Source organism: Hyalella azteca, unplaced genomic scaffold, assembly GCF_000764305.2.
Source record: "Hyalella azteca isolate HAZT.00-mixed unplaced genomic scaffold, Hazt_2.0.2 contig7447, whole genome shotgun sequence".
NCBI classification, from domain to species: Eukaryota; Metazoa; Arthropoda; class Malacostraca; order Amphipoda; family Hyalellidae; genus Hyalella; species Hyalella azteca.
In genome coordinates, this window is record NW_025937572.1 from 106,937 (window position 1) to 176,468 (window position 69,532).

At 38.6% G+C, this 69,532-nt stretch overlaps 5 protein-coding genes across 5 annotated transcripts; 1 reads left to right on the top strand and 4 right to left on the bottom strand.

Moving 5' to 3' along the window:
• Positions 1-11,702: 11,702 nt before the first annotated feature.
• LOC108680952 (protein embryonic gonad-like) lies at positions 11,703-15,677 on the top strand. The gene is made up of 5 exons (XM_047881258.1): positions 11,703-11,816; positions 13,102-13,179; positions 13,933-14,099; positions 14,913-15,023; positions 15,593-15,677. Exons 1-5 carry the CDS (start codon positions 11,793-11,795, stop codon positions 15,675-15,677), a joined length of 465 nt encoding a protein of 154 aa, XP_047737214.1. The 5' UTR covers positions 11,703-11,792.
• Positions 15,678-16,313: 636 nt separating this feature from the next.
• Positions 16,314-28,010, bottom strand: LOC108680946 (DNA-directed RNA polymerases I and III subunit RPAC1). The gene is made up of 8 exons (XM_018169879.2): positions 27,824-28,010; positions 20,819-20,980; positions 19,934-20,066; positions 19,105-19,236; positions 17,830-18,019; positions 17,246-17,277; positions 16,891-17,007; positions 16,314-16,475 (listed from the first exon to the last, which is right to left on the bottom strand). The coding sequence occupies exons 1-8, from the start codon at positions 27,890-27,892 to the stop codon at positions 16,357-16,359; spliced, it is 954 nt and encodes a 317-aa protein (XP_018025368.1). The 5' UTR covers positions 27,893-28,010; the 3' UTR covers positions 16,314-16,356.
• A 1,485-nt stretch (positions 28,011-29,495) lies between these two features.
• On the bottom strand, positions 29,496-33,605 carry LOC108680948. The gene is made up of 2 exons (XM_018169881.2): positions 33,134-33,605; positions 29,496-32,337 (listed from the first exon to the last, which is right to left on the bottom strand). The coding sequence occupies exon 2, from the start codon at positions 32,333-32,335 to the stop codon at positions 29,687-29,689; it is 2,649 nt and encodes an 882-aa protein (XP_018025370.1). The 5' UTR covers positions 32,336-32,337; positions 33,134-33,605; the 3' UTR covers positions 29,496-29,686.
• A 1,535-nt stretch (positions 33,606-35,140) lies between these two features.
• On the bottom strand, positions 35,141-45,719 carry LOC108680953 (S-phase kinase-associated protein 1). Its single transcript, XM_018169885.2, has 5 exons — positions 45,608-45,719; positions 40,289-40,362; positions 38,004-38,106; positions 37,411-37,586; positions 35,141-36,301 (listed from the first exon to the last, which is right to left on the bottom strand). Exons 3-5 carry the CDS (start codon positions 38,104-38,106, stop codon positions 36,092-36,094), a joined length of 489 nt encoding a protein of 162 aa, XP_018025374.1. The 5' UTR covers positions 40,289-40,362; positions 45,608-45,719; the 3' UTR covers positions 35,141-36,091.
• Positions 45,720-47,497: 1,778 nt separating this feature from the next.
• On the bottom strand, positions 47,498-52,405 carry LOC108680947 (probable serine hydrolase). Its single transcript, XM_047881259.1, has 5 exons — positions 51,795-52,405; positions 50,740-50,972; positions 50,173-50,433; positions 49,505-49,509; positions 47,498-49,256 (listed from the first exon to the last, which is right to left on the bottom strand). The coding sequence occupies exons 1-5, from the start codon at positions 51,850-51,852 to the stop codon at positions 49,043-49,045; spliced, it is 771 nt and encodes a 256-aa protein (XP_047737215.1). The 5' UTR covers positions 51,853-52,405; the 3' UTR covers positions 47,498-49,042.
• Between the last annotated feature and the right edge of the window lie 17,127 nt (positions 52,406-69,532).

The window sequence follows — 69,532 nt, forward strand, 5'->3', positions numbered from 1 at the left end:
GCCGTGTACGGGAACTGCTGCTAATTAAGTGCCGTGTAGAGGGAATTCGTCACACAGCCGATCACATCCAAACTTGAATGATTGCGTCGAGTCACTGAAGGTACGTTTTTAATGCTGACATGATGAAATTGCATGGAGACATGTTACCATTATTTGTAATAATCTCACAAGACCTAAATTTACTGCTAATAAGTGGATGAATCATTGTACAGGTGGCATTCATATTCGACCGCTCGAAATCTAAATAATCAATTTGCCTTGGACTCAACTAATTTTAATGCGGGCCAAAACAAATATTGAATGCCTGAAATTCTTGGCGTTCATGCTACTTGAATACTAAAAATACTTGAACGCTGCGAACGTCTATATACTCGCAGTCCAGATCCTATAATTTTCCGTTTGGATAATTTGATGCGCTTTTAGAAATTTTTAAGCTGAAATTTTAGTTCAAAAAAGTTAGAGCGAATTAGAATAGTAAAATATAATTTAGTTCCTCTATATAATTTAATTCTTTAAATGAGCAAGATTTCCGATAGAATCGTTAAATTCTTTTAAACGCAAACTTCTTACTCTTTTGAACTTCAACGTACGGTGCATGAGTTCTGGAAATGATTTGCTCCTGTTATGTATAGCTCCGGAATGTCATGACGTTCAACAGATGATGAACTGTTCATGTATGATGCGCCGTGCAACAAGAGACGTCGTCGTTGCGGTATTGAATATCCTAATTTACTTCCATTAACTGAGATAAATGGTAATGTTTAATGAAAAATGAAGTTGTGATAACCATGATAAATGAATAGTTTACTTGCGGCTCAGCCACGCGTATTGTCAATGGCACGACTTAAATTTATTTGATTTAGACTTGAGTTATCAGCAATTGTTGCCTGTGTAAGAATGAGGTCTGTTTTTTTTTCTTTCTCATGTCTTGAAATGATCTGCAAGCAGTAAATAGTCTGCCTAGAGTATTTTTTTGGAACTTGTATGGAATGAGATAGTCATTGTCAACACAAATATGTTGTTCCATATGGTACAGTAACCCGTTTGACCTAATAGTAATGTTAACCTGTGTTTGCACTGCAAGATACTGTAGCTGCTCGCATACTGATCGAGCATTCCTTCGAGCATCCATAAAATGATTCATCTACGAAAGGCTTTTGGTCAGTGTTTCGAGTGTACCGGTTACCAACCTCTCGCCTATATAGTTCTGACCGCCTCCATTTGTGATGCTCTAGCAGCCCAGCTCATATACTTATCAGGCGCGCCATAAGAGGCAGACGGCAGCGACCGCTGGTCTCTGTCCCAGCAATACATGAGTTCTGTGAAAGGAAAGCTGTTCCTCGTACCCAGCGCGCTGCCCTGCATACCCGCCCGGTGATACGCTGCCTGAAATGTCCTGCGTCCGCGTAGCCTGGATACGTGCCTGGCGTCCCGAGCGATCAGGACACATGCGTTTCTGACTTTCAATATTGTTTCGTGTGTGATTTGTATGTTTGGGTGAAATACTTCTTAGAAGCTGGCCAACTTATTAGTAATTTTATTGACATAAACTCTAATTTACTACGTCTTTGACTGCAAGAGAAACGTTGTTGACTGGTGAGTGTGATTCGTTCTCTATTATTATGGCTGCTCAGTGCACAAAAACCGCACATGCAGCCAAGTAATTTGTATTTATTCGAGCCAATCGCCAACCGTGCTCCAATTTAAGTGTGCTGCTGTACATTTGGCAGCGTTCAAGTTGCGAATGGAAAAGCTTTGCTTTGAATTAAACAACATTCGACACATTTTAGTACGCACCTATACTTATTACTTCGAGTGGCCCGCCAATTGATTGACTATAGATATTCAGGTACGAAATGCATTAGGAGTATTGAAGCAATTTTGTTCGCTTTGAATGAAGGGCAGTTTGGGTTTAAGTTTAAGAATTGGACGTGAAGTGACATGTCTGTTGCATGCTAGTGTGGCATGAACAGACGTAGCTGAGGAGACGGTAGCAAGGAAGTAAGGAAGTCAACAGCGATGGAGAGGCAGAAGGGCAAAGAGGGGAGCAATGCGGGGACGCCCAGCGGGACACGGTTTACGGGAGCTTCCCGCTGTTAGGGAATTGCTTCTGGGGACTTATGAGGGACTACTGACCTGGAGACTCCTGAAGGACTGCCATCCCCAACAGCTGCTTGTTGCTCACCTGTGTGGCAGCTGCGTGTGTGTATTGCTGTCTGCTGCTCAATAGCATAGTCTGCCATAAACAATTCTCACAAAAAAATTAGAATATGGTCCCTTATATAACTCTGTAAAGAGTGTTACATGCAAATCATCTTCGTATTTTGAATCGCATGAGAAATGCGTGGCACACACACAAGCATACGTCGTTGTTAATGCCTGATCCTAACAATAATTCACTCGAAGAAACTTTTATCGTCCTCTTCAGTTCATGATGATCGGTCCCTCGATGATACAACTACTCGACTAACCCCTTCCTTCAGCCGCTAACATAATGAAATAATGTGATAATAAATGATGAAATGAATAACGATGAAATGATAAATGATGAAATGAATAAATGATGAAATGAATAAATGATGAAATGAATAAATGATGAAATGAATAAATGATGAAACCAATAAAGATGCAACATCCTTACAGTATATTGGAATACCGTAACTATATTACAACGTCATGAATATATTAGGTAACAGGTTTTGGTGCGTTGTTTGTAAGAGGATCGCCGTCATGATGACGGCCGTTTGATGAATCTTAATCTTTACGTTGTGTTTCTAAATTCATGAATTGACGTATGAATAATTTGTGTGTTCAATGACCTGAATTCATGGATCGCACAGTAAAATATATGGAGAATACGGAAGAGCGGTAGTGTAATTTGCGGGTTCAATATTTACATTGAATATGGAACCTTTATTCCATCACTGTTGAGTTATGCACTGTCTTGCAGGACGAACATCCACCGCTTCTGCGTGTGAGCTCATGTTTTGAACCAACGGAATATAATGAGACCAGAATTCTCCATTCATAGCGGGCTTCCGGTAGTTTACTTATTTCCAGCCTCCTGCAGCGCCCACGTCACCTCAGATTCTGTAGGGCATTGCAGCTCTATTGTCGGATTATACACTCATTTTTGTATATAAATAATATTTTCTTCAGGACCAGTTTTCACGCTTCGACTTCGTTTTAAAGCAAGTATTTTGTTTCCTCTTTAGAAACGGCAATTTACGAATGCTTAATTTTATTAGTGTCTCTAACGTCGTAAAGGTACATATTGAGTGTGCCAATTTTCATTACTTTATACTATAATATATAATAACGACCTTTATTGATGTAACATATGAAGCTTATGATTATTTTCTCACGCCGATTATTATGATTGAATTGTTTGTAATTCGTTTGGCCACGGGGCATTATACGGTGCGGTAAACAGATGTTTATTAACATCCTACAAAGTTGAGATGATTAGACCGAAGCATTCCGCAATACTACAGCCCCACATATATTGAATTAGATGTTTTACCTACCCAAATGGTATGATTCATCTACTAGATGACCCAATGACTTGGGCCTGATTGACCCGAATATTCTTTTATTTCTGTATCATTTGTAGGAACAATTTAGTTCTGATAGGAATGATCATAAAGCTCTGATTTCAATTACCCCGCGTCTCTAAAGGAGCAAAGTTTGAGGCGTCATAGTATTAATGCTTGAGCCATATACTAAGACTTAACTTGACATCATTGTGGTCATTACCTGCGATAATGTGTCGGCATCGCTGCTATAAACTGGGCCTAGCACAGCCGATTATTGGTAGTAACTTGAGAAGACCTGCATGGTCGACCTTCTGTATACGTTAATTTTGGCTCCTCATTATCAGTAGGTTCTTCTGTAACAAAGTGCGGTGTAGTGTAAAAATTGCTGTATTTTTATTGTTTGCTTTAAGACGATACCGAAATTGTGTTGTTCGTCCAAGTATTGCATAATCAAATCTAAAGCTTCGGATGCGTTCAGCAGTGACAGAGAGCAATAAAACATCACACCGTTTAAATAAGCCCTTCATAAAACTATTAATTCTACGTGTACAATTTAAAGACCAATGCTGGAAGATATTGTCAGTGGTTTACTCAGGTTGGGAACGTGGATAAGTATCTACCATGTCATGCTAACTCGATCCAGTTAAGTTTCCCTCTTCATTGATTTAAGAAATGAGAGTTTTTGTCCGACTTTGAAGCGAGGATGCTAAAGAACCTTTTACTCTGACCGAGTAGAAGCCAGCGACAGAGCTCCTTATGGAAGGGGCATGTATACGAGGTCTTGCCACCTTAAGCTACCTATGTGTTGATCTAATAGGACAGGGGCAGAGGCTAGGGCAAGAAGTATATGTACCTTCATAGATTTATTTAACCTTTAAAGCAGCGTGGACGCTACAGTCTAATTAGAAAATTCATTCCGTATGCGTATGCACGCACGAGACGCATTCATTTTACGCAAGTGTCAGCGTCATGCTTGCGATCATATGCAGGATATCGTCGTTGGGAAGTAATTCTTTGAACGAGTCCTACTTTAGACCATGGATACTCTACGTCTTTATTTATTTATTTGTCAACTGATAATCTTATATTCGCTCCCGTGAAATTTGTTGTGATTTCAGGATTTAGAATAATACACTATTTTCCATTATTTTTTCACGATTCTGCACCAATTTATCGTTAGCCAAGACATCTTTACTACAAAAAATGAGATAATTGATAGTTTTAATTTACATGGCACTCTTTCCTATACCCTTTATTTTTGTTTTTTTTTCTGTTACTTGTCAAGATTTAGCAAAAGAGTTCTCGTTTCCTCGATGAAAATACTTGTCAAGTAACATGCAAGCCAACATAGTTACGACGTATAGTTACTCGCCAGTACTTGTGGACCAATGACACGTTAACAACAATTGACGGTATTGTGGGTTCTATCAATGATACCCAGCAGCCAGTGAAGGTATTGAAGGTTCTATTAATGATACACTTCAACTATCGGCAGCATTGCATGTCTGTCAATGATATACCCTTCAACTATCGGCAGTATTGCATGTCCATCAATGATACCCTTCAACTATCGGCAGTATTGCATGTCCATCAATGATACCCTTCAACTATACCTTCAACTATCGGCAGCATTGCATGTCCATCAATGATACCCTTCAACTATCGGCAGCATTGCATGTCTGTCAATGATAGCCTTCAACCATCGGCATAATTGCATGTCTGTCAATGATACCCTTCAACTATTGGCAGCATTGCATGTCTGTCAATGATACCCTTCAACTATTGGCAGCATTGCATGTCTGTCAATGATACCCTTCAACCATCGGCATAATTGTATGATCTATCTATTATACCTATCAAACATCGATGGGATTAATAAGTTCTATTGATGATAACCATGAAGTATGATTATGATTATATCGTTCATTTTGAAGACGAACGCCTTAAATTACCAGCACTTAAATTCTGATGCTAATTCTACTTGCAATTATCATAACAATTTTATCGCTTTTACTTGAACGTAATTGTGTAATCACCATGAAAATTCATGTTAAATTAAAATGTAAAAAAATGTTGTTAATGAACGTCATTAATTTTTATTGAAAAGGTGGGTTTCGTCAATCACATGAAAATTCAAAATAAATAAAGGCTTGATATTATCGGCAAGCAAATCCCTTCTTAGTCCCTGCAGGCTTCTCCTATAGTCAGACCCGTACGAAATTATATTTTTTCCTGAGACTAGACATGTGATGCGGGAGTAAAATATATTTCCCAAGCGCTTGTTACAAATGTATTCTACAATTGAAAAAGCTAGCAGCTAAATGTTAACAAGGAAGTGAAATATTTGCCGTGACCGCGATGCCGATGGACGAGTTTTCAATTTAGTGAGCTATAAGTACAAGTTCCAGCACTTCTCATGATGGAACGACACGCAGTAATAACTACAGCATTTGTTTCAAGAATACGAACTGAAGTGAGTTTGGTTGTCGCTGCGTTTGCAATGCTAGTCAAGCGGCGGTCCCGACACCTAGCACTTCTTTGAGTGTCGGCAAAGTATTGCAAAGCGCTTCGAAATTATTACGAGAACAAATTACTTACACCGACCGCCCCAGCAAGTGCAAGGGACGCCGCAAATGAGGTCTTGAAGAGTTGTTTGACGCAAGTTAGTGGGATGGGATACTTGGGAACAACATGCATGCTTTTCAACCCATTTCAATTGCGTGGGGATGATATTGCCTTTTTAAAGGATGATCTATTGAAATTTACATGTTGAGTTTGACTTTCTGTGGCAGGTTGGTTTTTTAGATTAGAATAAAGGGAAATATACGCCCTGGACTTTGGAAAATTCTATGATTAGCATAACCCAATATCTCTTTACGCTTTGAATCCAATCAATACTCAAAACTTCATAACGTTTTCCTCATTAAAGCGTTTAACCAACACTCGTAATCTTGTCTGACGTGAAATTTGTTGAGAACAATACACGAATTGACTTAAAGTTTGCCAGTTGACTATGGGGGAAGTTAGATATGAGCGAGCTCCAGGTTGCAATGTAATTTAGCATGACTTGAGTGCGACACATCTGCACCCATGTTTGAATTATATAAGGTTGACCCACGAGGATTTCCGCCTTTCAGTTCAGCTTTCTTTTTACGACACCGAGATCGAGAAATGTAAACAATCCCGTCATTCCCATGACGGATTGGTTGACTGGTTTGTTCGCATTTCGGTGATTGGTTAATGCCCGTGACGTCACTGAGATCAGTGACGTCACACGCGAACAACAAACTTCATCCGCAAAAATTAGCTTCTCATGGGTCAACCTTATACTAGTTCAACCACGGTTATACCAGTCAAGTGTCAAGCTTTAGGTCAGCGGGAGCTCCATGACTCGAGGACACATCGTGCACCAGACAAGTGTGGGAAAGCTGGAGGTCTGCGCGAGCTCCAGTTCTGAGAGTTTGTAGCAAAGGCTCTGGAATTAACGTAATTGCATAGCAATTTTGTTGAAAAACATGAGTGCGGGCTGGCCTTGCCGAGTGCACGCCTTGGTGCTTTGGTTTAATGCGGAGCTGCACGCATCCTTATAGTCGACCTACACCCAGAATCATAGTATACTGTGGTGTAAAAGACAATTTTTATGATATAAAAATCTATTGCCCCCATAAAATATTGTTGGGAAAATTTAATAAGCCAAATTCTGGAAGAACGACTGTAGAGCAGCAGTGCTAACTCTTCAAGAGCAGCATTGACTCAACTTTTAGCTCACGTTGCGACCAGTTCCACAGCTATTGTTGTGCAATTGTTTTCTGATCATCTTCTTTATTGTCAATTTTGGTATCAAGTTGTGCACAACGCTTGATTAATTACTATTTTTGGTTTGGGGTGCTTGCGTTCCTTACTTCTGATTGAGCGCTTTTGTACGAGCGTCATATTTAAATGATCGTTCGGTGTAAGATCAACAATTGACGTAAGTACTTACTTTGCGCAGTAAAATTCAAATACGTCTTACTTGATCATACTCGCTGTTATTAATGATTGGTTTGTGTCTAATATAAAACTCACTTTAAACTTGTTATCTCTAATCCTAATTATTGAATGCCAAAACTATCAATTCTTTAAACTGTAGCCATATTTCACATTGGAACTTTGTGCACTTTTATTTACGGTCTTGATGTACACATTTACCGGCGCGCCCTTGTTCTTGATTGAATAAGGTGAGCGTCATTCATAAGCATATATTAATTATTTAAATGTCAACTATTGAGTAATATTCGTGGTAGCCAAGTGATAACAGTTCAGAGTACCAGGATTGGAGTAGTGAACTTAGGTTTTGATTCCGACCTCCTGCACTAGTACTGCTCATATCTGCAAGGAGGCTGGGCAGTTGAGCAACGTAGAATTGAAGCAGTGAGTTGCGTGTTCGAGACCTAACAAGATTTGAGTGTCCTGCGATATGGTCAGAATCCGTGACAGGTGTAACTGCCTAATCAACGCTAACACCGTTATACTATACTATATACGTAGCTAAGTTCCGTCGCCAGCGTGGCAAAAAAAAAGACTTTTCTCTTTTTAAATTCACTCTAGATTCTTCGCATTTCACTTGGCCTCAGTCGCGCACGCATGGATTTTCTTTTTGAATAATATGCGTGAGAAGTTACAAAATCTGGGACCTGTAAACCTAAAGACCTCATTTAAGTACATCTGATTAATCCAAGTCAGCCTCCTTAAATTGTTCACCCTTTTTGACGTTTGATATGAAATAATTTTTAGAATAGGTGTTTCCCTGGAGCAAGGAAAATTCCTTACAATGGAACATAATATAGCAAAAGCGTGTTGAAGATTTTGTGCCAGGTTTCACAGAATTGGTTCTTGCCAAGCCAGGTTCTTGCTTATTGATGTCACGATGGGAACAGAATGTTTGGCGCGAAGAATCATAATGCGCGGTCACAGGTTTAGGTAAAACAAAGAACGAATTCAGGCTAACATTACCTACTGTTTGATGCATGGCCTTTATTTTCCTCCGATTTTTGCTTTCAAAAGAAATAGACGATAATAATATCTAATTGCATTGTACACGTTCATAAATTTTGTAATAGGGGTACTGTGTTCCATAATATTTAATCTGTTAAGCAGGATTAATAAACATAATTCACAATTTAAAATACCAAGATTGTGGCTACGTGTGACGGAACACAATTTTTGTGGATTTTTTTTTAGAACATTGTTCCGCTTCTGATTTTACTCGAGAGATTCAACTTATGTATGACTAAGTAATGCGTCGACAGATTTTTATTTCGCGACTGTAACAAGGAATCTCCTTTGCTAAGATATTATCTGGCGGTAGCGTTGCGCTGCTGTCGTCTGCTTAGCGCCAATCGTCGTCTGCTAACACTGACCACGTTTAGACTTATTTCTATGATATGTTAATTGTAAATTATTACTTGACCTATGATTTATTCACTTTAATGTGCAATTATTTTGTCAAACGACTTTGTTTTTATTGTGATAATCGTAATGATTTACTGTTGTGCGAGAATAAGTGCTGTCAATCTACGATACCATCTTTAAGGTGAAGGCGGCTCCGTAGCCATCTTTTGTAAGCAGGCTAGATATCTTAGAGGTAGATGTTCTAGAAGAAGTCGATTATAACTTGTAGTCATGTTGTCAAAAAGTTGAATTATTTATTATGTGATAGTACTTCTCATTGCATTTGATAACGCTTTTAGTCGATGTTCAGCTGTCTAGAATTGCTCGACTCGCGCGCTCGCGAGTTAGTTATCCTCGAGAGTTATTCTATCTTATATCAACTTTCACTTATCTTCATGTGACCAAAGGATTATATTATGATTCTATTTTATTGTAATATACTATATTAGATATTTTTTCATATTGACGATTTTATTAGCTTATTTCTTGTACATTTTAAACAGAGTGTTGAGGTGAGCTCATCTTAGTTGAGTTACCCCTCGTGGATTAACCCTGTGTTCTCAGTATAACTGGATATGGGTCCGAACATTTTGAATCAAATTAAGGTAGTCATATGTAAGCTTAAAAGATAAAAAGGAAATGTTGTCCTGTAGATGACTCTTAGAAAGATGTACTTTATTAGCCGACTGTGCTGCGTTGGTGGAGATCTCGGCTAGTTACAGACTGGTAACGCTCTGGTACGGCGTTTACCCGGGCCGAGCACCTCTCGTGTTGTGGGGGCTAATAACCTTCGCACTCGAATATATTTGTCAGCGCTCTGGTACAGTTGCGCTTCTGCTGTACAGATCGCGCCTCCCGTGTCGTGGGAATTAATACCTTTTCACGCTCGGGAGTAATCAGAACTTGCAGTGCATTGCGGTTCGTACCCCTGATCATTGCTTTGGTTGTCGGCATCGCGGTGCAGCTCGTACCTGTACTCTTGCTATTCGATTTTATGGTTCTCGACAGTTTATTAGGACGCTCAACGTTGTATCCCTGAAGTTGAGATCATGTCTCCCGGAGATTTTGGAGTTATAATAATAGTAATATAGCGGTTTCAGCATTTATTAGGCCGTAGGCCTGTCGCTGATTCTTAACATTGCGGAACATTCACAGCATTTTGCGGTCTCGAACTCGCAACTCACTGCTACAATTCTGCTGTGCTTCACCGCCCGGCCTCCTTGCCGATTCTGACCAGAAACTGGCGCACAGAGCTGGGATCGAACCCGCGCTTCTCTGCTCCAATCCTGGTACTCTGAACTTTAAGCACTGGACCACCCCAGCGAATAATAAATTGTGTGCCTTGTACAGTGAAATTTGTGTATCGCCTTAAGATCACCAATATACTACAAATATTTACTCGTGTTCATTCCCCTCTCTCCGACGCAAGGGAATTTAGAGCCGGACCGAAGAGCGACTCTTTAGCACATGTGTTAAAGCCAATACGGAAGTCACCGTCAAGTCGGCACGCTACCCATGATTATTTCGACTTCGCGGCGGTGTTTCCGGTTACATACGAATGGGAGATTCCCGCTTGCCTTCGGCAGTCGCACATCACCTGACCAATTGTGGTCGAAGTACGCAAGCGCGCGTTCGATTCAATAGATTTGCTGGTATATAGTGCGGAGACAACGACACGTATTTACTCTACACTTCCATGACTGTGACGCGATATAGGACTCGACTTGATTTGCAGCTTCTGCGTTCAGCTCACCATCTATAGAGACCTCAGCCCGTTTCTAGGCCTGTAATAATATCAGTGAACGAGTATATCATATCATTACTACATCAAGTATAATATCTTTATACTGTATATATATAATGGCGAGAGGACGAGTATAATATTACTTTTGGGGTGTATTAGTTGCGCTCGCTTGGGCATTACCAGCAACTGGGTCACTAATGGTATGGGTGCCTTCCCCGCGGCCATAAGGACCCGCCGGTATAGGCGCAGCCATTAGAATCTGGTAGCATTGATGACTCTCCTTGCAGCCATATGGGCACTGTGTCATAAATGCCTCCCTTTCGAGTCGCGAGGACAACGGCATAGATGTCTCCTCCCCGTAGCCATATGGGCACAGCGGTATAAATGCCTCCCCCTGCTTTCCACACGTAAAGACACATCGCTTTAGTCATGCATCACACCCTGGCCTTCGGTTGGTCAGAGAGGCGGAGCTGCGCGCTATCTGTAACACCTCATTGAAGATGGCATCATGGCAGCCTCCGCTCATTGCGGTTCCCGCCACCGTGCGGTGAGGGTGTGGGACTCGCTGCTAGGTTGATGTCGCTTCTGCATTCCCGCGAAACTTGATCTTTATGTTTAGATCAGATTTTTTACCATTATGTTCAATTATAAATTTATTTCTTGTGTTTTGGAAATATTGCACTTGAATTGTTATATGTTTAGACTGGATTGTTGATTTCATGATGAAGTGCTATTTTCTTCCAGTAAGTCTTAAGTATTTAAAGTCTAAATGGCTAAGAGCGTAGGAAAAAGGTACACTATACAACAATACTGACATAGGAATCCTGTAACACTTCCATAGGTTAAACTAATAGAAGTTAAGGCAATCAGTCTCTGGATTCCGTTATAAATCTCGACAGCATCAGCTGTTGTTGCCTCATCTCGTCGCTCTATAGTTATATCTCGCTCAAAGTCCCTTTGCAAAAAATAAATTTGAGTGTCCTTTTATCGTGTAAGGTCTTACGGAGATGCACCAAAAATAGTTCTGGTGTTGTTCGAATGAGTAAAAACAATTTATCAGGAATATTCATAGCAACAAATCGATGTCATCACAGGACGATCTCAAGGTGAGGGTGCAATATAACGAACCTACAATCTGCATGCAACTGTTCAAAGTTTGAAGGAATAATAAATAATTCGTAATTAATGACGGCAAAAATTTATTTGCAGCAATCACTTTGTACGCCTGATCTCCCTGAAAACTGAATTATGCATGATCTGTGATTTCAGCACTGCTCTTAGATACATATTGTGAATTTTTTTTCAAAAAAATTTGCTTGCTAACTCTTTTTTTTTCTCCCGAAATCAGGTTTCAGCTAAAAATCTGACTCCACACACTCTTTCTGGTAGTCATTCTTCACTTTTTCTCTCCATCTCTGGCAATCATTCTTTGCTTTCATTTAATATACTCGGCAACAATTCTTCTTTCGCCATCCGTATATATGGAAATTGGTATTCTCCTGTAACTCTTCCCTAATTTTGCGATGGTTCCTCCTTTCCTACATCAGCGTTTGAGAAAACGTTCTGCCTGAACCGATCATCACGAGAACACTTTAAGCCAGAACCTAGGGAAAGATCACTAGAAGAAATTATCACTGAACCGATCATCACGAGGATACTTTAAGCCTGAACCTAGGGAAAGATCACTAGAAGAAATTATCGCTGAACCGATCATCACGAGGATACTTTAAGCCTGAACCTAGGGAAAGATCACTAGAAGAAATTATCGCTGAACCGATCATCACGAGGATACTTTAAGCCTGAACCTAGGGAAAGATCACTAGAAGAAATTATAGCTGAACNGTATAAAATACCAGTCAGCATCTGCAAATCATTGGTCGAGACGTATAGAAATAGGCTGATATCTGTTGAGCTGAATAAAGGGTATTCAACCAAGTATTAAATTAAAATAATGCGGATTTATTGTTTTGTACGAATACTTTTTTCACCCGAAAAGTGAACATGTTGCATTGTTTTTTGTTGCATTGAGATTTAATTTCTTTTGATAGTATTTTTGAATACTATGCGTCTCTATACATAATTTAAATCACTTTTATTGTTAAGTTTGTGTACTTACATACATTAAAATACGATTTTTCAAGTGTACGAATATTTATTTCCCCCCACTGTACGTTTCGTTCGTGTAAAGATGGAGTGAACATAACATAGTGATCTCGGCGCTGAAGCGTAGGTCTGATGTGGCCTGTCACCGATTCTTTTCCTTTTCGTGCCTTGTTCACAGAAGATCTAAAATCGTGTCATTTGACCGGATCTTTTCATAACTGAAGATAGTTTGAAGTAGCTCACGTGAAGTGCTCACGGTTGTGCTATGTTTGCATGGAACGCGTGGAGACGTGGCAGCGGTGCCGCGTGTGCGGGGAGGCCGCCGCGGGCTTCCACTTCGGTGCCTTCACCTGCGAGGGCTGCAAGGTGGGGAACGTCTGTCGACTACGGTATCCTACTTCGTTTACTATCCTACTTGTACTTCCAAAATGTATCAATATGGATTACAATTTTGTTTGATGAAATAGATTAGATCTTAAATTTTCAATCAAATGTATTTCATCAAACAAAATTGTAACCCATATAGTTACATTTTGGTTTAGTGAAGGATACTCAGGTTGACTCTAGATGAGTTAAAAGTGTGGGTGTCAATACCTGATCTCAGATGGTATATCTCCAATCGGAATATTTTTGGATGGAATTATGAACATTTAACGGCACCCTGTGAGAAGAGTATTAACAGATATCTGCCTCAAAGAGATTCTGTTTGTTTGTAAATTATACATCAGCTCAGGAAGAGGCACCGAGAACCAACTGACAGAGTCTCTAATAAGTTGACAACTTTAAAGAACTTATCTGAAAGTTATTTGATTACTCGGCCACTCAGATGTGGGGTTAAGTTGAGTACCTAGGCTTAATACCTTGGATTTCCGTCTATGTAAGACAAAATGCGTCTCTGACAGTCAATTCGAGGATTTCATTCTTATTACATTAATTCTTCGCATGAAATAGATCAAATTTTTAATTAATGATGGTACAAATGGGATATTCTCCGTAGAATTAATCCTCTCGTAGCGGTTCAAACTAGAGTTTTCAACGGCCTGATGTAGGCCGACCACTTGCCTGACTAAGAGATAAAAATAGAAGTTCATGTCACGCGCGCGGTGCGTTTCTCTTCAGTCGTTCTTCGGCCGGACGCACGTGAACGGCGCGGCGTCGCTGGGCGAGTGTCGCAACGGCGGCCGCTGCGTCGTGACGCGCAAGACGCGCACGGCCTGCAAGACCTGCCGTCTTCGTCGGTGCCTGCAGGCGGGCATGTCGCGCAGCAGCAGCCGATACGGCAGGAGGTGACGTGCTGGGGCGTGGGTTTTGACGGGACTATTTTACAGGATTGGTAAAAATCAGGCTTATGTTTGGCTAATGGGTAGTGATCCAATACAATGACGAGCCTAAAATGGTAAGCTTAAATACGGTAGGGGCATATTAATTAGTGGGAAAACTTCTAATGATATACCAACTATTATAATATCACAATAAAATCGTACTATGTATATCCACTGATTGCAAGATTTACTTTGGCTGAGGCAACTGAATTCGCGTCCGGGCCTAAAGTAGTGAATTTTGGTCGATGTCTTTGAAAACAATTTGTGTTTATATTATGTGAGCTACTGCGCTTTTATCAACTAAATATAAACACTGAAAATAACATGCCTCAATTCAGCCGCAAAGGCGCTAAGAGGCTATCTAGGATTGTCAGTCTTAAAGATGAATTCAGTCGGATGGAAATAATCGACTTGCCGCATTAATCGCCTCTATCTCTCTAAGCGTTGCGCTAGAAACCGTTATATTGAATAAAAATTGCCTGTTACGGGTCATGAATAACTTCTGACTTGAATTGTTGTCCATCGTAGGATGATTTAATCATGTTCGAATCAATTCGTATATGATTTGAGTCATAGGGACATCAATGCGTTTCAAAATATTTACTAGTTTTAGTAATAAAATTTTGAAATGAATGTAATGCACTAGTATTTCTAATTCTACAGTTCTAATGTATTTAAATTTAAGAGCGGGTATTAAATAAGGTTCCTTAACAGTTTTTTCACCAGCTCCAGACTAGATTTCTAGTCGACAATAAATTTTCAAAACATTCACAACAGATCGAACTGGTTCAAGATCCACTACCTACAACAAGGACAAGAAAAAGACCCCCGCGTGCAGGAGGTCGACCACAAAAGACACGATGAAGCTTCTCGGGTCCTCGCTACGAGGTCTGACGCGGGCATGAGAACAGCGAGTGATGAAACAGGGCAGACTTGTGTTAAAACTTCCATGACTACAGAACATAAGAACGAGCAATCGCATGTAGTAGGAACAGCGTTGCACGAAGAAGAGAGTACAGGATTATGCAGCAAGACAAAATATGATGAACGTGACTTTAATGGCGAGCCAGCAGGGAGAGAGCTGTCTGCTGTTACGACTGAAGCTTGCCCAGTTAGAGATCAAAATTTGATTCTGGAACTCGAGTCTTCGTTACCAGTTTATATTCCTATCGTACCAACAGATTGGCTTGCTCAAAGTTTAATTTTATATTATAACTCCATAATTTGTCAAGCATCGGCTATCAGTGGAAGAAATAGCTGTGATACTCGTAGGTTCCAGCTCGACAATGCGCGTGCTGATGCAAACAATTTCAGTCTCTCGAGTTCTCGCATAAATCTTGGCCACAGTCGCATACAAGATCCTGCTCCATGTTTAACCGACAATCCAAGTATTCTTTCCACAACAATTGGTCCTGATCTCATTCCTGTGATGGGGCGAGAATCATCTAATCCCGCAGCAGCGACAGCACTACCACTACCGGCACTTGTGGCACTGACGCCAACAAATGTCGAAGCAACAGCAATGACAAGGCAAGAGAGTGATGCCATTGTGTCTCCTTCCAACATAACATCTCCAGGAGTCAGCCCAAGATTTGATGACATCATAGACCATCTACCTACAAGAAACGATGAAATTTGTAGCAGAGAAATACAAGAACCTATCAATACACCAGCATCAGCCCATCAGCCAGTAGCGACAAATGATATGCCCATCGATCTCAGCGTGAGAGAGAAATAAAAGATATCGGCAATATCCGTCGAGAACGAGGTTTTTCGTGCCGCAACCAACCCTCTAGAATTTTAGGTAGCTGATATTCTGCTCACATCAGTTAGATGTTCAATATATTCAATTATTGGTCTAATATATTCAATTAGTCTGCATCAAAGCAAGTTAATTATATATATACTTTTACATTATCTAATTGTCAAATTATATATAATTGTGTCATATTACGTAATACTAGTAACGGAATATATGCTGATTAATATACGATATATAGCACAACAGCGCCTCACTTTCCATCGTATCTAAACGCACGATACTTCAATTGGTCAATTCATGTCGTCCCATGTCATGTAAAAATTATATTGGCCGTCAAGTACAACTAGCGCGACTTCTTCGACGGAGCTTTGCTCGAAATGAAGAGATCACGATAGGCGCTATGGGAAGGAATAAACTAGTAAGTAAAACTACATTTAATAGGTTCGACGAAATGAAGATTTAGCTGTCCTCGACGGCATTGAGTTGTGCAAGAAGCGTATCACACTTTTCGATGAGCACGTCGACGGCGGCATCCAAGATCTCGTAGCTCTTCATCACGCTCTGCGACTCCACGTTGACTGAAATTTAACATAAAATCAACTTAATTGGACCAACGAAGGCGCCTAAAGTAGGGAAAAACGAGACAAAAAACTAACACACTGAAATGTGCAGGGTTTGTGTAATTCGTCATAATTCAGTTTGTAGTGAAATAATGCACATAAAGTGCACATAATCGCTAAACAAAATTTTATGAATGATTAACGCCAAAGAAACGTTTCATTCATTCTTAAAAGGAAACACAAGCTCACTTACAGTAAAAAAAACGAGGATAAGCGACTCCTAACATGTAACTGGAACGGAACTACACAGGTCGCCAACGCTCCTAGTCAAGATTTAGTCAAGATTTAAAGTTCATACAATTTTTACCGTAATTACTTGACTAAAGGCGGAATAAAGACTTGCATTGTTGATCAGTAGGCAATGCAGACTCACATATGATGTGCTTGGCGTTCCTAGAGAGCTCGACAGCGTCCTTGATGTTGTCGTAGTTGTAGACGTTGCGGGAGCAGGAGTCGTATCGGGCGTCCCCCACACTGGCCTCCAGTTCACCTGCCCGGTCACCGTATAATTCAGCAATAGTTAGACGCTCGTGGCGCAGTGAGAGCCCAACAAGTGCGGGAAATGGAGAGTGCAGGAACGAATGTTGAGGTGAAACGGTGAAATTGTTGAAAATTTTCAAATCTAATAAAGAAATACCTAATTGAAAACTGAGAGGAACTATGTTTGTTGACTAATACGGGGCACTGCAGACCAAGTTTGTTTGTTAGCAGCGACCTTGATGACGCACCTTGTTTGTTAGCAGCGACCTTGATGACGCACCTTGTTTGTTAGCAGCGACCTTGATGACGCACCTTGTTTGTTAGCAGCGACCTTGATGACGCACCNTGACTTATGCTCAGCTACAACTAACTTCTTATATCAATGCGTGACTTATGCTCAGCTACAACTAACTTCTTATATCAATGCGTGACTTATGCTCAGCTACAACTAACTTCTTATATCAACGCGTGACTTATGCTCAGCTACAGCTAACTTCTTATATCAATGCGTGACTTATGCTCTGCTACAACTAACTTCTTATATCAATGCGTGACTTATGCTCAGCTACAACTAACTTCTTATATACAACACGGCTGCCTCAGGTTATTGTCAGGAAACAATCCCACTAGGCACTCCACAAAATGAAATACTGGAGTAAGTATTACTACATGAAAAAATGGTTACATTTGTTAGCTGAGATTAAGATAGAAACGTTTAATCTTCTTTATCATTGAAATGCTTAAATGAACAAATTCACAGGTGGTAATTTGCTTCAAATAAGCCAGGATAACTTATCCCAAAGTGAATTAATTCATTTTGTAGGATGTTGACTTGCCTTTGAATGCATAAGCCTCGAGTTGCAGCCGCTGTCCCGGCTTGAGCTTAGCCAAGACGAGGCTTGTGTTGACGCCTTTCACTTCGGGGGGCAGGGGGACGTCCTCCTGCAGGGGGGTGAGGGGGTTGTCAGCGAACACGGTGGCCTGGTTCCCGATTGGTTCCCATTCCAAGTGGTCTGTGGTCACTGCAAATGATAAACTTTAAGGAATGGAAACCAATTATCAGGAAAGAACATAGTACTTGTAGTCTAAAAAATTTATTGTGTCCTGACATGACATGTACCGTACTAACCAATGTAATAGCGAAGTGGTGTCAAATGAAAGCTTCACTATAGACAACTTGTGATCAAAAAGGCTGCGGCACAAGCGCTCGAATGGTCATGGTTTCCCATAAATGTAATATGAAATTAACCCCATTAGCAGCACACTCTGCTTGAATTTTCTTTGCTAATGTAATCTGAGGCAAATTAGGCGTTAAAAACTAGCATTTAGATGGGAAAAATTGTGTGCAGAGAAACGATTCATGACCGCTGTCAGTAAAGTAATAAATAATTGCATCATAGAATTCCAACTCAAACTGTAAGTTGAAGATATCGATAAGAACGATTTATCATCACACTATATTTCACTTAGTAACATCATATGAATTCCGCAGAGAAGTCTTCAATAGTTACCTATATAAGCTACAGCTGAAACAAGGTTCATGTTAGTGAGAGGATATCTTCAAGGGAATGGACAGCTCTAAATGATCAAAACAACATTGTTAGCGCTGCCACCAAGTCACGGCAATACCTCAGAGACAGCAATCTTTAACTAAATTATTCATTTTTACCAAAAAATCATTATTCATTTGATTAAATCAACTTTGACATTTTAATTCTAATAATATATCATGGAAGCCTCGGTGAACACTTGTTCTCGTCACATGGTACTTTACTAAGTGTTTTTAGTTATGGTATAGCTAGTTGTGAAGGTTCAAACATTTGAAAAATATCTAAAATTGTAATCTTTATCATTTTCTGAATGTTTTCTCATAGGTTCTGCAACTTTGATTGCGCTATTATAACTGCTTAATACCAAATCGAAATAAATTATGCTACCATTGAATAGCATTAAAAATGTTCACATCTTTATTATCATAGCAGACTGTTGTTCCTGGCATTAAAATATAGGCACAAAAAAGATGAATTATACTGGTCAATGGTGATATCTTGACCAGTTGTTGATGTCACATAATATAATATTTAATAATATAATAATATAAACCTACCAAGTTTATCCACTAAAGTTGTGACCCCATCTTCCTCCTTCAGAGTAGATTGATGTTGAGGATCATTCTTGCCCCGACATTTGACCCGAAGTTTGTACTTTACGCAGTTGTCTTCCGAAACTTGATCACAGTCTGCATGTAGAGAAGATTTTGTATTGAGCATCTATACAACTTGTGCCCCATCACGTTTTTATTTAATAATGTAACTAAAATTAACAATGCTTTACTTCCCATCCTAATAAATATTAAAAACATGCTAAACTTGTCAAAATAAAAACAATTAAAAAACCAGATGGTTTTTCTTGGAGAGTTTGGCTTGAAAACTGAAATTCAGGGAGGACGGGATGAGGGAGGACGGGATGAGGGAGAACGGGATGAGGGAGGACGGGATGAGGGAGGACGGGATGAGGGAGGACGAAGGACGGGATGAAGGAGGACGGGATGAGGGAGGACGGGATGAGGGAGGACGGGATGAGGGAGGACGGGATGAGGGAGGACGGGATGAGGGAGGACAGGATGAGGGAGGACGGGATGAGGGAGGAAGAATTCTCAGATCTCATGGATTGTCCCAAACAATATCACATTAAGCAGCTAGCATTTTAGAAGTTCAAAATTGAATATTAAATGTTTAGTCCAGCACTCATTGTCATCTGTCTGTTGCTTCCACTGCTAGAAAATAAAAATAACCTTGGTGATACATATAATATTCCAATTAATTTTATTGTGTTTTAACAAAATTCAAGTCATGCCAAGTCACAGTCAAGTTGCTACTGCAAACTAATCAATGGTTTTTACACTGTTCATATGTAATCAATTAATAACAATATACCTGTTGGTTTAAAATTGAAGAGATGTGGAGGGACCTTAAGTGGAATAAGACCAATTCTATGTGCCAGCACCTCGTCTTGTACAACACTTGTATTTTGGTACATAAACACCTTTTCTATCGCTACCGTAGCCACCTGCAAGACGTAACAATATAGTATACATGTAGCCAAGACGTAACAATATATCCCTAGTACAGGTGCTACAATTCACAATTTGATTACCTATGTAAACAAGCTACCAGGCATTCAGATATGGTGAGCATTATTGAAAGTATGCATACATAACAGGTTTATGAGTAAACATTTCTTCAAATATGTTAGAAATGAAACCCAGTATAAAGTTCAGGGTAGAAGCTTTGAGAAAATTATAACATCTGTACACGCTTCTATCTACATCAAATTTACTTTTATGACTAATTAGGTAGACCCAAGATATTTTTATGTCTACTTTTTGAAAAAAATCTTCCTCCATTATTAAATCACAACTAACACAAGCTTATTTTAGGGAATTCTGTTAGTAATAACCAGTGTGTCTCTGCAGACAGAAATTTAGTTTAAAATATTAAAAGGATCAAAATAATTGGAAATTTTCATGGTTTCAATGTTTGATTTTTACTTTTTAGTAATCACAAATTCAAATAAAATGTCCAGAACTATTCACAAAATATATGCAACCAACTAAAAGAATAAAATAAACATAAGATAATCCTTGAATATATCCCCTTATATATATTTTATATACAAATACATATATATTTTGAATAGATTTGGAAAAATTTTAAGATAAATTTTTGTTACAATGTGCATTATCCAAGGTTCAGTTTTCAGGTACTAGCTACTCATAAATAAAGGCTTTTGGTTTCAACTTTCTTACCAATAAAGCTCACCTCCGCTAAAACAATTCTTCTGTAAGCATTAATTAGTGAAAAGTGAAAACCAATGAAGTCAATTTCTAAATTCTTGTTATCCATTTTCCAGATTTTGATTTGGCAATCTTCATCAAATGGTGAACTCTTCCTCCCTGAGCCAGTGGTGCGCAATGTGGGTGTCTGAAAATAAGGAAATTCATCAATATATACCAGAGACAAAGTTCGTAATGATGTAGAACATCAATATGGTAATAGCATTTGGCAATCATACAAATTTCAATTGTCAAGGAAAAGGATTTCTAACTATAAATACATGTTGCCCTTTAATATCCACATTTTTATTTATGATAATTTTTGGGATAAAATAAGCATAAAAGGAAATTTGACATAAACATTAGAATAAAAATTTCAGTTATCAGAAATTTTCTAGATCAGACTTTGCTCCATATGCCCCACTTGGAATTACTCCGACAGGCTCATCATCACATAAATATACGTATATCTTCAGCTCAACTAAGCATGCGCTGTCATTCAGATGAAGACTGACATTTGTTAGTTGATAACTGATAGTTTTTAGTTTATAAATGATGGTCTGTATGATGATTTATTCAAACCAAAATGATATATTGCTTGATTTTCAACAATATAAACAGTTTATTAATATTTAATAAATATTAATATTTTCAATAATATTGCTTCCAGATTTTTCGAAAGCAGAATTTTCAGAAATCACAAAAAAATTTGAAGGGCCATTTTAGGAAATTGTAATAATGAAGGAAATAATATTAATAGGAAATTGTATAATAATAATTATAATAATTTCATAATAATATAAAATTAGAAATTGTAATAATAAAAAATGTGTAATTTTTATAAAATGAATTTGACAAGGGCATTCATATTAATGGGTGAATTCTGCCCTATTTTTCAGAGTGTTCATCAATTTTTTTTAAAAATTCACCCACATTTTGAAAAATTGGGCTAGAGCCACCCATGGTCATTATGACCCAGCAATTAGACAAAAAGGCCCATTCCTACAGTAAATTTCATTATTTCATTATTATTCTTTCATGAAAATTATTACATTATAATTTTTTCCTAGAAAACAATAAAAAAGCATATTTATGCAAACAATTTTCACAAATATTCCTTTAACCCTTTCCCTGGCGGATATAGAAATCGGATAAAATTGCGATATTTGATGATAGTATTTGAAAGTATGACCAATTCTAAGCTATATTTACTCCTAAGCATTTTTCAAAAATAAAAAAATAATTCTGATTTTGACATTGAGAGTTTACTATGTAGATGGTAAATAACAATTTGCTTGCTCTTTTATGCTTATATAATAACACATACCATCAAACGGGATAAAAAGGGATGGGCAGGGTAAATCGGGATGGGCGTCCCACATTTCGTAGAAATGTTGTAGCAGCTAAACTAATCAAAGTATTGCAAAACTAAAAATAGTGGCGTAAACTCCAACATTTTCACTATCTACTACTATGTATAAAGCTAGTCTACACAGTAAGGTTTCTGGTATGCCAGAAGGATCAGGATGCAGTGAAGCTAGTCTGGAAATCAGTTACGATATGTGTAAGTGTTGCGGTGTGTGGATAGTAAGTGATGTACTATCAAAGTTGCTTGCAGCACTTTCTTATTAAAAATTACCCACATGGATCTTGAAAATAGCTGGTGACGCTTTGGGCTAAAAAACACCATATCTTGGCAACGCTGCTTGCACCTTCTGCACCCTGGAATGGAGGTAGGCTGGCCTTCGCAGATTTTGAGGTCCTACTTTCAGATTTGCTATTCTTATTATATATAAACATATATATTATATATATATGTTTATATTATATATTACCCATCTGGAATTCCACAATGCAAGCCAAGTGACTGTCCAGATCCTGGAATGTCACCATGTTAGCCATTGGTGGGTGACATGGGAGGCCTTTTTTCACTCCCATTTTAACACTCTGACTCCGATTGCTTCATCTTGTACTATTATTTCATTTTTTGCACTGTTTTTAAACAGGGTTGCCAGACAGTAATTTTTTCTGGACAAATTCCATGATTTAGTTTTTTTCAATTAAGTTGGCCAGCTAAAATTTATGATAGGGGTACTTCCTAATTAAATTTTAAATACTGCAAAAAGAAAATAAATGGAATTTTTATAGTGGAAACTACAAATTAACTAGTATATATCGAGTTATTGGCCCTGATTGGCCTTTTTTGTTCTCAGATTTGCCCGATTTCAGGCAACCTGAATTATGTACCACTACATCCTGGAGAAATACATTTTGTGGGACGCAGATGTATCACTTCAGAGTCAACATGTTAATTAACATATATGGTAACAGGTAACTTACTAGCAAAAGGGTTATATGGTACTTTTAAATACCATTCTTTTACTTATTAGACTGGTCAGCACCATGGCTTGCAATTAATTCCACTCATAGCCTATTTAGCTACCTTGCCTAATTTCCTTTATAAATATAAAAACATAAATTATATTAGGTACTGCCAAAAATTGTCCATTATATCAGTTTTTATCAGCAAATTTTGAATAATTAAGCATGATGTTCCAGCAAATCTGGAATATTAAGCAGACTTTTTCTCAAATAATGTACAAAAAGGATTGACAAGTTATGATTGACAATATGATTGACAGTGATTTAAAATAAATGCAGGTGAAAATGTGCTATTTTTGTCATTTTTTTATGAAAGAAATGAAAGGCAAAAGCCAAAAAGAAACAGGAAAGTTTGATCAGTTTCATTTCAATCCACTGTGCAGAGAGTGGATGAATATTGCAAGATCTTTGGCAATGCTTCAGTAGCCAAATTTTCACCTTCAGAAGATCTTGCCGACACATTTAGATTGCAATTCTTGCATTTAATATATTTGTCAGTCTTCGGCCAACTATTTGAAAAAGTAAGGTTTCCGGTATGTTGGATTGATCAGTATGCAGTGAAGCTTGTTTGGAAATCAGTTGCGATGAGTTCCCACAAAAAAATGTAAACATCAAGTTTACGATTACGTAGTTGCGGTCACATTAGAGAGGTCAGACTGCATTATCACATGTTCAGTTGACACTTGCTGTACAATCAGGCTGTTTTAGGGTAAAATTAGTTATTTGGATTAACACATGCATGCAGGGTTGGTGATTTTTTTGATTTTTTTTTAAATCAAAAAAAATCAAAAATCAATGATTTTTTTTTATTTTTTCATGATTTTTTTTATTTATTTGATTTTTTTGATTTTTTCAGCTTTTTTGTCTTTTTGAGGTGTTATTTTTTATGTTGCTATTAGCCTACTAACAATAACAGTATATGGATCATAATGGATGGCTAAAAAGGGCACTCATTGCCTCCAATAATGGCCAAGGTGGTGTTTACCACTTAGGGATTTTGGGGTAAACAATTATTGATAAGTCTATTCATTAGCTTTGTAAAGTTTGTATGGAGCCAGGTAATGAGCTAAATATTGACCATTTAACTGGCTTCAATATACAAAAACACTTCAGGAATGCAGATCTTCTAAACATTGAAGAGTCACATCACAGATGGGTAGCTGATAGCACAGTGCAAATCACTATCAATAGATCTACTAGTTTCATATTTTATAAATCTACCAGACTCTACCCTCTATATACACCGACTAGTAGTGACTGAGTGACTGACTGCACTGTTCCCATTTAATTCAGACCAATAAACCAATACTAAACATAAACTGAACGATAACCAAACAAACCTCATAAGACTTGAAACGAGACTTGAGTTATGAGAAAGCTAACACTGTTTGAAATAAACATGTGCACAATTCAAATATTTTATATCCATTCACTGCATTTAATTATTTTATATATAGTCTTATAATTGTAATTGTTTTGTTTCTAGTTTTAAATTCACATATTTAAAGATTGAAATTAAATATTTTAATTAGAATACTCGTTTTAGGGTGGAAAATCTTTCTAATTGCCTAAAAGGTCATTACAATCTCAACCTCTCAATATACAGGGTGGGGCAAAATTGATTGAGCAGTTTTGAGGTAAAATAAAAGAGTAATGGAGGTACATAAAGAAGAAAGTTTATTTTCCTAGAGGTTAGCATAACATACCATTCAGAATACATATGTTTTGAAAACAATATCTGGAAGATGGGGGCCGTTAGCTGCAACACACTGTTGGAGTCGTTCTCAGAGGAGGGAGTAACCGTAACAGTGAATTCCGATCGCTATGCTGCAATGTTGCAAAATTTCTTGCAGCCCATGATGGAAAACATAGTTGAAAATGAAGCATTGGGAGACGTGTGGTTCCAGCAGGATGGGGCTACAGCTCACACAGCTCGAATGTCACTCAATGTTTTGAAACGCATGTTTCCCGGAGGTCTGGTGTCTGAGGGGCAATTTACAGTGGCCAGTGAGGTACCTGATTTGAGCATTTTCGATTTCTTTCTTTGGGGACATCTAAAAGAAAGGGGTTCAGAAGTTGCCCTCACACCCTACCACAGCTAAGGGGATGGATTATTGCAGCAGAGCTTATGGCCATACCTCGCCATATGTGTGAACGTACTGTAGGAAACTTCCGAGAACAACTCCAACAGTGTGATGCAGCTAACAAACCCCATCTTCCTGATATTGTTTTCAAAACATAAGTATTTTAAATGGTATGCTATGCTAATCTTGAGGAAAATAAACTTTTTCTTTATGTACCTCCAATGCTCTTATTTCGCCTCAAAACTGTTCAACCAGTTCTTCCCCACCCTGTATAAGCTAGCTAACACATTTTAATTGTATATTGTAATTAATATATAACAAATAGTCAAATAGTTGAAGACTACTTATAGGTTATAGCCTTATAAGAATTAGCTAAGCAGCTAGCTACGTACCATGTATTGCACACTTGATGCCTATGTACCAAAAACATTCAATTTATTGGAACCTAATACACACTAAAGGCAACAAGTTTATATACCAATTTGTCATTCATAATACATTTATACTAATCAAAGAATAACAATACCTCAATATAAATTAAAGACTGCCACTCAATATATTTAAATATATGAAAAAATAAAAAAAATCAAAAAAATAAAAAAAATCATGATTTTTTTACAAAAAAATCAAGTGATTTAATCACATGATTTAATCATTTTGATTTAATCATTGCCAACCCTGCGTGCATGCAACCTTGTAAATAAGTTTGTGGCTTGTAAATAGTTTTTCATTACTCAGCGTAAATGGCTTTTCATTAAAAATTACCCGGCGACGCATCTTAAAATTACCCGGCGACGCTTAGGGCTTAAAAACCCATATATTGGCGGCGCTGCATCTACCCTCTGCACCATGGGTTTCCGGTACGTTGGATGGATCAGGATGCAGTAAAGCTTGTCGGGAAATTGATTGCGATGAGTTCCCGCCAAAAATATGTAAACAAAATGTAGTTGCGGTCACATTAGAGCAATTAGACTGCATCATCACACGTTCAGTTGGCACTTACTGTACAATCAGGCTGTTTTTAGGGTAAAATTTGTTATTTGGGGTAACACAGGCATGCAACCTTGTAAATAAGTCCATGGCTTGTAAATAGTTTTTCATTACTCAGCGTAAATGGCTTTTCATTAAAAATTACCCGGCAATGCATTTTGAAAATGGTCGGCAACACTTTGGGCTTAAAAACCCATATATTGGTGAATGGTGATGCTGCTTCCACCTTCTGCACCCCACTGTGCAGAGAGTGAACGAAGATTTAAAGACCTACGGCGACGCATCATTGGCAAAATTTTTGCCTTCAGAAGATCTTGCCGACACATTTAGATTGAAATTCTTGCATTTAATATATTTCTCAGTCTTCAGCCAACTATTTAGAAAAAAGTAAGGTTTCCGGTACGTTGGATGGATTACGATGCAGCGAAGCTTGTCCGGAAATCAGTTGCGATGAGTTCCCGCAAAAAATGTAAACAACATTTTTTCAATTGCGAAGCTTATTTCACATTAGAGCGGTCAGACTGCTTTATTACTTGTTCAGTTGACACTTGCTGTACAACCGGACTGTTTTTAGGGTAAAATTAGTTATTTGGGGTAACACGTGCATGCAACCTTGTAATAAGTTCGTGGCTTGTAAATAGTTCGTCATTACTCAGCGTAACGCATAAGTACTCACAATAATTCCCTGCCACCATGAGTCTGACCGCTTTGACATGACCGGAACTATGCGCGATCTTCAACAAACGTTTTGTTTATTTGTTTACATTACGATGTTTATGTTTTTTCTGCAAGATATTTTTGGCGGAAACGGTAAAGCAATGCGGATTGCGGAAGTTGAAAATTTTAGGAAATGACATGTTTGCAAAGTGCAAACCGCGATTTTTTAATCGAATAAAAATTTATGACATTTGAGCCGCGAGATTTCATACCTACTGAAATTATATGATATTAGAGCCGCGATATTTCAGACAAAAATAGGACTTTTCCAGACTAGCCTGCCACCATGCTGGAAACCTTACATTTTTTCTAAATAGTTGGCCAAAGACTAAGAAATATATTAAATGCAAGAATTTCAATCTAAATGTGTCGGCAAGTCGGGCAAGATCTTCTGAAGGTGAAAATTTGGCTACTGAAGCGTCGCCAAAGATCTTGCAATATTCATCCACTCTCTGCACAGTGGCTGACATTTAAGCCTGACAATCTGACATGGCTGTTCTAGATTGTAGACTTGCAACTGTAATCCACTTCATTATTAATTTCAGAAAACTGAGAAAATTGCAAATTAGTCATCAGTGTAAATAGCTACAAGCAAAGGTAATAAAATTCTAATAGCTAATAAATTTGCAATGCTGCTGGCAAACTTTTGGGCCAAGTTAACTGATATTGGCAGGGTCATGACTTAGCTTAGGGATATTAATTAAATAGCAGCTAATATTTAGGTATCCCCTAATTTCTAATAAATTTTATATTCAAACCACATATCATATGACATATCATATCTAAATCATCTAATATCTTCAAAATCCATGACTTACCTTATTTCCTGAGGTAGTATCAGGAGACAAGACATGTTGGTCAAGTTTATATCGGTTATTATAAATCATTATACAAATTATCCTTAGTCACAAACTCCCAAAAACAAAATTATTCTGAACACTTTCGGTAGTTCAACATGCGGTCCATCACGTGTAAATATACCAGGTAGCCTATGCAGCTCCTTGTTCTTTTCATCCGTTTTATTTAAGACTACGGATGTATACTTTAATCAAGTGGTAATTTTTTATTCGAGATTTAGCTAAATCATATTACTTGATATTTATTCTCATTCTCATGGATTTTGTGAATCATCTAAATTATTTTCTTTATATTATCACGATAAAATAACTCACAAATGTTGCTTTGTCTACGCGTCACACCGTTGTTTATTTTATTCCAGGAACAGGGATCGACGCTTCTCTGACCGCCAAAATTTCTAAATAACCCGGAACGAGCCTGTCCGTGTACGCGGATACTAAAAAATATTAAAACTAAAACTAATAGTTAAGCTAATGCTGGGATTTATTCCAGCACAAATTTTTTATTCGAGATTTAGCTAAATCATATTACTTGATATTTATTCTCATTCTCATGGATTTTGTGAATCATCTAAATTATTTTCTTTATATTGGCAATATTTCGCATATCAAATTATATATTTTCTAAAATTGATTTCATGACATGTTATAGACATGAATGCAGTCCTTAAACTCCATTAATTAAATATATAACTTCTCTATTACATATAGATGAAATAATTAGGCTTACAAGCCGATATTTCTGGACGTAGTGCATGATGAATATCGACCAAATTATTTTGCGTAAGATGCTTTGAACTGTAACCACTGGGCAGGGTGGCCCACTGCTGCAGTTCAGAGTACCAAGATTGGCGCAGAGAGGCGCGGGTTCGATCCCAGCTCTGTGCGTCAGTTTCTGGTCAGAATCGGCAAGGAGGCAGTTGAGCGCAGTAGAATTGTAGCAGTGAGTTGCGAGTTCGAAACCGCAAAATGCTGTGAATGTTCTGCGGTGTTATGAAACGGCGACAGGCCTACGGCCTAATAAACGCTGAAACCGCTTTTATTATTATTATTATGCTCTTTGGCGTAATCCATTCAGTGGCTCACGCATTTGTTTTTGGTGAGGTGATTTGTGGGCTTATCTCAACTTTGAATCAACGAGATCCTATTTTTGTTGCTTAGGGCCACGCGCGAAGAAGTTCTGATTTGATATCAAATTTGCGTCAAGAATTTCGCGTTGTTAGTCAAAATTATACCCAATATACAGTCTTTATATTCCAAAATGCTATAAATTAAAATGCTAAAAATACTAAAAATGTTAATGTAGAAATAAGGTCAACTTAATGGGTTTGCGTCTCTCTTAAGTACCTGCAGATAATTGTATCCCAGACTGAACTATTCTCAGCCCCGCCGTCACAAATATCGCGCAGCTCAGTTCAGTATCATGAATACACTTAAGACAAATATATACGACATTGTGTGTCTCTACAGGAATTCACTCAGGAATTTCGTAGCTTAGTATAGTGTGCGACTATGTATCGTTTGTCCAATTATTGCCCATTAATACGTATAATATGTTCTATGTAACAGTTATATTCTTCGTACTTAACCTATTACACATAGGTGCCACTGGCAAGTGACTAAGGCGCTCGGTATTCAGGCCACCGCATGTAGGTAATAATGTTTGATTAGGTACAGAGAGATGTTTAATAACATGTTCACAAGTTCGCTCCAATATTAATAACTGAAATTAACTGCCTTCACGAGAAATCTCATCAATTTAAGAATGTCAAAAAATAATATTCATCCATTTCTTAAAAGCACTGATATAATCTTTAGTTTTATTTAAATATCATCAATTGAATCTTCCTTATCATTGTTTATTTCTCTTTGTTCTGGATCAGATGGTGATACAAGATCCATGGATTTTTCATTTCTCGAAGCGCTGTGATGCAAGAGCCGTTTCCTGGTCAAGTGTAGCGAACTTTTCAAGCGAGCGCTGCTGTCTCCTCCGTCACTGTCTCTGGGGATCAGATTTTGAACACGCTGCTTAGCACTGAAGAAACGAACAAGCGGATCCCGCAATCGCGGCAAAGCGTTAACAGGAGAATTTGGGATGTTCGGAAGACGAAGACGTTTCCTCCTGGACGTTTTTCTTGAAGAATAATTCCTTTGCAACGGTGGAACTCTTGCTGCCCGTGACAACGGAATTTCGTATGGCCTTACTTCTGTGATAGAGGTTGCTTGTTTAGATACTACATCCAGGGGAGCACGTCTGGCGGCTGCTGACGCGTGTGCAGATGTAGGTTGAATTGGATATGTCTTTTTTGAGACGCTATTTGGTGCTTGGTGATGGACAATTACGGTTTGAGATTTAGAATGAGGTAAGCTTCGCGCCTCAGCAACACGTGGTGGTCGTATTGTCACTTGGGGGTGAAGGAAATCTGGCTCCGTCATCTCTTTGAAGAACATGTACATTCTACGTCGAAGTTCTGCATCAGTCGCAATCGGACGCCGAATTTGTTGCCGATGAGGCGCTATCTGGCGCAACACTCGTTCAGCCCACGTCCTCTGCGTGTGAGCTCTTCTGTAATTCATGGACGTGTTGTGATCTCCATGCATGGGTCCGAATTCGTCTTCCAGCTTCTGAATGAAATAATTAGCGGCGTATTCAGCACCAAGCAGAACGAGAGCCGCTCCCCAGCCTACCAGGAGCAACAAGAATGCCAGCCTCAAATCATAAAATGAGAGTGAACCGACTGGTTGTACGACGCAGGGCAATTTTTCGTCTCTACTACGAGATAAAGAGTCGTACAAATCTGCCTGCCATTTATTAAGGAATCCAAAACTTTGAAGTCTAACGATGATTGGATCTAATTTTTCTTTCAGCGGTGATTTGCTTGCCATGAGCCAACCTCCAAGGACCGTATGTAAGTTCTCAGAACTGACCTGAATTGCTGGCTCCCCACATTGAGTGGTGTACCGAGTACGAATGGTGGACTCGGCATAGCGTTTGGGAACGCCTACGATGCACATGCCATTTGTGTCCAAGTTGAAGAAGCCCTCTGATATTGAGGACAGGCGGCGAGCGTCTCTTGCAAGTTTTTGCTGAGAAGCGTCCAGACTGGAGGCCAGGACGGTCTCCACGGTAGTGCCGCGTACCAAACCGTACTTCTTCGCTGAATCTAGCAGGGCTATAGAAGAATTTATAGGTTCCTCGTATTGAGGCTCTAGAATGCAATAAAACAAGTTCCAAAAGTACAAACAAGCCATTATACGCCAGTAGAATGAGCCCGCCACCAGAAAAATGTTCTTGACGGATTTCATGAAAGGAGTGTCGTTTTGCCTGTTGCGTTGCTTGACAGAAGAGGCAAAAGAAGCGATGATGAAGGCGACAATGTGTAACAAAACTAGAAACGTGAAAACGGATGGTGCCTTTTCGCTACGGAAGGGAAACATTATGTATGGCCAAAGGGGCAGTTTTGTCGGCCGAGGACAAACGATGCTCCAGAGCTCTTGATGAAACATGGTGCTGTATAAGGCAACTGCTGATCGCTGGGATTTGTATACGATTCCACCAATGGCCAAATCACTTCTATTGTTAACGAGGTCTCCAACTTTTCCTGTCCACGAGCCATTGATAAAACGTCCCCATTCGTTGTCTGCTGGTATTTGAAGAACGTACGTAAAATTTAGTGCTTCAGCTGCGTACTGCAGCATGCGGTATTCAAGCCCATCAAGAACTCCTTCAGATGTTGTGTAAATATTGGGCACTGACGGAGTATAGGTCACTCTTATCTTCTTGCCCAATAAGCTAGGGTTCTTGGAGCGCCTCTTCCAGGTCAGGCCAGCATATTCGCCCAATTCGCCAATTTTTTCCATTGCAGGCGAGTACCCGCATGACAAACACGACTGTTCAACGACAAACCTGACCTGACTGGCATTTTTACCTGGAGTCTCATTTTTCCGAACTACAATCCGTCTGTTCAGTTCCGGGATGAAGCTGCCGATGTTTTTGTATTCCGTTGTGAGGATAAGTGTGTCTTCCTGTCGGACAATGTCAGGTAGAAGTTTCGCCAGTACGAGAAGGCCGCGCTGATGGCCTGCCTCTGACCAACTCAGAAGGACGCGGCATGTTTCTTTTTCAGGTCGATTAGTGAGAAGATCCACTTTCGGCATCACCGGTGGTCCTCTTTGAGCGGTGATCAAACCGAGCCGAATGTTCGTTACATCCAATAGCATTATGGGCGATCCTAAGACTGCTTGCAATTGACGCAGCTGTTCGTTAGATACAGTTTTCTGGTCGAAATACAGTAGCAATTGGCACGGGCCGGTTCTTCCCCCACCATATTTCTCCACGACCTCCGCTATGACTGTAGGAGTGACATCTTGTGGTGCCAATTGGTTGCGGAGTTTCGACGAATTCAATTTGGGCACACCGTGCGAGAGGTGCCATAGCGTAAACCCTGCCAGGACCACGGCAGTGAGCCTCATCCCTGTGAACAAAACAACTTGTAATCATTTGGAACCTCGGAAACTAATGATTAATTAATAATTAAAACAGGTTAAAATGGTACAATAAAAAATATACAGATTGTTGTAACAATATTAAAGGAAACGTCATAAATTCTACTTCGTATCTAAATCTCTTTAACGTCAGCGATTTTACTCCCATTTGGTCTGAGACGGCTCTTTTTCAAAAAGCAGATAATGTATGATAGTGAACACTATATGTATGATGTCAATTTAGTAACGGATGACGTACAGTAATGCAAAATTTTACATCCGACGTATAATTTACTGCGTTACCATTTTTCTTTTCATTATCATTTCATTTCATTAACTTATTCTTATATCATTGTCAAAGACACTATGGCAGAAAGAGTATAATTGATAAAATAGAATTGATGTGAAGTAAGACAAGTCCTGCTGTTTGGAATAACCACCTAGAGGTTCAACGTACTATAAATGTATCAAAAACCGTCCATTTTGCTCATCAGAGAGGGAACAGTAACCTTACAATGAATTGAAACAATATAGTTTTCATTGGCTGAACCTAACAAACCAAAGAGAATGAAATCTATGGACTTCCCTTTAGTTGTAAACTGATCTCCTTCACAGCTGATAAAATGGTTAGCATTCACTTTCCCTGTAACATGATCCCCTCAACTGAGCTAATGCTTAGCGGCTAAATTGTTCTCATTGCACTAGGTATTTCAATAGAGTGTGACTCTACCTTTACTTTGAACAGAAAAGTTATAATTGTAGTAATTATAAAACTGCTTGTCTCACCTCTTCAGTTGCCGTCGCTTGACTCATTGTGAAGCTAAAGGCTCTGCTACTCCAGACTAAAGCATCGAAGCTCAGCCGGCTGACATGGAACTGAGAATCATTTACGTTGACTTCTTTCGCTCACTACTCGCGAACCTGTCGTAACTCTCTGAATTGGTTAACGATTGCTACTAGTTCTTCATTGACAGTGAATTCAAAATTTGTTCCACGCAGCTGGAAAAGTTAAGACCTTATAAAAACACCCAAATCGATGCATGAAAAGATCGACTTATATATTTAAATCTTTCTGAATGCGAGTTCTAATTTTTGGAGGTAGCTAACAGATGGTTCTGAATATTACGAAATAATAGAAAGAAAAAGTTCCTCTAATTATCATATAGCTAAAGTAAAAAAAGCCATCAAAACGGAATAAAATTTTATCAAATTACCAGCAATTTTGTCAAAATAATCAACGTCCATGCCATGATCTCCCCTTCCGAACAAGCCCACCCAGTCCCAGAGCTAACAAATGCGCTTCAATATCAGCCAACGCTTTGAACAAAGTAGAACAGGAATTATTTAAAATCAAAAATAAAAGCTGTTACGGAGCCACTCGCAGCTTGAAGTAGTTAGCAAGTCGTCCCGATGACCTTACCAACTCACTCCGCACATTGTCTACCAGCTTCACTTCACAGTCCAAGTTAGAGTAAAAGTTATTAGTAGTAGACTAATTCATCTGTATAATTCGTGAACACGAATATTCCTTCAAATTCTAAGTGAAAATAGGCTCAGAGCCTGGTTCTCTTCTCAACATTGTTAATCTGAAATCAGATAAACATTTTCAATGCTTTGCAGCGCATGGACGAAGGTCAAGTTTAATCGATTACTCAAAGTATTTTCACAGAATAAGCTACACGATTCTATTGGAAGAATACGTAGCTTGGACCTATTCCAACAATAAGGATGCAGAATTACTGCAAGTAAACGTTCGAAAAGACTACCTACCACTGATGCGACAGGTATCATCTCAAGCCGATCTCTGGAGGCAGCGGCTGAAGCGAGGCGTGTTCTCAGCGACGAATGCCACGTGAATAATTCAAGCGTTCTCGTAGCCGAAGCGTCAAAAGGCCACCGCACCACGCAGTCGCACCGAATAGCTCCAAGTCAATGACGTAGAATATATATAAATAAACAATCCAGAAAATGCCGCTAAATTGCATGACAAGTGCCCAGAACTATGTTTGAGGTCAGGTTTCCGTCGGCTCAAGTATCGAACTGCTAATGCTGTTCTGATCAACATTTAGCGTCATTAAGCTTCGAGCCTCCTAGTTTTCCGACCTTCAAAACAAAAAATCAGGTAGAGTTAATCCTCTGTTAGCAGAGGCGTTGATCAGACAACTAGCTGTAAGCGCAGAAACAGGGGTACACTGCCAAAAAGCGAAAAACTCCCCTAAGTTTACGACGTTTAAATTTCGCTTCATTTTCTAAGCTGTGATGCGTCACCGCAGTTGAATTCTAATGGCGGCTACCTTAAGTCGATTTTAAATTAAAAAACGGAATATACAAATGACATTTTGCGCGAGGAGTGCTCCAGAATACTGAATATTTAAACCAATGCCATGTTGAACTCTTTCGGTAGGCAACTTCTCTCAACCACCATACCAGACTATTTCGATTCAGGCAATGCCAACATAGGCCTTTGTAACTCAAGTTTTCAAGGAACGCCAAATTAGAAACGAGGGGGCCTATCCCGAGTCCGTGGATGGTCTCTTTCCACTGTTAATTAGTTTCTTGCACCGAGTACTCTGTGCTTTAAAGTCAGCAATGCTGTTCAGCATCACCCGTTCCAACTGACTCCAGAAAGGAAAATCGGTTACACGCTTCAATGGGGTGAGACCGTTGGAGCGGCGAACGCAATCCAGCCCGCCGAGAAGGGAGGCTCGCACAATTTTTAGAGGTGATCTCCACAGCTTCAATACTTCTATTTAAATCTACCCGTCTTCATTAGGTTAACGAAAGTATTTGACAGAATTTTTTAACTTACATATACTTAAGGTCATTCTTTCAAAAAGTTACAGAAGTTACAGTTGTCAACCTAGGTAAAACCCTGATCTTAAAAACTTTTGTAAATTGAAATTCAACAAGGAAAGTACCGGACAATTAAGTTAAGAATGGCTTCCACAAAAGGCAGGTCTTATTAGTCTGACTTGAGAGTTTGCTCGATATACATGGAGTGCACGGACGATATATGGGCGAATTTAAAATAAATTAAACTCACGACCACCGAATTGCACCGAGCACAATGATACTATGGGCCAAGAGTCTGATGCACAAGAGAAATTTCTCACCGAAGCAAGGATTTGTTAATGCATTAGACTTTAGCAATTGAGAGCCTACTAAAATTTTAGGAATACATTTTATTTATCTGCAATGTCTAGATTAAAATATTAATGCAACTTAATTTGATAATTTAGCCCAAGTAGAAAATCTCAAGCCGCCCGCAGGACATCTGGCGGCTTGAGGAAGTTGCGAGGTTAGGAGGCTAGAATATTGCATGACAACGAGAGATCCGGTAGCGTTTAAATAGAACAGCAGAAAAAACACGTTACGGGTGGAAAGATGGTGTGCGAGTTGAGGGAGAATCTTAAGGTCCTGGCATTTCTTACAATCGACAGACACAAAATTTCCATTATTTTCTATAAATTCCAACGAATAACTCGTCGGAATGAAGAATGCATCCTAGAATACAGACAACCCGTAAGAATGCGACGTCCATGCCTGCAAGATGAAGGCTATACTGGATGGTTATGATCAAGATTAATGAAGGTAAACTGAAAAGGTCTCCGCATATTAGTAGCAATGATACATCATTGCACCGATAAGTGAAAACTAAAAAAGGAATCACTCAAGATATACGAGGCATATTTTAATTTCCATATCCTTCAGAGAAGTTTTTAAACTAAGATTATGGTAATGCACCTATTTCTCCTCGCACCATTCATTTTCTTTTCTGACTTGTTCCTCTTCAGCAGGAGTGAAGTCATTCTTGATATTGAAGGTCTTGCGTATCTCCTCAGGAGACTTGCCCTTGATCATGTTGGCTACCGTCTTGCAGGTGACGTCGAGCAGGCCTTTGATGTCCAGGTAGTTCGCTGCCAGGATCAGCTCGAACAGAGTGCCTTGGTCTACCTGTGCGTACGAAAAATCACATCTAGATAAAAATTATCAAATTCATTTGCAGATATGACTTGACAATAGAAACTTCAGTTCACATAAAAACTGACTATACAAAATTTAGAAATGAATGCAACTTTTTTTCTAAACTAATAGCTAGACAACTACTAACGCTTGCAAACGTAGACGTCCGAGATTATAGGACTTGCGCTCGCATCATAACGACAGGGGTCCGAGCAGTCACACGGCCGCATTGTGCATGCATTACGTTCTAACTATTCGCTGAAATTAATAACCCAGTTACAGTCTCCTTTGGACCTGTCGTGCAAGCGATGTTAATGCCGGAACAATTCTAGATAAAGATGTCTAAAATTACCAATAGATAGAGACTTTGAAAAATCTTTTCGTGAACAATATCTGTAGAGATGAGGTATAATTGTTCAAACAAAATGCTTCCAAGTTACGACACATTCATAAAATGATAAAAACCAATCGATCTAGGATTTAATGTTAGGATTAGCGACACGTTCGAGAATGGGCAGTATCATGGACAAGTTAAACTTACGATATTCAAAATTAAGGCTGACAACCACACTACCTTATGCTGTGAGATTTTCATTCGAAATTAACATGACTTTCAGGAGAGGAAAATTGGCTGTCCAGCGCCACAAATTCATCAAGAAATTCCTGTAGAGGTAATGCAAGACTCATTGGGGAGGTAGTGCAGTTACGGACATCTAAACTAAGGGTACGCACACAGTGGAAGCAGGTTTGCCCGCGCGGGCACCCTGCTCCAACCTGCCACAAGAATGAACATAGTATAATAATACAAGTGTTCACAGTGAAAACCAGTACGAATAGGCTTTTGTATTTTATGGTTTCAGGCGGCAGCCTGAGCAGGTAACCAGCACGCTGGCAACCTGCTCCAACCTGCTCCAACCTGCCACAAGAATGAACATAGTATAATAATACAAGTGTTCACAGTGAAAACCTGTACGAATAGGCTTCTGTATTCTACGGTTTCAGGCGGCAGCCTGAGCAGGTAACCAGCACGCTGGCAACCTGCTTTCACTGTGTGCGTACCCTAAACGTGGAAAATCTGAAAGCTAATTTCCAGTAATAACCTTGAGGAAGTCAGCATCCCAAGACGAAATATCATCAGTCCTCTTTTCCTTGTTGTCATCCTCGTCAGGCAGGGGAGGGTCGTCCTTGTGGGAGCTGCACCACTGGATCACCTTCTTCATGATCGCCGCGTTGACGTTGGGTAGAGGAACGACCTCGTCCTCCCCTTCATCCATGCCTGCACACACAAGGTTTAAGGCTGAGCAGAACCACGTCAAAAAAATGCCTGTCATATACGCGAGAAAAATTTGCCTACACGGTAAAATCAAAGTGACTAGCTTTACCCACTCATGATATATGAATTACAAATAAATTTGAACAAAACTACAGGCAATGTTGAGAGGACGACTAAGTAATGATAAGCTGCGTTTAGAAAATGTATACATTCATCTTCAATGAATATAGATGTGGGTAATAAAATTTCAACCTGACTTTCCAGATGGGAGGTAAATAATGAAGCTAGAGTCGTTCATTCCGTCAAGGATATGCACAAGATGAAGTTAACCAATTTTAGTAATTAGTGGTATACTTTGACCAAAATCAATAAAATAAGTCATTTAATATAATTACAACACAAAGTATGCTAATGTCTCACCCAGATCATCCAACATAGTCTTGATTGTGATGCTCTGCTTGGCTATCTCCACATCAACTTCAAACACTTCTCCATCGCTGCTCTGTAGCTTGATGTTCGGCATCTGGGGAGGAATAATTCAACTTAGTATATATCAAAGCTATGTATGGAGTGGTAGGATTTTCAAGAAATTTTTTCAATCACGAAGAATCTTTAGCCATTTCTTTCTAAGATGGTCATTCATTTGCCTAACTACCAAAGGTAGGCTATGTAGTGCCATACCATGAAAACTGTATGAATGAAAGTTTACCTAATTATGATAATGAACTGATTATTCAACACGTTAAACAAAATCCCAGGATAAATAATAGTATAGAGAAGGGAACACAATATAGAGAACACAGAAATTGAGGAGACTAAACCACGTCTCAGGGTGGGAAAGAAATGAGTTAAATGTTCAATATTGGTACAGAACTGATATCTGCTCTGCTACTATTAAGAGCCAATCAACAGTAATTTTTGGCACATTTCTTCAATATTTTCAGAGTAATAGATTCAATCTCTGTGCATTTTATGTCAGAAGAGGCAATAGCAATGATGTGGAATAAGTAAATAAAACATCTTCTGCTCATTGTCCCAGGTACAGCCATTTTATCTGGTACAATGAGAAAAAAGGGTTTTAAGAATTCACATCATAGACAACTATTCAATACCACACAGACATGGTGACCAAGATGATAAAGAGTGTGACCACATTACTAGACACTCCTAGTATTAGAAAAGGCAGGCTGCTGATTAAATAGCTGCAGACATGCCAGGCATTCTGGAAAGATTTAGCCACTTAGAACATATATTATAAGCATTGAAAATTTTTGACTAAGGTTTAATTCTAGGCATTAACTCTTTCATCATGGATACATTTAATATTGTCAATGCTATTTGTGCTAGTGGTTCGGGACTGATAAATTCAGTCAGTCATGAAGGAGCTAAATTTCAGGAAAAAATAAAAATCATTCAATTTTGCCTTAAAAACTGCAACATTTCCTCAACCTCAGTGGCAATGTACTGTAGCCGTGTTATTTTTATAATTTTATTTCTCAATTTCAAGACCGCAAATTACAGGAGTTATGACAGCCATAATTGTTTCTATAACCAAGGTTCCTATTGCCATTTTTAGGGTTAAAGTAAATATTTAATTTCAAATTATAGACTACAGAAACAAGTTGGCAACTCTTTTCTAATTAGTACACTTCAAAACCAGGACCATGTATAATAATTGCGCCAGAAATTCTAAACCCAGACTTTCCTTCTATAACTCTGGTAATTTATACAACAGCCAAGAGTTCCCATACTAGATTCAGTCTTTAGATTCATACTAGATTCATACTAGATTCAGTCTTTCATACTTTAGATTCATACTAGATTCATACTAGATTCAGTCTTTCATACTTTAGATTCATACTAGATTCATACTAGATTCAGTCTTTAACATCTGATCCACAATTCTTGGAATTGCACCCCTGCTCAACAGCATATCTATACATGTCCCACATAATACTGAAATATTACACCCCAGATGGTCACATACATTTTAGGGACTTCATAATTTTGTAAGATAATTCATTCAATTCAGATTTTTTTGTAGTTCTGAAGCTTAAGCTAACCAAGTATTTCCCAGATGCAAGAATCTTTGAATCGAGGATACTTACTAGTCTACTTTTAGAACTTTAAGGCCAACAAAACATTGCTATTTCACTGTAAATTCAAAATTAATTATACACCAAAAATTGATTATGCTGATAGAAAGCTGCTAGCTTGTCCACACAAAGTTGAGCAAGCCGGTGGCTCTGATCCAGAGTCAAAAATCAGGTAGAAGCCACACATGAAGGACAAAAACATCCGTGCTTACAGTAAATTTTACAAATTCCTATGGCGCTTTACTACTTTCTTCAGAAAGACAAAAAGCGGTGAATTTNGCTCTGATCCAGAGTCAAAAATCAGGTAGAAGCCACACATGAAGGACAAAAACATCCGTGCTTACAGTAAATTTTACAAATTCCTATGGCGCTTTACTACTTTCTTCAGAAAGACAAAAAGGGGTGAATTTTACCACAGACTCAATAATCATTGGATGTACTATTTTTTCACCTGCAAATATTTGAAAATTTTGCTAATATTCCCTGCTGAGCTGTGTCAATGGCACAACCAAGTACAATTTTAAAGTCATTATCAGAAGATATTTCAGTGTAAATTTAAAATCTAAATTAGCAGCATAGTTGATAAATAATGAAGAAAAGAAGTCTTACCTTTATAGGATATTGGTTGATCAGATGAAAAATTCCTCACTACTCACTAGTAGCAGTCAACTTAGTCACTGTATCTGAAAAAATAGCAATTGCGAAAATTAAACTGGCAATTCCTGCAAAACAAATAAATTAAGACTGATGTAAAATAAGCTTAATAATTTACATAAATGATACGCTGCTAGCATACACCAAACACAATTAGTAAAGTCTAATTATAGTATTACAGTACCATCAAAATGGGTAATAAGGGACAGACAGGGTAATAAGGAGCAGATGGGTAAATCAGGACAGTCCAATTACAGGGCGTAAAAATGTTATAGCAGGAAAAATAATAAAAATCTTGCTAAACTAAAAAGAGTGGTGTATACAGTATGTCAACATTTCTAAATGTTTACAAGTGATATTTTGAAAAGGTACTTCTGCTAAGGTCTGTAGTGAAAAATGATTAGGCTGCATTAAGAAATTTTGCTTGAAAAAAGTTGCAGATAGGCATCAGCTTTAAACCTTCATTGACCTAATTTTTGAACCTCAATCCAAAACAAAATGGCAGCCATTTCCACAATATGGGTAATAAGGAACATCACCCTGGTTTAATACGGGACACCCCTAGAAACACATCTACAGTAGAATCTCAATAATCAAAGGTTCCAGTTAATGAAAAAATCAATCAACAACAGAACTATGACTACATTTACCATGCTTTAAAAAAATTTCACTGAATAAATTAATGCATCATCAGTTATCAAGAATTGTGCACCATGCAACATAGAATGAAAAGTAACTGAAACAATGATTTATTGCTTCAAGATATAATGGTAGTGATTTTAATACATGAATGGCTATAAAAATATCACCATATGCATAACTCAAGTTCTGATTGCTTTACGTCACTCTCAAAACACCACACTATTCGCCAGCAATGATGAGACATCATAAACTGTTGCCATTTATTTAAAAGCCTTCAGAATTCAAATCTACAAAATTGCTGAATTCCAAATCTGTGTGTGTCACGAAATTTCGCATATTGTGAGACTAATTTTGACAGCGCTTCAAACTCTTACTAATTCTTAATTCCAATGCCCTGTGTTGGAATTCATACTCCCTGTGTGAGCTGTATCGGAATATGACAGCTCGGAATGAGCTTAATTAGAAAATTTTAATTTTTTAATTAAGCTTTTAATTACGAGCTATTGAGCTTTTTATTAAGAAAATTTTAATTTTTGGACACAGCTTGGAACGAGCTGTGTGTGTCTAATTCCAAGCTGTGTTGGAATTAGTTTTTAAGTGTCTAAAACCGTCTCTTTACTTAATCATCTATTAATTTATTTACCACTTAAAATCAGCAAATACAGGTATACTAAAAGGATTCCCAATATATTCACAGACATTTAAAAGTTTCAAACCATAATATTCTTTCTACACAATCAGTTCATCACTATTTGGTAGAGCAAGGTTAACTATCAATTTCGACACGTGTTTCGATGTTCTCACTGGGTGACGTGGTCTTTCGCGCTGACTCTGAGGATCTTAACAGAGTGTCACAGAACTCAACAGAGAGTGTCACACTTAACAGAGTGTGACAGAAAAGTTGAGAAGTGTCAAAATTACCCACAATGTCAAAATATGGTGTGTCTACCCTAAATGTGTGATTTCTTAAATTGCTTTATGCTGCATAGATAGTAAAAATATTGAACTTTACACCACTATTTTCAGTTTTGAATAGCTTAGGACTTTAGGTGCTACAACATTCCTACAAAATGTGGGATGACTGTCACAATTTACTTTGCCCATCCCTTATTATCCTGTTAGACAGTACACTAATCACAGAAAATGTCAATTTTCTACATCTACTTCATTTAGGCTACAAAGGAAGAGGAGGACTTTGGAGTACTATTAGTAATTACCTAACAAATACATTCTGCACATTTCAAATGTTTTAAATTTAGGTTTAATTCAAGTTTCCCAATTTACTCTATTCACATGGGTAATTACTAATTTTAGATGCTTTTGTTTCATGCCTTTTCCAGCCCAATCAGAAAAAATGTGTAATATTGCGTTTTTTTTCTTTCAAGTTATCTTCAAAGTTCAAACCATCCTCTGAGGCTGGCCCCTGGCAGAGGTTCAGGGTTCTGACCAGACTAGTGACCAGAAATTCCAGTCTTCCAGATTTATATGATTGCTATTCCAATGCAATGACAAGTAGCCAAGGGCCCAAAAAAGTGCAGTACCTAACTTCTGCCTATTGGCAACATCTGTGTGGCTGTTGACAGTTGTTTTTACAGTGGACAGTAGCATCTTTCCCAATCCCAACTAGGACTACCTGTGATTAGGAGCCAGGGGGCAGAGGGTGGATGCAGCATTGCCAATATATGGGTTATTAAGCCCTAAGCGTTGCCGGGTAATTTTAAGATGCGTTGCCTGGAAATTTTTAATGAGAAGCCATTTACGCTGCGCTGAGTAATGAAAAACTATTTACAAGCCACAAACTTATTTACAAGGTTGCATGCATGTGTTACCCCAAAAAAACTAATTTTACCCTAAAAACAGTCCGATTTTACAGCAAGTGTCAACTGAACATGCGATAATGCAGTCTGACCGCTCTAATGTGACCGCAACTATGTAGGGTAAACGCGGTATATTCCGACATCGTAGGTAATTCCGTCACCTCTCCAGCTTTTCCTTTATATTAAGCTTTGTTTTAGTTCCATGCGTTCATTGATGGTTGAAATGGTGACGTCATACATTTGCGTGTCGAAATACTGCAAAAACACTAGGTCTTGGCCATCTAGTGGGAAAATATTGAGATCCAAAGAGACAATGCATGCCACGTGGTGAGATCATCGAAAAATGTGTCAAATTTGACAGTTGACATGGCTCTACCAAATTAGTGAATAACTGTTTTTATAGGAAGAATATTATAGTTTGAGACTTAAATACGTCTGTGAATATATTAGGAATCCTTTAAGTATACTTGTATTCGCTGATTTCAAGTTGTAAATAAATTAATAGATGATTAAGTTGAGATGTTGGATTTCGACACATGAAAACTAATTCCGACACAACTTGAATTGGACACACACAGATCGTTCAAAGCTTTTTACAAAAAATTGAAATTTGCTTAATTAAAAGCCTAATAGCTGTTAATTAAAACGTAATTAAGTAGTGTTCAATATTCGTTAGTGTTCTAATTCAAAGCCGTGTTGTATCCCAATACAGCTCACACAGCAAACGGAATTCGAACACGTGGATGTGGGCAATACCGTATTGCCAATACGTATCAGTTAAATTTGAAGCGCTGACGCAATACGACTCACCACGTGTCGGATGTTGCCACACAAAGTGACGGAATATAGGGATTTGGTAGGTTTCCATTCTAAAGGCTTTTTAATAAATATTTTTAATAAATAAATAATAAATAACTGGGCAGGGTGGCCCAGTGGTTAAAGTTCAGAGTACCAATTGATTGGCGCAGAGAGGCGCGGGTTCGATCCCAGCTGTGTGCGCCAGTTTCTGGTCAGAATCGGCAAGGAGGCCGGCGGTTAAGCACAGCAGAATTGTAGCAGTGAGTTGCGAGTTCAAGCCCGCAAAATGCTGCGAATGTTCTGCGATGTTAAGAATCGGCAACAGGCCTACGGCCTAATAACGCTGAAACCGCTATTATTATTATTATCATTATATTATTATTATGGCAAATTTTGTTGATGTTTCATCGTTGCTGACGCGTAGTGAAGTGTTTTGAGAGTCAAGTGAAGGCAACAGAACTTACGTAACGCATACGTTTTTTTTATAGTTTTTCATTTCTCGATGCGTCCTTAATGTGTCTGAATATACCGCGTTTACCCTAATCGTAAACTTGATGTTCACATTTTTTTGCCGGGAACTCATCACCACTGATTTCCGGTCAAGCTTCACTGCATCCTGATCCATCCAACATACCGGAAACCTTACTTTTTTTAAATAGTTGGCTGAAGAATGACAAATATAATAAATGCGAGAATTTCAATCGAAATGTGTTGGCAAGATCTTCTGAAGGCATAAATTTTGCTACTGAAGCGTCACCAAAGATCTTGCAATATTCATCCACTCTCTGCATAGTGGATTAGGAGGAAAGTCAACAATTGAATGGCGAACTACAAGTACACGAGTGATTTCCCACATTCCACGAGTTTATTAGGTGTATTACATCCCCTAATACACCATCCGTTTGATAACTTGACGTATAATATTCAACGAACAACGTAAGTCTTAAGCCCCTTTCACATAGGACAGGACAGTTAGTACTGCCAGCGTCCAACAGTATTTATCACCGAACCTTAGCGGACAAACGAAATGTGCACTGCTGTTCACACATGACAGCATTTACCGCGGCGTAGACTTTGATGCCTGACGCCCGCGCGTCGTGCTAACTGCTGTCTGCTAAAACTGCGGCGGTAGATTTGCCGTGACAGTTTAGCTTGCAATGGCATTCAATGTAATCTTTCACACTGGGCGGTTTTTATGCCACATCTTAGTTAGTGTGTTACTGTTACAGTTACAGACAGTGGGGCCATATTTTAGGCACATAATAAACAGCACTGCATCACTGTCTGCATGACATATATACTGATATTATTACATAAATATTGGTACATGAATATCGTTACATCAATACTGTTAAACAAAGATATACATTGATAAATATACGTTTCAAAAAAGTGATAGAGATATATTTCATAAAAGATATAGATATTTTCCATAAAATATATAGGTAGGCCTATTTCCATAGAATTGTATTTACATTATTCTCACATAGAGATATATTTCGAAATAGAAATATTGTTAGGTACATAAACATAGAGATGGAATGATGGTGCATAAAACAGCACTGCAAGACATAGATTCCAGCGGTAAAAACCGCCTCGTGTGAAAGATTGCGCGGTAAATACTGCCCCGGCATTTTTGCGCGCGCGGTACTTGCCGCCCTGTGTGAAAGCTGCTTTACGGTAGACTAGATATATAACATTGTGCAGCTGCTCAACTGAATAGGTACCTACTGATAATACCGTTAAACTAAAATGAAATTGGCCCACCAACCTAACTTCCACAACTTCACAAATTCTCTTCTCAATCCTCATTTTCCACCTAAATGCATTAATTAATGATTATATCTACTAGATTTGAACAAATACAGCGTTTTTAATGAACAATTTCAATGATTATTGAAATCTGAGCTACACGACCGACGACCCAATAACGATTCTCCTTATTCTCACTCTCAGCGTGCGCCGCAGTAATCAAGCCTTCAAGGACATCAATGTATTTACGAGCGTAATTTCTCACCTCACTGCATTCAACTTCTTAAGTCAGGAAAACAAAAGCTGTCTACAATGACGACTACACCGAAAATGGTGCTGTGCATCGATTAAACTTCGTTGCCATCTGAGAAGAAGCGCCTTCCGCTAAGTTGCAGGAAAATTATAAAAATTAACTTTTGCTTGTTTTAATTTGATGTGTGTTTTAAACTCGCATAAAAATGCGCATAAAATAATGGGTAATCATTGGTTAAAAAAGAACAGGTTACGTAAATTTGAAAATATTTTTAGGTCACTTGAATAAAGCAACAATGACAGCAATTCACCATGAGATGTAAATTTTTGATCAACAATTTACGAAAAATTTCCATCATAACACCTGAGCTTCAAGCACCATTTGATGCGATTTATTTTGATTATCAAAGAGGAAATTTTGACTAATTGACTATCTACATTAGAATTAAAAATCGACATAAATTTTAATACGTAACGCAACATCCTCTCCAAATATTACGTTACACTCTCACTTACAATCACATTTGCTCTCTTCGACAAACCTATCAATGAAATCCACTCACCTAGTCACCCTAGGCCGTCACACGGCCACCTCTCGGACAAAAACGCGGCCTGTCTCACGGCCGTGCCTCACATGGAATATCTTCCAGAAATCTATATACCAAGTTTCACTGAAATCGGTTCAGTAGTTTGGAAGCTATTCCATGTACGATGAATTTCTTGAGGCACGGCCGTGAGACAGGCCGCGTTTTTGTCCGAGAGGTGTCACAAGATAGGTGGGCAGCTTGTCTTCGCAGATTTTTTTTTATCATAATCAAGTTAATAATGACGGGTTGTATGATGATTTATTCCAACTTATACTCAGGCCACAATATATTGAATATTTAGGCATTTTCTTTATAAACAAAACTAATTTGAATTAATAATTATAATAGTAAATGAACATAAATCATCTAGGGGCTCAGGAATATTCTAGAGGGGCTTAAGCCCCCATAAAATATTGTAAAAGCCCCCTAAATAATTTTTTGTTCATTTTTTTACAAGAAATACCGACAAATACGCTACAATTTGGCCTGAATAGGTTATTATTCCTATTAGCGAGCAGTACTCCTTGTATATGTTGTACTAAAATAAAGATGTTGTTAGGCGTAAGTGAAATTGACAGTTCACTCAAATCCTATTCATCAGCTGGGGGCTTAGCTTCCGTTGCCATCAAAAACTTAATGACTTTCTTATCAAAAACTTTCTGTTCTTAAAATCACCTCCTTCATAACCTGTTCTATATTTCACTCGCTTCACATTCCAATATCAGATCATGTGCTCAACACTTTCATTCACGCCGCAATCGCCGTGCCTTCGATGTGGGTAAGTATTCGTAAGCGAGTGGTAAAGTCCAAGGTTGGAGCAATGAGGAGCGGGTTTGAAACTCTATGCTTGGTGTAAAAATTCCGAGGTGAACAAGCACAGCAAGATTTGATCGGCGAGTTTCGTTTCAAGAAACTTGCACTACTTACACTTCTGTGTGTAGTATGGGCGACAGGCCAGGTAAGGCCAAATTCTCAACGCTGACACCACTTTTTTTATAACACATGGAGCAATGGCGACAGATCAAATCGGCCTATTCTTCAAAGCCGATATGGCTATGTTGATAATCCTCTTTCACTTGATTGGCCTTGTGCATACGCCCATTCACACACAGCGACCCAGCCTTCAAATCGAAGTCGGTACACACCTCTGCATTGCACAGCCCCTAAACGGTAATGTTACCTAGGAACTCTATTCTAGTAAACACGCATTTTATTCATCACAATAACCATAAAAATGTATCGCAAACTTGTACGGTGATAAAAAAACCCTTTATATAAGCAAATAATTTATGTGAGTGAATCTCATAAAAAGAAACTAAATCAAAGTATAGTTTATTTAGCACCGATTAAGCAACGGCCTCACAGAGCTGACAGATTCTCGACCGAAAGAATGATAAGTATGCTTCACCGCTTGAGTTTCGCCACGAAAATCTTGCAAACAATACACTGTGATCAATTACTAAGTGTCAGTGTGCGTACATTTCAATATAGGGATGAAATAAAAATTAAAAAACAACCAAGAGAATAACAGCGAAACAAAAAAACATAATTCAGGCATACTAGTAACAAAACAAAGACGCGTTTATTGATTCTGTAAACATCTACAGAGGCACAAATACGGTCACGCCAATACGTTCATTTCACGACCGTATAAAAACCTAATAAAAAGTACTATTGCACATAAAAATTGATAATAAGGCACAAAAATGTCAGGCGACTTGATTCGTACGTCACCACCCATGCTGTCAGTAGTATCCTTCACGTCACCTTCCGTGACGTCATTGTAGTAAGTCTCTGTATAAGCTCTTCAAGTTTACCACCAGTCAGTCACAGACCAACACCTCTTAGCTGCAGTCCATCTCAGCCTAACCTTAAACGCATCCACCACGTCTATCGGCTCCGGCACCCGCTTGTCCTACTAGCGTTTGTGTCGTTAACTCCACCTTCTCAACTACTCTTATAATACCTCATCGTGCCTCATCCTGTAATCCCATATATAATAATTAATAATATAATGTTGCCACTCTCTCATCATCCTGCTATAGCTTATGGAAAACAAATAGAACCTATCTAAACTCAGATATAAATCTTATATTTCATCTAATAATAAATTAATCAACGAATGTCAAAGAAAAGACATGAGCCCGAATAATTCGAATAAATCAATCAGTTGACACAAACAATAAAAATTCTATGAACAAAATCTTATAGAGACCCTCAACACCAAATATGTACAAGAAAATAACTGTGACGTCTCACAGCTCTTTAGTAAAGTCTTTGCAACAGCAGACACTTAATTTGAATAAATAAAAATTTTTGGCTTTATCACATTAGGTTAATACATGTGAGGTATAGAGAACATATTTATCAATATTTAGTGCTTCTTTTGATAACCATTATACAAGTTTAATAGAATCAGGGAAGCGAAGAATCAAAAGACAACCCACAGAAAACGAATATGTTAACTAATTGAAAGTAAGCCTTAACTTGCCACGAGGGAAAATTCTCTCTTCTTTTGCCTATAAAAGGAGTTACATTTTAATTATTCGAAGTTCGAAGGCAAGTGCCAAAGACGCAGAACTCAATGCGGAATCCAGTAGGTTCCCTCCATATAAATTTTTCATCTTATTGTTTTAATCGTTTAAGAAGATTAAGCAAAGATACAAGATATATTCTTGTGTTAGGTGCTCAAACACAGCAATTTCCTTACTGACAGGAATCATACCGTTATTATAATAAGGTGGAGAGTGAATGTAGAGACGACAAACTAGCCTAATGATGGACTATCTCATAGATGACGAATGAGATTGACTAATTGGCACATTGACAGCAGCGGCAAAGAAATTTTCCTATGTGGCATGTTAAAGGCGAGCCGTATGACAGAAATTGTTCCTCAAAATCTTGCTCACGATGCTGGCATCATCGTCACTCTTGCCGCCATTACCAATGTTGTTGTGAGGGATCTTGTCTTGTGCGAGGAAGCTCGCGATATGCGGCGACACTCGCTCCGGTGCTACCAGATGAACGTGGTGGCTGCCATCCACCTCGCAGAGAATAAACTCGCTGCAGCTTTGTCTGAAGATAGCGATTTAATTCAGTTAAATGAATTGAAAATAAAATGTAATATACTATATTATTTTAGGAATAGTCAAATGTACGTATTATGATACCCGAGCGATAGCGATTTGAGTGATGCCATCACAGAGCAACGGAGGTGTTTTAAACCCAGAAGTATAATAATAATATCTCTAGTCTCTGCAACAAACGCACATGCCAAAATGCTTCTAGGAGAAGCCTCATGAGTAGAATTTTATATTTCTAACAACAGCTGTAACAGTTTAATAGAATATACAAAAAGATTATTCAATTTTCAAATAAATCACAACGTAGCATGGCACAACATAACTACACGTGCGCATTATGATGTCATTGACCAAAATTATAAATAGTAGTAGTAGTAGGGAGAGGTTTCTAGCGCTTCAGATCAATCAAAAATTATAAGGGAACAGTGGACGCACTTGTACTGTTATTATAAGGGAACAGTGGACGCACTTGTACTGTTATTATAAGGGAACAGTGGACGCACTTGTACCTGTCTCTTATACACATCTAGATGTGTATAAGAGACAGGGCCTCACCTATGGCCATGGCGAGGTCAGCCCTCACCCATGGCGAGGTCAGCTCTCACCCATGGCGAGGTCAGCCCTCACCCATGGCGAGGTCAGGCCTCACCCATGGCGAGGTCAGCCCTCACCTATGGCGAGGTCAGCCCTCACCTATGGCGAGGTCAGCCCTCACCTATGGCGAGGTCAGCCCTCACCTACGGCGAGGTCAGCCCTCACCCATGGCGAGGTCAGGCCTCACCCATGGCGAGGTCAGGCCTCACCCATGGCGAGGTCAGCCCTCACCCATGGCGAGGTCAGGCCTCACCCATGGCGAGGTCAGGCCTCACCCATGGCGAGGTCAGCCCTCACCTATGGCGAGGTCAGGCCTCACCTACGGACATCTCGTGGCTCTTCATGGCTCGCTGCAGCAGCTCCTCGTGCGTGTACGACGGCTTGGGGCCGCTCAGCTTGCGCTCGATCTGAGCGACGGCGTCGAGGGCGGCCGCCGTCCTGGCGGGCAGCTTGGCAGGCTCCACATGTATGGGCTTGAGGGCGTCTAGGAGCACCAGAGAGTGCACGAGAGAAGGACGAGCGCCTGCGTACAGCATGCCAGCTGCCCCGCCCATGCTGTGGCCCATGATCACCACCTGACGGCAGCAGCGTGACTCAATTTTGTCGATAATTTTAAGGGCTATCCGAGATCCGAGATAAAATATGGTGATCTCAAGATCCGAGATAATAATTTTGATATCCAAGACCGCGGTTTCAAAATTAAAGATCACCTTCTTCAAATAGGAAATCATTGCCACAAGAATAGTGACAGCGGCCTGAACATTCAAGATCGCAATCTCACACCTGTAAGGATTTTTGAATTGAACAAATTCACAATCTCTATAAGTAAATCCCTACTAAGCTAGAGCCCTAATCACGCAACATGACCGCCGTCATCTCACCTGGCTCCAGCCGAAGTGCTGCACGAGCTGGTCGATGCTGACGAGGTACTCGACGAAGCTGTCCGAGACGCCGCGCGGTCTGTGCGAGGAATACCCGTGGCCGGGGAAGTCGGCTGCGACGAGGCAGAGGTGGCGGGGCAGCAGCGGCGCCAGGTGGTCGAAAGTGCCAGCGTTGTCCTGCCAGCCGTGCAGGCACAGTACTGCACATGGGGCACCGGCACGCCACACCTTGCCTGTACACAGAGATGTATTGTCAGTGTAGTTGAGGTTATACACACAGTAGAGGACAGTGAGGTGCTCTTCAGGTGCTGAGCTATCGCAATGACGTCGTATGCGCGGCTCTTGTATTTTTTATATATAAACATGGATATCAACAAACCCCTGTTCATTTCAACCTAACTGCGTGTATCAACAAATCATTTTTATTTGATGACAACCATCCTAAGCCCTCAATGTAGTGAGTGTGGCTCTGATATGTGACCGCGATGCAGAGGTGTCATTCTGAGTCGCGGTGAGTCTATCGGCCTCTTTTTGTGTAGGCCTCTTACCGCAATACATGTGCGTGTCTTCGGCCTCTTCTTGTGTTGGCCTCTTACCGCAATACATGTGCGTGTCTTCGGCCCATCTCCAGTACCTCGTAGAGCCGTATAATGTGTAACAAAAAACCTTGCTCTATGTAATGCTCACTACACCAAAATCACGATACAGTGATTTTCACTAAAATAAGTGATACCATTCACAGATCAATCAAAAACTTATGAAGCCCGTGCGTTTACTTTTCTTGTGTCATGGTGCTAGTCTGTAGCTGATAGATTTATGATCTGGCAGCGCAGACAAGTGGCTCTGACAGTATATCGTAGCTCACGTGCGCAGTATTTTTACGCTTGATACAAACACAAAACATACAAAGTAATTGTGGGATCTCTTATAAATTAGAAAGTGTAGACGTATTGTACAGTCCAACTCGTATTGTACAGTCCAACTATGTACAACATCATTACATTTCACAAGCAGTCATGAAGCTGAACACAGCCCAGGAATCAGCTGCAACTTACCCGCGATGTGACCGTAGGGAACAGCCACTTGGAACTCCACAGGCTCTTCGTCCACCATGTTGGAAGACCAGCGAACTCTGCCTAGAGTTGTGGTGTATTTGAAGGGATGTTTTTGGAAGTGTTGCGGTGAACACACACGCGAAATGCGGCGTGTGGGCCGCACAAAGTTGAGCACAGCGTTAATTTTCGCGAATTAATCTAACTCGGAAATAATTTATAATTAATTAATCTAAAATAATCTAACTCGGAAAAGTGAGAGAGCTGTGAACGTTGTTAATTGAGAGCCACTCTCACGGTGTACAGATATTAAGCAAACAACAATTTGGCAAAGAACTTTAACTAAATTTTTCCTGATGAGACATGTCAATAAAAAAATACTTAGTATCCTCATTCATTCCAAGCATTCTGTTTTGGTAACATAAATAAATTGCATTTTAGTTAAAAGAATTAAAAAATTACTTTTATTAGTTAAAAGCTCTGCAATTGTTAATGCTGAGAATCTAGAGCTAATTTGCAAACCTAAATCAGATTTAGGAATGAAGCTAAAGGCAAGAAGAAAAAAACCTTTGCTTTTGATACAGGTATATGTGTTGTTATTATAGCTGGTACCTGTAAAAAATATACAACCTGGTGTAAAAATTATTCATGTACAATATTCATGAAAATATTATTCATGAATTATTACATTACGTATTATACATGTACAATAAAACCCACCTTACAAACTTTATTTTTGCAGAAACTCTGTCCCTAACATACCTAGTTCATTTCTACAGCAAACATATCTTTACATAAATGCATCTTTCTGACCCAAGATTGTAGAGATTGTGCCTTATTTTGGCCATACTCCTTGGCCAAGCAATCAACCTACATGCTAGCCACACATTTCTTAGTGATGTACCTTGTACAATTCAACATTGATAGACACTTTGTTGCCAATCCACTGTTTTTTTTTTGCAGTAGCTTACTGTCCATGGTCAAAATTTTTTGTGAATTTTGTTGCACAAAACAGTTAATGAATGGGACAGATTCCCACACACTAGTCACATCTTACTGACTATGATTCTATACTAAATCAAGATTAGAATTTGTTATTAAAAAGTCTTGCAGCTACAAAGTGACAAATTTTTCAATAAAATTGGAATTTCATAGCCTTATCAGGAACTTTTGTTCAACAATTAGATAGTAGGTATAGTTAGATATAATTCATACAGAGACCCCCGACATACATGCAGCCCCCATTATTAGTAATTATCAGCATCATACAATACAACACACCGCCATACAATACACATAAAAACACACACCAACAGAATATAACTATGTAATAACAACATTCTAATACATTCTAATAATAAATTCCTTTACCTATCTCAAAATAACCCACCTATATTTTCAGTTAATTTCAATCTCAATGCACAAACTTCAAAAATTCAATACTACCTATACAACAGCAACACTGGCCAAGTACTCAAAAAACATACACACCTTTACACAAAAAAACACAAACAACAATGCACTCCCATCTGTATAAACAATAACCATATACACAAACCTTACTGTAAGCTTAACGTACCTTACTTAAATGTAACTGATGATGGAGCTGGACTCCAAAATGTTTTCTCTTATAAGAAATGGTGAACTTTTTGGCTATTTTCTTTACTTTTAAATTCCTGGTAAATTTGCGACTTAAGCAACCAAGTGATTTTAATACTAAATCTAACCCAACCTAACCTGCCAAGCCTACACTAACCTACCTTAGCATACCATCAAACAGGGTAATAAGGGATGATTTTGAGGGTTTTTTGTTAATAACTTCTTACCATGAAACATTTCATAAACGAGTTTCAGCTCATTTTAAAGCTCTTTGCAAAGGCTATTGTATGGCATCTCTGAAAAATTCCATATGCTATTTGTAAGATGCCAGAAGCAAAATAAAAGCATCCCTAAATACCCCTGGAATGGGGTAATCTGGGACACTTGAAATAAAACTTAATTTTAAAACATTTGAAGCATGAAGAGTGTTCCATCAAATGGGTAAAAGGGATGGGCAGGGTAATAAGGGACAGTCCTCTAACATTTTGTAGAAATGTTGTAGCAGCTAAACTAATTAAAATATTGCAAAACTAAAAACAGTGGTGTAAAGTTAATCATTTTTACTATCTATGCAGCATAAAGCAAGTTGAGAAATCATACATTTATTACCTCTAAAAATTCCTGAAAAAAAGTGTGAAAGTGAGATTTTTGAAAAGTACCTCTGCTAAGGTCTGTAGCAGAAAAAATATTTGTCATATTGAAAAATTTTACTTACATAAAAGTTGCACACTAGTGTTGGCTTAAAAACATGATTGACAGAATTTGCATATCTCATTCCAAGAAAAAATGGTGGCCATTTCTGCAAAACGGGGTAATAAGGGACACCCCCCTCCCCCCGAGGTTAATAAGGGACACCCCTAAAATTGCATTTACAGTAGAACCTTGGTTACCAAAGGCTCCAGTTAATGAAAAAAATCAATTAATAACAAAGAATTTTGAGTACTACATTTACCTCGCTCGGTGAAAAAAAAATTCACTTAATAAAAAATTACTGCATCAGTCATCACAAAATTGTGCATAGAATGTCACAGATAGAATTGAGCACTGGGCAACAAAGAATGAAAAGTAATTAACCTAAACTATGATTTATTTCTCCAAAAAATATGATAGTTTTCACTAAAATATTCTTTCCTGTTTCAGACATGTTTTTTAAAATCTTTTTTGTTATAGTGAAATCATTTGACTTGATTAAGATTGTGCAAAATTACAAACCAACCCGTAAGCTTACAGATACAGAAGAAATGCTACATGGCTGCTGATATGAAGCTTGCAGTGGACAAGGTCGTTGTCAATGCTCAATGGCATGTCCATAGATACAGAAATATCACATTAAGAATACAGTAATGTATGGATAAGGTAATATTATATCAATGAAGAAAAACCATGTAAAAATCACAGAAAATTTCATTTATTCTACATTTACATCATATACAAAGGAAGAGGAGGACTTCAGTTAGTAATAGATGAGTACACTCTGCATGCTTCAAATGTTTAAAATTAAGTTTTATTTCAAGTGTCCCTTTTTACCCCATTTCCAGATTAATTCAGGAGCCTTTTACATTGCGTCTAGCACCTTACAAATATCATATGGAATTTTTTTGGAGATGCCATACAATAGCCCTTGCAAAGATCTTTAAAATGAGCCCAAACTTGTTTATGAAATGTTTCATGGTAAGAAGTTATTAACAAAAAACGCTCAAAACCGTCCCTTTTTACCCCTTTTGACGGTACTTATCCATTACTAACAGTACTCTGAAGTCCTCTTCCTTTACAGATGTAGAATAAATGACATTTTCTGTGATTTCTATCAATTTTTCCTTTGTTGAGATGATATTCATTCAATATTGATAATTACCATAAAATGGGGTAACTTTGACCACTTTTTTTTCAAAATGATGCCATTTTTTTAATAGATAAGTTAAACTTAAATTGAAACATGTAAAATACAGGTCTATACTCTAGCTTTACTCACCATAAATTGCTGGCTCCTGCCTCTCATAGTTTTGATGTAATTTCAAAAAAAGTTATGGTCTTTGTTACCCCAGCTCTTGGGGTTTCTTTGACCGGGTGGTAAAATCAATTTTATTTTTTGGTAAAATAACTCCAGGTTATGGTGCATTGTAGTAGAACTCTTCTAGCTACATATGCAAAAGACAAATTTTAGGAAAGTGTCATAGTTTGCAAATGGGGGGCACCGCCCCCAAATGGGCGAAATGTGACCATCTAATGGCAGCCGTGATGGGGTAACATTGACCGTTTCGTAAATTAAGTTAAAATTACCATATATAAGACTCTGTAGAGTCTGAAACATAAAGAAAAAAACATCAATAGGTGCATCAAACATAAAATATGTTATATAGGTGCCTATGGTAATTGTAACTTAATTTCCAAGCCGGTCAATGTTACCCCGTCACGGCTGCCATTAGGTGGTCAAAGTTACCCCATTGGGGGGTGGTGCCCCCCATTTGCAAACTATGACACTTTCCTAAAATTTGTCTTTTGCTTATGTAACTAGAAGAGTTCTACTACAATGCATCAAAACCTGGAGTTATTTTACCAAAAAATAAAAAAATTGGAGGGGGTACTCTGACAGGCTTTAAATAATAGCTCTTTTATGTGGGTCACATTTTTAATTTTTTAACCTATTAGATATGCAAACTTTTTAAATCTTTCTATTGTGTTCCGTAGCCTCAGTATTAGGCTTTTGATGGCCATTGACAAAATTTTTCTATGTCGAATCGTTTTTGAGTTTTGGGGGTTTTTGTTAAAAAAACGAAAAGTGGTCAAAGTTACCCCACCGGTCAAAGTAACCCCATTTTATGGTATTCATTCATTACCATATTATTGATGTGATATTACCATATCCATGGACATGCCATTGAGCATTTATAACGACCCTGTCCGCTGCAAGCTACATGTCAGCAGCCATATAACATTTCTTCTGTATCTGTAAGCTTACAGGATGGCTTGTAATTTCACACCATTTCAATTGGGTAAAGTGAATTTTTCACTATAACAAAAAAAAAAAGATCCTAAAAAACATACCTGAAATTGATAGGAATATTTTAGAGACTACAATCATAATTTTTGAAGAAATAAATCGTAGTTAGGTTAATTACTTTTCATTCTATTAACCCAGTGCACAATTCTATCTATGACATTCTATGCACAAGTTTGCGATTGCCAATGTTGCATTAATTTTTTGTTAAGTAAAATACGTATTTTTCTTTGAGCAAGGAAAACGTAATAGAAAATTTTTAATTGTTAATTTGTTTTTATGTTACCTGGAGCCTTTGCTAATCACGATTCTACTGTAAATGTGTTTTTAGGGGTGTCCCTTATTACCCTATCTTGCTGAAATGGCCACCATTTTTTTTGGAATGAGATAAGCAAATTCCATCTATCACGTTTTTAAGGCAACACCTATGTTCAACTTTTATGTATGCAAAATTTTTTATTACAGCAAATACTTTTTTGCTTCAGGCCTTAGCATAGGTACTCTTCCACAATCTTGCTTTTTACACTTTTTTCAGGGATTTTTTAGAGGTAGTAAATGTCTGATTTCTTAACTTGCTTTACCCTACATAGATAGGAAAAGTGTTGAACTTTACGCCACTATTTTTAGTTCTGCAATATTTCAATTAATTAAGTTGCTACAACAGCTCTATGAAAAGTCAGAGGACTGTAATGATTTACCCAGCTTGTCTCTTATTACCCCATTTGATGGTAGGTGTTGTCCTTCAAGCTCCAAGGACAAGACAAAGACAGGCATCTTGCAAGACTTCCAGCTGCTTCAACTGGGCTGAAACTGTTTCATACAGAACACTACAATAATTTATTTTGGCTCTAATGCAGGCACAGTAGAATAGGTGCAAGAAATGGGAACTTGAACCCCAGTTTGGAGAGGTCATTTGTTTCAGCAATCCATGTTGTATCACATCTACACTCAGAGAAGTAAAGTGAGGGACACATTAGAGCATGGGGCATCAGGCATCACTCCAAGCAGCTTGTGCTGACGCCGTTATGTGATAGCCTGATAATTATACCACAGTCAGTACTGGAACATTCATCTATTTAGTAATGAAATACAGGAAGACTGTTTTTAGGGGTATTCACATCCAAGCCCCATATTGTACAGTATGAATAAACTCATTCAAGTATCTCTGCATGAGAGATTTGGCATCAAACAAGCTGCAATGTTACATCCGGGACCCGAGGGCAGGGCGACCTGCTTAGCAACAACTCGGAGAGAGAGGACAACAAAGTTAAGCATGAAGCCATCATGACAGGGCCCCACATAGTCCAGCTTGTAGAGAAGTCCATCAATCCATACTTTATTGAATGCTCCTTACAGGTCAATAGGTATAAACAACCAAACACACCTCAGAAGCTGCTTAAGTAGTACTGTCAACCGGGGCTACTCGGGACGGTTTTGAGCTTTTTTGTTAATAACTTCTTATGATGAACTATTTCATAAACAAGTTTAGGCTCATTTTATAGCTCTTTGTGAGGGCTATCGAATGGCATCTTCAAAAAAATTCCATATGCTATTCGTAAGTTGCCAGAAGCAAAAAAAGAGTGTCCCGAGTAGCCCCATCGAACGGGGCTACTCGGGACACTGGGAATAAAACTTCATTTTAAAATATTTGAAGCATGCAGAGCGTACTCATTTATTACTAACAGTACTCTGAAGTCCACCTCTTTCATTGTAGATGATGTAGAGGTAGAATAAATGACATTTTCTGTGATTTGTACTTGTTTTTCCTTTATTGATATGATATTGCCATTACATTAATTACCGTATCATTGATGTGACATTATTGAATTATTGATGCGATATTACTGTATCCATGAACATGCCATTGAGCATTTACAACAACCTTGTCCACTGCAAGCTTCATATCAGCAGCCATATAGCATTTTTTCTGTATCTGTAAGCTTACAAGATGGCTTGTAATTTCACAACATTTTGATTGGGTTAAGTGAATTTACAATAAAAAAAGATTGTGAAAAACATACCTGAAACAGAAAGGAATGTTTTAGTGACAACCATAATATGTTTTGGAGAAATAAATCATAGTTCAGGTCAATTACTTTTCATTCTATGATGTCTGGTGCACAAGTGTACATATGACATTCTATGCGCAATTTTGTGATGACCAACGATGCACTAATTTTTCGATAAGTGAAATTTTTTTGCCGAGCGAGGTAAATGTAATCAATATTCTTTGTTTTTAATCCATTTTTTTCTTAACTGAAGCTTTTGCTAACTGAGGTTCTACTGTAAATTCGTTTTTGGGGGTGTCCCGAATAGCCCGGGGGGGGGGGGGGGTGTCCCGAGTAGCCCCGCCATGTGGAAATGGCCGCCATTTTTTATGGAATGAGATAGGCAAATTCTGTCAATTACGTTTTCAAGCCGACACCTGGGTGCAACTTTTATGTAAGTAAAATTTTTTAATATGCTGAATATTCTTTTTGCTACAGACCTTAGCAGAAGTAACTTTTCAAAATAGCGTTTTTCACCATTTCTATCAGGAATTTTTCAAAGCTAATAAATGTCGTATTTTTTTACTTCCTTTATACTACATAGATAGGGAAAATGCTGACGTTTACGCCACTATATTTAGTTTTGCAATATTCCAATTAGTTTTGCTACTATAACAGTTTTATGCAGCGTCGGAGGTGCGTCCCGAGTTGCCCCGCCAGTCCTGAGTAGCCCCGGTTGATGGTATGAATATGAAATATGACTCTCCAGTCTAATGAAAACGTCCATAGTACTTTGCTGTTGACAAAATCCACATCAACTTGATGACAATAGTTTCTTATGATCCACTATAAACTCAAGATGAGCAGCAAAAAGTTGTTCTAGCAGCTTACTGAGACATGAGAGTAGGGTTATTGGTTTGTATGATGGATTCCTGGGATCATTGTCAAGCTTCAAAATAGGGAGAACAACTCCCTCCTTCCAGGGTGAGGGCAGCATACCAAGTTGAATGCTTTGATTGAACAGAGTCAAAAGAGATTCATGGTGCTCATGTTCTAGTGCTTTCAGGGAGCCATTATGGATGTTATCTTCACCAGGTGAGGTTATCCTCATGCATCTCACACTCACAGATCTATTTAGTTCAAATAGCAATGCACTTGTGATCATTAATCAAAATTTCTTGCAATCAGTGCAAAAAATTGCACTATTCCCATTCAAAATTGGAAGAATTTTTGAAGAGACCTAGAATTTAGACAAGAGTTGCAACTGTCAAAGAAAGTTAGAGTTGCAACTGTCAAAGAAATAAATAAATATGTGTGCGCCACTGTACGGAGCTAAAAAAATGGTTGGCATGTCAAACTACATATAATTTTGAATCAAAATGACATGATAAATATTATTTTAGTGATTATTTATTGATCATATAACTCTTGGACATGAATATCAACATTTGCTAGAAAATTAAAACACAAGAGGACAACATAGTAGCTTCTGGCATAAACTCAATTGAAATTTTTCCCTAAAAGCACTGTTTAGCACAATCCCATGTTATACCCAAGTTGAATTATTGACTAAATTCTATTACAATTCAATTTGTATATAACTCTGCTTATGGCACCTCCAAGCAGAGCAGGCATGCAGTTACACACAAATTCTTGTACCTAGCTTTGAGCGCAAATGTTTTGATAATACCACCACTAGAGTTACGTCTTCATAGCAGCACTTGCACAACACACAAGTGGCTAGTGACTATGTGTACGTAGCCAGGCATGGAATATATCTACTTGGCAAGCTGCGACTGGATTTTTCGAGCCATGGTTTTATGGGTTTGCCACCCGTGATTCCATTTCTTTGAGCCGTGAATTCCATATCTTGGCCATGAAAAGCCATTTACAAGCCGCAAACTTATTATTTACAAAGTCCCATGCCCACGTTATCCCACATCTTTAATTTCACTCTGAACAGTCACTAACGTTTGTCTTCACTTAAGTGGCAACTAAACAAGTGATAATGCAGTCTGACTGCTCTGGTGTGACTGCAACTTTGCGATCTTCAAGGAAACATTTTGACTTTTGGGTTGAGTTTTTGATGTTATAACGTTCTGCATGTTATCTTGGCGAGAGGCAGGAGCATTGAAGTATATATGCTGCGGATTGTGGACGTTGAAATTTATATGATACATATACAACATGTTTGCGAAGTGCAAACTGCAATTTTTTCAATCAAACAAAGAATTATGACATTAGAGCCACAATTTCTTACCTACCGTAAAATGGGGTAACTTATACCACTTTTTTTATTAATGATGCCATTTTTTTACTAGCTAAACTAAACTTGAATTGAAACATGCAAAATACAGGTCTACACTCTAGCTTCACTCACCATAAATTGCTGGCTCCTGCCTCTCATAGTCTTTATGTAATTTAAAAAAAAGTGATGGTCTTTGTTACCCCAGCTCTTGGGGTACCTTAGACCGGGTGATAAAATCAATTATATTTTTTGGTAAAATAACTCCAAATAACTCCAGGTTTTGGTGCATTGTAGTAGAACTTTTCTAGTCACATATGCAAATGACAAACTTGAGGAAAGTGTCATAGTTTGCAAATGGGGGGCACTGCCCCATAATGGGGGAAATGTGACTACCTAATGGCAGCCCTGATGGGGTAAAATTGACTGGCTTGGAAATTAAGTTAAAATTACCATATATAAGACTCTGTAGAGTCTGAAACATAGAGAAAAAACAAACATAAAATATATTATATATGGTAATTTTATATTGACTTTCAAGCCGGTCTATGTTACCCCATCAGGGCTGACATTAGGTGGTCTAAGTTCCCCCATTTGGGGGCCGAGCCCCCATTTGCAAACTATGACACTTTCCTAAAATTTGTCATTTGCACATGTAACTAGAAGAGTTCTACTACAATGCATCAAAAACTGGAGTTATTTAACCAAAAAATAAAAAAAATTGAAGGGGGTACTCTGACAGGCTTTAAATAAAAGCTCTTTTTTGTGGGTCACATTTTCAATTTTTTAACCTATTAGATATGCAAACTTTTTAAATCTTTCTATTGTGTTATGTAGCCTCAGTATCAGGGTTGGTGATTTTTTTTTATTTTTTTTAAATCAAAAAAATTAAAAATCAATGATTTTTTTTTATTTTTTCATGATTATTTTAATTCTTTTGATTTTTTTCAATTTTTTTGTCTTTTTGAAGTGTTATTTTTTATGTTGCAATTAGCCTACTAACAATAACAGTATATGGATCATAATGGATGGCTTAAATGGGCACTTATTGCCTTCAATAATGGCCAACAGGCCATTATTGAAGGTAAACAAATATTGGCAAGTCTATTCATTAGCTTTGTAAAGTTTGTATGGAGCAAGGTAATGAGCTAAATATTGACCATTTAACTGGCTTCAACATACAAAAACACTTCAGGAATGCAGATCTTCTAAACATTGAAGAGTCGCATAACAGATAGGTAGCTGATAGCACAGTGCACAGCACTATCAATAGATCTACTAGTTTTATGTCCTATAAATCTATCAGACTCTACCCTTTTTACACACCGACTAGTAGTGACTGAGTGACTGACTGCACTGTTCCCATTTAATTCAGACCAATAAACCAATGCTAAACATAAACTGAACGATAACCAAACAAACCTCATACGACTTGAAACGAGACTTAAGTTATGAGAAAATCTAATACTGTTTGAACTAAACATGTGCACAATTCAAATATTTTATATCCATTCACTGCATTTAATTAGTTTATATATAGTCTTATAATTGTAATTGTTTTGTTTCTAGTTTTAAATTCACATATTTACAGATTGAAATTAAATATTTTATTTACTCGTATTAGGGTGAAAAATCTTTCTAATTGCCTAAAAGGTCAATACAATCTCAACCTCTCAATATACAGGGCGGGGGAGAACCGATTGAGCAGTTTTGAGGTAAAATAAAAGAGTACCGTAAAATGGGGTTACTTTGACCGGCGGGGTAACTTTGACCACTTTTCATTTTTTTAACAAAAACCCCCAAAACTCAAAAACAATTCAACATAGAAAAATTTTGTCAATGGCCATCAAAGGCCTAATACTGAGGCTACGTAACACAATAGAAGATTTAAAAAGTTTGCATATCTAATAGGTTAAAAAATTAAAAATGTGACCCACGAAAAAGAGCTATTATTTAAAGCCTGTCGGAGTAACCCCTCCAATTTTTTTATTTTTTGGTAAAATTACTTCAGGTTTTGATGCATTGTAGTAGAACTCTTCTAGTTACATATGCAAAAGACAAATTTTAGGAAAGTGTCATAGTTTGCAAATGGGGGGCACTGCCCCCCAATGGGGTAACTTTGACCGCCTAATGGCAGCAGTGACAGGGTAACATTGACCGGCTTAGAAATTAAGTTAAAATTACCATAGGCACCTATATAAAATATTTTATGTTTGATACACCTATTAATGTTTTTTCTTTATGTTTCAGACTCTACAGAGTCTTATATATGGTAATTTTAACTTAATTTCCAAACCGTGTTTCAGACTCTACAGAGTCTTATATATGGTAATTTTAACTTAATTTCCAAACCGGTCAATGTTACCCCGTCACGGCTGCCATTAGATGGTCACATTTCGCCCATTTGGGGGCGGCGCCCCACATTTGCAAACTAATTTGTCTTTTGCATATGTAACTAGAAGAGTTCTACTACAATGCACCACAACCTGGAGTTATTTGGGGTTATTTTACCAAAAAATAAAATTGATTTTACCACCCGGTCAAAGAAACCCCAAGAGCTGGGGTAACAAAGACCATCACTTTTTTTGAAATTACATCAAAATTTATTTATTTTAAAAAATTTATGGCGAGTAAAGCTAGAGTAAAGACCTGTTTTTTGCATGTTTCAATTTAAGTTTATCTTATCTAGTAAAAAATGGCATCATTTTGAAAAAAAGTGGTCAAAGTTACCCCATTTTACAGTAATGGAGGTACATAAAGAAGAAAGTTTATTTTCCTAGAGGTTAGCATAACATACCATTTAGAATACTTATGTTTTGAAAACAATATCTGGAAGATGGGGGCCGTTAGCAGCAACACATTGTTGGAGTCGTTCTCAGAGTAGGGAGTAGCCGTAACAGTGAATTCCGATCGCTATGCTGCAATGTTGCAAAATTTCTTGCAGCCCAGGATGGAAAACATTGTTGAAAATGAAACATTGGGAGTCATGTGGTTCCAGCAGGATGGGACTACAGCTCACACAGCCCGAATGTCACTCAATGTTTTAAAACGCAGTTCCCAGACTCTGAGGGGTGATTTACAGTGGCCTGCAAGGTCACGTGATTTGAGCATTTGCGATTTATTTCTTTGGGGGCATCTAAAAGAAAGGGGTTCAGAAGTCACCCTCACACCCTACCACAGCTAAGGGAACGGATTATTGCAGCAGAGGTTATGGCCATACCTTGCCATGTGTGTGAACGTGCTGTAGAAAATTTCCGAGAACGACTCCAACAGTGTGATGCAGCTAACAAACCCCATCTTCCTGATATTGTTTTCAAAACATATGTATTTTAAATGATATGTTATGCTAATCTTGAGGAAAATAAACTTTCTTCTTTATGTACCTCCATTACTCTTTTATTTTGCCTCAAAACTGTTTGATCAGTTCAGCCCCGCACTGTATAAGCTAGCTAACACATTTAAATTGTATATTGTATTCAATATACAGCAATCCCTTGATTAGCACGGTTTTGAATACCGCGGTTTTGATTAACGCGGAAAAAATTTTTGCGACCTACCCTTAATCTACGCAGTGCCAGTTTTGATTAGCGCGACTTTTTTTTCACAACGCATCATTTTCCCGCCTCTAGCCAGAGGTGTTACGTTTGTAACAAAAGTGTTACTTTTTGCTTATTAGATCTTATGTTGTTACTTTTGTTACGACTTTTGGAAAAATGCGCCAAATGTTGTTACATTATGAATTTCAGCCAATAATTCTTTAAATAAGGTCCCGTTCCGTAGGCACTTGTGCTGACTACAGAGTCGGTTTAACCGCGCCTTGTCTCGCTCATAACTCGAATGATCGAGTTCGGCAACGTTCGCCGGTAAGTGCGCCATGCCGGTGCTCTAGCCCTTTAAGCATCACACAGAAAATAAAAGCTTCTACCGAGAGTAATTACATGTTTGGAGTCTAGCGGCAAGTGTGACGGTAGCGTCACATCACATGTTGTGAACTCGTTCGAACGACGTTCGATGGAGTAGGCACGTCGCTACTGCCAGTTTAACACAAAGACTACGCGTGATCTGAAAAGTAATTCAGATTGTTTTTTCACTTTCGAAACATAATTCAGTGCGTAAAGGGCTAGTTACTCGTTAGCCTTCAACTGGTCAAGATCGCTGCCATATCTACTGCTCACTTTTATCAAGTTACATAATTTTCCTTTCCTATGCTATTTTTGAGGATTCATTATAATTATTCCCATATATTCTTAAGTTTGATTAGCGCGGTTTTGCTTAACACGGTAAAACTCGGGGATTTATTAACCGCGTTAATCAAGGGATTGCTGTATTCTTAAGTTTGATTAGCGCGGTTTTGCTTAACACGGTAAAACTCGGGGATTTATTAACCGCGTTAATCAAGGGATTGCTGTATAACAAATAGTTAAATAGTTAAAGACTACTTATAGCCTCGAAAGAATTAGCTAAGCTGCTAGCTATGTACAATGTATTGCAACACTTGATGCCTCTGTACCAAAAACATTCAATTAATTGGAACCTAATACACACTAAAGGCAACAATTTATATACCAATTTGTCATTCATAGTACATTTATACTAAACCATGAATAACAATACTACCTCAATATAAATTAAAGACTGCCACTCAATATATTTAAATATATGAAAAAAAAATCGTGATTTTTTATAAAAAAATGAAGTGATTTAATCACATGATTTAATCATTTTGATTTAATCATTGCCAACCCTGCTCAGTATTAGGCCTTTAATGCCCATTAACAAAATTTTTCTATATCAAATAGTTTTTGAGTTTTGGGGGTTTTTGTTAAAAAAACGAAAAGTGGTCTAAGTTACCCCGCCGTTCTAAGTTACCCCATTTTACGGTACTGAAATTATATGATATTAGAGCCGCAATATTTCAGAAAAAAAAGGAATTTTCCAGCCCTGTAACGTATCAATATTTTGATAATCCTGCCCTTGTGGCTTCAACGTGATGAATTTTTAATAAAATTGGAAATTTGGAATCTTGCGGCCCAATTGTGCACTTTTGTTAACAATTAGATAGGAGGTTATTCATCTGGCAGTTCTGGAAATGGCAGGAAAGCTCTAGTCATGGCCCTAAAGGAAGATATTTTCCACACTTGCTCCCCACTGGCACTGTTGGAGCAGGCAAAACCATCAAACTCAAGGTTACGCTTCCTAGCATCACTGGTCAGTCTGGCCTACCTAAAAGAGGGAGCCAGAGAGGATTGATTTGATGGAATATCATTTATGATATCAATAGTGGTGATTTCAGATTTGGGGGTTACTACTACTAGACTCTTCAATCACAATAACTGATTGGCAAACTGCATCATTTGATGGTTGTTTATCAAGTGATCTCAGAAAAAGTGACTTCATTGGTGCAAAGGCTTGGTAAAGAGTAAGAGTTCAAAACTGTTTTTTTGGGTATTCACAACTAAGCCCCATGTAGTGCAGTATGAATGAAACTCATTCAAGTATCTCTGCATGAGAGATTTTGCATCATGCATGGCTGGGCCATGGCAACAGATGGTGATATTATCTGCATAAAGCAACACCTCTATGCCGGCAAGCTGCGTAATATCCATTAGCATAAGATTGAAGAGAAGGGGACTCAGTACAGCACCTTGAGGCACCCCTGCCAGGCTGCCAGCATGGGAAGTGCCTCTGACAGTACCCCATTCACTCTAACACGGGCAGTTCGAGAATTCAGGTAAGTATGAAGCCATCGTGACAGGGCTGCACATACTCCAGCTCGTGCCAGCTTATAGAGAAGTCCATCAATCCATACTTTGTCAAATGCCTCCTGCAGATCTATATAAACCACCAAACACACTTTGGATGCTGCTTGTGCAGTACATATCTGACTCTCTAGTCTAATGAGAACGTCCATAGTACTCTTCTGTCGACAAAATCCACATTGACTTGATGACAGGAGTTTATTGCAATCCACTATGTACTCAAGACGAGCAGCAACAAGTCGTTCTAGCAGCTTTCCAAGACATGAGAGTAGGGTTATTGGTCACTGGTCAGTAGGATGAAGGATGGCTGGGATCTTTGCCAGGCTTCAAAATAGGGAGAACAGCTCCCTCTTTCCAGGATGAAGGCAGCATACCAAGTTGAAAGCTTTGATTGAACAGAGTCAAAAGAGATTCATGGTGCTTGCGTTCTAGTGCTTTCAGGAAGCCAATATGGATGCTATCTCCACCAGGTGAGGTCATCCTCATGCACCTTACAGCTCTGTTCAGCTCATCCTTTGTAAATGGTCACACATTTACAACAGCTACCGATAATCATGGTCACATTCCCCCCACTCAGCCCAGCTACCGATAATCAGATTATGCAAGTTTGCTGGAGCTCAAATCTGAATACTTTGCCCACAATCCTTGAAGGTCTGACAAAACAAATTGGCCTTGGCAAGAGTGGTGCGAAGTAGATTTCCATCATCCGCTAAAGGATAGGCAGGCATTATACAATGGGATTGCAGCAATCGAACCTTTCTCCATGCCACCCCAATGGGAGAGGTGTTTGTGATTTTGAGAGAAATTCCCGCTTGTAAGAGCGTTTATGCTTAAGAACACAATTTTGGGCTATTGCTTGGAAACGCTTACACTCAATGAGGTTAGCCTGTGTTGGATGTTTTTCCAAGGCTCTACCAGCTCGATGCCTATTCCTCACTGCATCTCCACAGGCTTCATCCCACTAAGGAGAGGTTAGGTGCTCTGAACGCTTCCCAGTCGACTGGGGGATGCAGGCAGATTCTGTGCAGATGACGTGGGAGGTAACATCTGCTGCAAATTCTTCTACTGATACTGGGTGTACCAGAGAAGAGGGAGCAAGACTTCTAGAAAGTGTTCTCAAATTCTCATCTGTAATCTTCTATCAAGGAACTGGCATTGATGAAAGAAGATGAAGAGGTATAACTGAGGATGCAGAAATAGGGTAATGAATAATGATCACTTCCAACATCTCTGAGACGGTCTAAATGGAAGTATGGAGAAACATCGGATGAAATAAGAAATCGAACACCGCAGATTGCTTCAGTGGAGGCCTCACTCCCTTGCCCCTACCGGCTACCGCTCGGCGCTCAGCGTTATCCCAGCTCAGCTCGGGATACTGCAGCTCCCTGGCAGCTGGCGCCCTATTCCGCCAGGTTTGGACGCTCCCCTAGCTCCGCCTGCCTGGAGTGCACCATTTCCGGGCAGGAAATCCATTCAGCACCTCTTGGAGGGGAAATCCTCCCCTCCAATCCATTCAGCACCTCTCCAGGATCCGTTCAACACTTAGTGCACCTCCCCTCCAATCCATTCAGAACCTCTTTGCTTGCCCCATTAGCCCATTTTCCCCACGTCTCTCAGCGTCTCCTCACTGTGGGACAACCCTGTGGAGGCAGCGGCGCTGCGGCTTTCCTGGCCACCCTCCCTGCCTTCACCCATCTCCCCCCTCTTCCGGTGCTGGCCCCCACCCTCCAACAGCCTCCCCCCGCAAGCATGACGGTCGCAACTAACAACAATTAAGAAATAAATCCAAGCAGCTACCCCTTCCTGTTTGATTGTCAATGTAAGTATGGAAATCTATTCCATTGAGTAGAGTCAAGTTTGTTGTCAAGAGTAGTTGTTCAAGGGCCAACTGTCCAGAAAAATTTGGTCTGGGGCAAGTAGAGGAAAGTAATGGAGAATGAGCATTGAAATCTCCTGTTAGAATAAATGGGGGAGTAAGCTGATTTGTATAATGGGTGAATTCTTGAAGAGTTACTGCAGCATTTGGGTTATAAAGATTAAGTAGGTGCCTGAAGCCAATCGCAACTTCACAGCCTGCAGCTCCAATACTCCACCAGCAAAGCAATTCAGCTGTATTTCCTGAAATCATACTGACTGACGGACTAAAATACATATACGATATAGGCTACCACCCCCTCCAGCTCCAGGCTCCATGTGCACTTGTGCTGACAGCCTGACAGGTTCAAAGTTCAATATTAGCCATTGTTAAGCGGTCACGGACTTTCGGTTCCACCGTCCCAGACCCAGAGGCCAGAGGGTTTACATGCCGTGCAAGCCAAGTCCGAAGGTTAAAAACTTAAAAGTAGACTTGAATTTTTGCTTAGCATTTCAATTTAAAGATAACTAATTGAATTTGAACTTACTTTTAGCCTTAAAGCTGTTCAAAACTTGAAGTGAAGGCGAAGCGTGAAGGCGTGACCATGAAGCGACAGCGGACAGACCAGTCAGACCTGGTTGTGCAGTCCTATTGGCCCACAGACAATGATAGCCACAAAAGGTGGGAAGATAAGCATCTTTCACGTTTCACCCAGGTCTCTGTGAGACACATAACGCTTGGCTTCAAGCTGTACAATAAAGAATAAATGAATGATAATTTAACTTCTACAAGACGTGCATAAAGACTGTTACAGTTCAGCGACACCACAGACAAAGACATCAAATCCATATTTATGTTAGCCATTTCAGATTTCTCTGGCGTGTATTTGGATGTCCAGGTTTCTTAGCAGTATCAGCTAGTCACTGTTCGCCCAGCTCTGTGCGCCAGTTTCTGGTGAGAATCGGCAAGGAGGCCGCGCGGGCAAAGAAAATTGAACGTTGAGAGTTCAAGCCCGCGACATGCTGTGGATGTAATGTTCTGCAATGTTAAGAATCGGCAACAGGCCTACGGGCTACGGCCTACTATAGCTGGTGGTGGTGGTTGCGGGTTGTAGGTGAAGAAGAAGTCGCACGTTGACCGCTTGTAACACCTGGACTCAGCAATAGTTATTTAGTTGAAGTCTTCATCATGTTTCTCTCAATTTCATTTCCTTCTTTGCTGGCATGAGCTCTCTTTGTTATCAACAATTCTCTTGTTTAGGGCAAATCACAGTTTAATCCAGTGCATTTCACCAACT

Excerpts from the sequence above, each read along its gene's own strand:
- LOC108680952 (XM_047881258.1), top strand. The coding sequence starts at position 11,793 with ATGTCATCACAGGACGATCTCAAG. Across the intron at positions 13,180-13,932 it reads TCACCTGCGAGGGCTGCAAG|TCGTTCTTCGGCCGGACGCA; the intron begins GTGGGGAACGTC and ends GTTTCTCTTCAG. Across the intron at positions 14,100-14,912 it reads AGCAGCCGATACGGCAGGAG|ATCGAACTGGTTCAAGATCC; the intron begins GTGACGTGCTGG and ends CATTCACAACAG.
- LOC108680946 (XM_018169879.2), bottom strand. The coding sequence starts at position 27,892 with ATGATTTATAATAACCGATATAAACTTGACCAACATGTCTTGTCTCCT. Across the intron at positions 19,237-19,933 it reads CTTCAATTTTAAACCAACAG|ACTGTGATCAAGTTTCGGAA; the intron begins GTATATTGTTAT and ends CTCTACATGCAG. Across the intron at positions 16,476-16,890 it reads GAACGCCAAGCACATCATAT|TCAACGTGGAGTCGCAGAGC; the intron begins GTGAGTCTGCAT and ends GTTAAATTTCAG.
- LOC108680948 (XM_018169881.2), bottom strand. The coding sequence starts at position 32,335 with ATGAGGCTCACTGCCGTGGTCCTGGCAGGGTTTACGCTATGGCACCTC.
- LOC108680953 (XM_018169885.2), bottom strand. The coding sequence starts at position 38,106 with ATGCCGAACATCAAGCTACAGAGCAGCGATGGAGAAGTGTTTGAAGTT. Across the intron at positions 37,587-38,003 it reads GACTATGTTGGATGATCTGG|GCATGGATGAAGGGGAGGAC; the intron begins GTGAGACATTAG and ends TTGTGTGTGCAG. Across the intron at positions 36,302-37,410 it reads GGGATGCTGACTTCCTCAAG|GTAGACCAAGGCACTCTGTT; the intron begins GTTATTACTGGA and ends TCGTACGCACAG.
- LOC108680947 (XM_047881259.1), bottom strand. The coding sequence starts at position 51,852 with ATGGTGGACGAAGAGCCTGTGGAGTTCCAAGTGGCTGTTCCCTACGGT. Across the intron at positions 50,973-51,794 it reads TCCCTACGGTCACATCGCGG|GCAAGGTGTGGCGTGCCGGT; the intron begins GTAAGTTGCAGC and ends CTCTGTGTACAG. Across the intron at positions 50,434-50,739 it reads AGCACTTCGGCTGGAGCCAG|GTGGTGATCATGGGCCACAG; the intron begins GTGAGATGACGG and ends TGCTGCCGTCAG.